Source organism: Rattus rattus, chromosome 3 (assembly GCF_011064425.1).
Source record: "Rattus rattus isolate New Zealand chromosome 3, Rrattus_CSIRO_v1, whole genome shotgun sequence".
Taxonomy (NCBI): Eukaryota; Metazoa; Chordata; class Mammalia; order Rodentia; family Muridae; genus Rattus; species Rattus rattus.
Genome location: NC_046156.1, coordinates 42,757,962 through 42,830,050, shown reverse-complemented (window position 1 = coordinate 42,830,050; position 72,089 = coordinate 42,757,962). Strand labels below are relative to the sequence as shown.

Sequence of the window (72,089 nt, the reverse complement as noted above, 5' to 3'; positions counted from 1 at the left end):
TAACTGATTGTATAACCAAAGAAACCCGGAACCTGTGATCTTCCTGCCTGTGCTTCCTGGGTGGCGGGATTACAGGTGTGCACCACTCTATCTGGTTTTAAGGGAACTGTAATTTTCATGCTGCTGCTGCTGTGGTACTTTAAAGAATACATTTATGTTGACTAGTTTATTTTAGAGATTTTATCTTAGATTTTTTAAAAAAAATTGCTACATTTTGTTTTTACGCATACACACATAGATACACACACAGATACACACACACACACACACACACACACACACACACACACACACACACAAACAAATAAAACCTACAAGAAAAAACATACATGTTTTCTGACCATCGATTGGGACGTTTCTCTCCTGTTTGTGTTCAGTACTTCTGGCTAAAGGTGGCACGGTGGTTGATTTATTCAGTGGGAATTTCACTAACATTTAATTATGTTATGGATATTATATTCTCTCTTTAGCAGTTAAATGCAGGTAGGTATTTCCTGATTAGTGATCTCATTTATTTTTTATCTGTGGAGCTGAACCGACATCTTATGTAAGATCAGTTCTTTTTTTTTTTTTTTTTCACATTGACTCTTTATTCATTATTATTTTTAAGTAAAATAAAATAAATAAAATTTATATACGGTAAAAATATTTGTTAAACAGATATTAAAAGGGAGGTCTATAGAAGATTTTTAAACTAATGCGCACACACACACACACACACACACACACACACACACACACACACACACACACAAATTTCTCCCAGAAGTCCTGAGTTCAATTACCAGCAACCACAAGGTGGCTGACAACCATCTGTAACGGGATCTGATGCTCGTAAGATGAGTTCTTATAGGAGCTAAGAACAAAGTCGTGAATTTCACAGTGGCTAAACCTCGCCCTTGTGAACAGATCTAGCAGGTGTTCTTGTCTCTTGTGAAATTAAACTAACATGGATGGGCTCCTTTGGAAGACAGCCCTGTGCTCTGGTGACTTAGAGGCAATGCGTTTTCCTCTCCTACTAGGTCATTTTCTATCTCAATGTTTGCTATGAGGACCTACAGCCAGTGGGTGGCGCTGTAATACCGGAGGACTCATTTGTTCTGTGCCCATTGTTTTTATCATGGGGCTATTTCCTTACACCCTACAGCTCTGTTTTTTTTTTGTTTTTTGTTTTTTTCCTTTCCTTTTTGGTTTGGAGTAATAGGTGCTAGAAACTTAATGACTGGTATGTTATTACTTTCTGACTTAATTTTTATTTGTTTTCTTTGATTATTTATAATGAGTGTTTGATATTTTCTTTTATAGTCTTCTGACCCTGTAGCAAATGAAGATAATTTTGTTAGGCAAAGGAAACAAGTAAAGTTGAACATTTAAAAAAATAAAATAATTGGGAGGGTATATTTTATGTTTTTAGATACTCTTTCGGATGATTTCGGATTTCTGCTTGGCCCCCAGAACCCTATTTTCATCTCTCAGTAATTACCCCAGTTCATTGTTTTTATTTCTAACCAATAAAGTGAAAACTTTTGGTTTTTCTCCTCATAGATCTTAGTTAAAAATAGCTTAGGCTTCAGGTAGGAATTTCTTGTGCTCATGGTCAATGAATGCCACATTTCGGTTTAAATGTCCCTTGAGAATGTCTTTATTTCAAGAGAAAGGGCTGGAGCTGTAGCTCAGGGCACCGTGCTTGAGTAGTGAGGGTGAAGCCATGCTTCTGTCCTAGCACCGGGGAAATGGCAGAGTAACAATGTGAATCTGTGTGAAAAAATTTTCTTTCAGTTTTACATTATAAGCCACTAAAGGCCAAAACATATGTCTTAATAAGTCTTACTTAGTATCAGACAAGGAAAAATTCTTTCAGGAAAAGGTGGAATTTGCTTAGGTTTGGTTTGCAGATGGATGAACTTCCTGGACTTCTGATGTCAAGGCCAATATTATAATGTATTTTTCAAAAGAAATATTTTTTTATAATTTCTTTAATATGGAGGGGCACCCTCTCAGAGGCGAAAGGGAAGTGGGATGGGAGGAGGAACCCTGTGTGGGAGGCCTGGGGAGGGGAGGGGAGGTAAATATATAAATAAGTTAAAAAACAAAGAACTTTACATAATGACAGGTGGGTGTGGTACCACACGCCTCTAATTCCAGCTCTTGGGAGGCAGAGGCAGGCGGATCTCTGTGAGTTCAAGGCCTGCCTGGTCTATCAGAGAGTTCACCAGGACAGCCAGGGTACACAGAGAAGCCCTGTCTTGGAAAACACACACACACACACACACACACACACACACACACACACACACACACACACACACACCTCATATTTCATATAATGTATTTTGATCATATTCACCTCAGCTCCTCCCACATCTCCACTAACTTCTCTACTCCCAAACTGTATGTCTTATTATTGTTTGTTTGTTTTCAATAATCTGTGCTGTCTATATCCTCCTGGGTTTCAGGCTGCCCGCCAAGGAGCGAGATCAATTTTTCCCAAGCCACACCCCTAAAGAAAACTGACTCGCTCCCATGAGAAGCCATCAACTGTAGGTCCTCAGGTAGGGATGGACTTAGGGACTCCTTCCCACCTCATGTGGACTGGCTTGACCTTGCACAGGAGTTGTGCAGGCAACCACAGTGGCTGTGAGGTCATGAGTGAGGTATCCTGCCAGCTCCCGAAGGCACTGTGCCCACCCTGCACCTTCCTTCCCAGCCCCTGGCACTTGCAGTCTCTGGGACGGCTCTGAAGTGGTACCTGAGCGCTGGGAAAGGGCGTGATATAGATGCTCCACTTGTTACTCGTCGCTCTGCAGATGCTTTGACCAGCTGTGAGTTTCTGCATAGCATATTCTTTTTCACGGAGTGGTGTTTGCTCGGGTTTACTCCTCCATCGAGCTGTGCAAACAAATCTGTGCCACTTAATCTTAGCGCGCCCATTTCCCTTAGGAACGGACGCGTTACAACCCTTCTGCTCCCTGTGCTTGGTCTTAGTTTTGTAATAAACAATCTGGGTAGATTTTTTTTTTTTAAAAAAAAAAGTATACATATTTTTTTTAAAAAAGAAAAACTAAATGATTTTTCTGTGTCTAGGCATATTGTCAAAAACAGCAAAGTCATGTTTTCTTAAAGAAGGGCTATTCTGTAAAATAGAGATCAATGTTTTCCACAAAATAAAAAAGAAATAGTCTAGAAAATCATGGTTAAGTTAGCATAGACTGAGTTTGTGTTTGGCTTTGTCAGCTTCTGGTCTGAGGAGGGAGGTCAAGGCACAGGCGGCCTGTAACTGTAGTGAATATGTGACTCTCGTTCCTGTTAGCGCTTCTCAGCTTGAGGATTCCGAGCTGGAGGTGAGGCGATGCCTCATCCTCCCCACATCCGCCTCCCGCCCAGGAGGCTGTGGGAAGGCAAGCACAGCAGATGCCAACGAGGAAGCCGTGGGGGCCGTGTGGCTCTTGGCTCCAAGTCTGTTTATCTATGTATTCTATTGAAGCAGGGGGGAAACGGGGAACAAAGGCCCTTGTTCAAGATAATCCATTATTAATGGGACTGGGGAAACGATTCTTTCATGTTCATTATGAACTCGATCAGCCTTCTCACAGCTCCCATGTCCGTCCGTCCTTCCCTGTGTAACCCCTGACATACTCATTCGTCGGCCCACAGTGTCGGTGCTCACCCAGCCGCACTGCCTTTCTGTTTCCGTCCTAGCCAGAGCCCGCAGGTTCACGGTTTCCATTCTTTCATCTTCCTGGCACCTCCTTGTCCTGTTCCCGACACTGATCCCTCTTTGTCAGTGGGTGCTGAGACGGGAGGGAGGCCTGAGGAGCCACAGTTACTCCCGAGTTCCACGTTTGTGGCAATGGCGTTTGTCTCCCGGGAGTCGTCTTTGTCGTCTTCAACAACCTATCTCATTAAACTTCTGAGTGCAACGACACCAGCCACAGGTGCTTGCTTTGTACATGTTGCTGGTAAGGCCTTTGCCACCCGATTACAATGTTAAACTTTTAACAGTTTTGCATCTGAAATGTGTTTTTTTTATTATTATAAGAATATATGGGGCTGGGGATTTAGCTCAGCGGTAGAGCGCTTACCTAGGAAGCGCAAGGCCCTGGGTTCGGTCCCCAGCTCCGAAAAAAAGAACCAAAAAAAAAAAAAAATAAATAAATAAATAAAATAAAGAATATATGATGAAATAGCCCAGACAAACCTGACGGTTCTTATCTGAGTCTCCTGTTGTGGGATCCAGCAGGATCAAATGTGTGACGAACTAAGGTAGAATTCTGGGTGGGGGCCGGGTAGCTAGGGGGTGGGAGTTATTACTAAGGAAGGTTAAGTTTGTGTGGGGGAAGTGATGATTGCACACTGTTCTGAATGTGTTCAATGAACTGAATTCTGCACTGAGGGATGATTGACATGGGGATAACCCAATAAAAACTGAGCAAAACGTTCCTGGCAGCACTGTTCCTATCGAGTGGTGGGCGGTACAGGCCACATGTCTGTTGACAGAGGAATGCCGTGTAGAGTGTGTGTACAAGTGATATATTGCTCAGCCAAAGGAGAGTAAGACACTGATACCCGCTGTCATGTGAGTGAATCTCGAAATACTATGCGAAGTCAAAGAAGGCAGAGACGAAGCTTGACTGCTGAATGGCTCCTTGGCTCAATCAGTAGAAACCGAGAGAGCACTGAGGCTTGTTAGGGGCTGGATGGAGGCAGGGAGAGGGGCTGACTTCTTAGCGGGTGTGCACTTTTATTTTGGACCTGACGAAAATGTCTTGGAGCTTGGTCGAGGCACAAGATGAGAGCCGAGGATTGTCCGTCTTAAGATGGTTTTGTCTTTTCAAGCGACGGTGGAGTCACATCAAAAGGCAACCGCACCATGTCCTGCTTCCCTGTGTGGACCTCAATAACCTTTTAGGTTTTCATTCAGGCCCCGGATGACTTACTCTGAATGATCAGAGTAAATTTCCTGAAACCGTGCGTTCTAAGTACACGATGGTCACTGACATTACTTTTCTTTCAACATCAAGTATTTTAATGTTCAAAAAAAAATATGTTTTGAGTAAGTCCCTGCCGAGCCCCACAAACAGACAAGACAAACAACTGGTGTAAACACTGGGACTTTTTATTTCTAGAGCAGTCGGGTGTAAGAAGGTTATGGCAAGGAATATACACTCAGATGGGGTTAAATAAAAATCTGTTTTGGACCCAGGGCCCTGTTTTTGCTTCTGTCCCATCAAGATAGTGGCAACCAGGGTGCTGCCGAGGGTCAGGTCCCAGCCGAGGTTTTCTGGTGTAGAAACCTGGGGCACTCATGGCTTAGAAAGTGGCAACCCCCAAGGATAGGTTGAGAGGATCATTTGGAAAAAAGTCTGAGATGGGGGACCTTACTTCCTGCCTGCTGCTATGTCTGGTTGAGTCCTGATGTGAAAGGAGTTGGTAACTTTATACTCGGTGGTCAATGGCTGAACACGGCTCCCTGGGATGCAGTACAGGAGCAAAGAGCATCTGGTCTCTCCACTTTGTGCTGTGTCGTCAAGGCTGTAGCAAGAGCCCACAGATGCCGTGACCGTCTATGTAGACAGAGGAGTCCCACTGAGGAGAGAAGTAAAGGTCAGCCATTAGCACGTGGAGGGAAAGGGCGGGGGGGATGAAGGGACAGGGACAAAGAGGACATGAGAGCAGAGAAGAGAAGAGCAAGAGTAAGAGAGCAGGAGCCTGACCAACTGTCTTAGTTAGGGTTTTACTTCTGTGAACAGACACCATGACCAAGGCAACTCCTATAAGGACAACATTTAATTGGCGCTGGCTTACAGCTCCAGAGGTTCAGTCCATATCATCAAGATGGGAGCACGGCAGCATCCAGACAGGCCTGGTGCAGGAGGAGCTGAGAGTTCTGCATCTTCATCTGAAGGCTGCTAGCAGAATACTGGCTTCCAGGCAGCTAGGGTGAGGGTCTTAAAGCCTACACCCACAGTGACACATCCACTCCAAGAAGGCCACACCTACTCTACCAGGGCCACACCCTCTATTAGTGCGACTCCCTGGACTGAGCATATACAAACCATCACGCCAACCAACTGGCGGCATCCAGAAGACTGGTAAGGGTACCCGGTGCTGCACAGAAACCAACAGCATCTCCAGATGTTAAGTCACGACCATGAAATCTGAGAAAAACACAGTTCCTTTCATAATAACATCAAAAAAAAAAAAAAAAAAAGAGTACGAATAAGTTTAAAAAAGCCAAGTAAGGCTGCAGGGAAAACTAGAAAGCACTCTGGAAGCAATCAGAGGATCTAAGGGGATGGAGGAAAAAGTGCTGTGCTTTTGAGTCAGAAAACACAGTGATGTAACGTTGTTTCACAAATTGCTCTACAGAGTCAACACAGTCACAGCCAGGCTGTCAGCTGTCTCTTTGTAGAAATTGGTAAAACTGGCCCTAAACTGTCTTTTAAAAATATTTAAACATGCAGGTAAGTTTTGGTAGGTAGGCTGGAGAGAGATGGCTCAGTGGTTAAGAGTTCTAACTGCTCTTCCAGAAGTACTGAGTTCAAATCCCAGCAACCACAGGGTGGCTCACAACCATATGTAATGAGATCTGAAGCCCTCTTCTGGTGTGTCTGAAGACAGCTACAGTGTACTTACAATCAATCAATCATCAATCAGTCATCAATGTGAATGTGCATGTGGATGTCCACCCATTAAACACCCCTGGGAACTGTCTGATGTGGAAACTGGGAATCAAGCTCAGGTCCTCTAGAAGAGCAATGGGTACTCTTAATCACTGAGCCATCTTGCCAGCCCTTACCCTACAATTACTGTGCACATATAAAGGGCCCAGACTAACCAAAATGAAATGAGAAAAGAATGGTGATGGGGAACATGTACTTCTCAGGGTAAAAACTATGCAAACTTAGTAACAGAGGCAGCATGATCTCAGCACAAGGCTGGATATTGGTTAACTGAACACCCTGGCACTTGCGCAGAAGAGGGTACTGGATTCTCTGGAACTGGAGTTACAGACAGTTGTTAGCCTCTATGTGGGTGCTGGGAATTGAGTCCAGGTCTTTTGCAATAGCAGCCAGCATTACTTTACTCATGAACGTTTTCAATAAGGCACCAAGGCGCTCTGAAGGGACATGTGACATTTTCAACAGTGCTTGGAAAGCTGTCCATCTATATGCAGCAGGGTGACTTGAGACCTTGACCTCACACTACAAAGATACATTCAAATTTGATCAGAGACCTTAGATGAAAACATAAAACTAATTTTCCTGGCTTTGGATGAAATATTAATTTCATAGCTGTAACATCAATAGCATGAAAGATGAAAGAAGGGAAAACTGAAATAGAAGACTTTTCTGCTTCTAATGACCGTATCAAGACTTAGAAAGGCCAGGTAGGCATGGTGGCTCAATGCTTGGAGTTCCAGCATTTGGGAGGCTTACGCCAGAGTACTACGTTGAGTTCCAGGCCAGCTTGGTTTCATGATGCTGTCTGTCTTTCTTAGGGTGACTATTGCTGTGATGGAACATGATGACCAAAAGCAAGTTGGGGAGGAAAGGGTTTCTTTGGCTTAAACTTCCACACTGTCCATCACTGAAGGAAATCAGGACAGAATTCTAGCTGGGCCATGGAGGGATACTGCTCACTGGCTTGCTCCTCATGGCTTGTTCTGTTGACTTTCTTATAGAACCCAGGACCACCAGCCCAGGGATAGCGTGACCCACAGTGCGCTGTGTCCTCCCCCACTGAGGAGATGCCTTACAGGCTTGCCTACACCCAGATCGTGTGGAGGCATTTTCTTAGTTGAGTTTCCCTCCTCTCTGACGACTTAAGCATGTGTTAAGTTGACAGAAAACTAGTCAGATCCTGTCTGAAAACAAACTACAAAAAACCCCTCAAATAAACAACAAAAATCCCCAAAGCTAAAATAAACGACTACCAAATAAACAACAGCCAACCATCAAAACAAAATCCCTCAAAGAATGCAAACACAGTGCATGCAGCAGGAGAATATGTGTTTTCACAAGTCCTATTCCACATATTCCTGAGGAACTTATTTAAAAAAAGATTTATTTATTATGTATACATCTACCTGCATATGCTTGTATGCCAGAAGAGGGCACCAAGATCACATCACAGATGGTTGTGAGAGGTGGCTGGGAGTCGAACTCAGGACCTCTGGGAGTCGAACTCAGGACCTCTGGAAGGGCAGTCAGTGCTCTTAACCACTGAGCCACCTCTCCAGCCCATGAGAACAGCTTTAATGGTGACAAGCACTCTTCTGATTATCCCAGTGTATCAAAGTGAACATCAACGATGGCCAGTCATTATGAAAGACTGTGCCCTTGATACATGATGAAAATCTACACACACACACACACACACACACACACACACACACACACACACACACACACACAGAAAATATATAGTAGATGAGTATCCTACAAAATACCTTGCCAGCAATTTCCAGAATTGTCAGCATCATCAAAAACAGATGCAGTCTGATCCGACACGTAGCCAAGGACACATGGTAACTAAAAGTGATGTGGCTTTTTAGATAGGATTCTGAGGTAGAGAAGGATATTATACAAACACTAAGGCTATCTGAAGTAGTGATGGAACCCTAGTAACAGTGTGCTATGCAGCACTCACTGACTGTAGCAAATGTATAATGGTGATATACGAAGTCAATCACAGCCCAGACTAGGTATGTAGAGAGAGACACAGACACAGACACAGACACAGACACAGGCACAGACACAGACACAGACACAGACACAGGCACAGGCACAGACACACAGGCACAGACACAGGCACAGGCACAGGCACAGGCACAGGCACAGGCACAGGCACAGGCACAGGCACAGACACAGGCACAGACACAGACACAGACACAGGCACAGAAACAGACACAGAAACAGACACAGACACAAGAGACAGAGACAGAGACAGAGACACAGACACACACACAGGGGGTTGGTGGGGGGAGAGAGAGAGAGACAGACAGAGAGACAGAGAGACAGAAAGACACATAGAGGCAGAGAGGGGTAAACACACAGAGAGATATATAGATAGGCAGACAGACAGATGTAGAGAGAGATGCAGAGAGATATAGATAGATAGAGCCCAGCAAGTTTTGGTTTTTGGAAGGCCAACCCCTACTTGATCTGTGTTTTTGTTACAAAGGTATAGTATTAGCAACTGGAGGTAAAATGCGATCTTGGCAAGATGGATATAGATGAGTGGAACCAAACAGAGACTACGTGTGTATGTCGGTCAGCACTTAAAAAGCAAATAGAGATTTTAGCAAAAACTGTTAGTGTGGGAAATACATTTTAAAAACAGAACTGCAGCAACTGTGGTGGCTGAAATGGAAACGTCCCCACAGACTCACAGGGAGTGGCCCCTGTAGGAGGTGTGGCTTTGTTAGAGTGGGGGTGGCCTTGTGGACGATGTGCGTCACTGGGGGTAGACTTTTGGGTTCTCAGAAGCTCAGACTGTGCCCAGTGTCCCTCTCTTTGTGCTGCCTGTGGATCGAGATGTAGAGCTGCCACCTCCTCCTTTAGCACCACGTCTGCCTTCATGGCACCACGTTTCCCACCGTGACGATAATGGACTAATCTCTGAACCGTAAGCCAGCCCCAATTACATGGTTACCTTTATAGGAATTGCTGTGGTCACAGTGTCTCTTCACAGCAACAGAAAACCTAATTAAGACAGCAACGAATAACTCTGGAGAAAAATTATCTTTATCTTTCTTATTTTAATTTTTTTAAAAAAGTTACTTGAGACAATTTTACAAGGCAGCCCAGGTTAGCCTTGAACTTGTGATCTTCCTGCGTTGCTAGGACTACAGACTTGTGCCATCACTCCTGGATAAGCTTATCTCTTGTTTTGTTTACCCTTCACTAAACACTTACTTCTCTAACCTAAGTACTGAACCCATGAAAACATCAAGGTGTACAGTGAGAGGGGGTGGTGTGGTGTGAGCTTTAAATACGTGACTTCTCAGCCAAATTTGACCATTGCTGGGACATTTGGTATGGTCCAGTAACTGACCTGCTGAGTCCTCAGACGACCCTGCAGGGCATGTGGCATCTATCCACTGACCTCATTTTACAGATAAGAAACCGCAAAAAAAAAAAAAAAAAAAAAAGTTGTTTGCATGAGAGCTAACAGTGAGGGCGGCAGATGCTGCTGTGGTGTTAGTGCTACAACCACAGTGGGCAGCCCCGAGTAGGCAGAGATAGACACTGCCACTCTCTCTGCTGTGTCTTTTCCTCACTCTGAACCATCTCCAAGGTTACAGGGGCATGTGCGACTTCCTTACAGCGGTGACCTCAGCAAGGGAACAGACTGTGGGTCTGTCTTCCAGCATTCTCCCCTTAAGACAGACGCTTTCAGATGGCGTGCAATGCGGTGCTGAGGGTTCTGTTAGGGTCCGTCTTCCCACATGCAGCACTGTCTTGATTTTACACTCTAGCATGGTCATTCTCGCCGGTGTTTATCTTTCTGCTTTTGGGATCATTCTTCAGAGAAATTACTAGTTCCAGTAGGACGGTCCAGTCACTAGTCAGATGGCAATAAATGTGGTGAGTGAATGGTGACAGCCGTTGGCAGGCTATGCTAGGACGGTCTCCAGGAATCACAGTTGTGTTGAATTGGGATGATGGAGCAGAACCAGAAGAATTAGACTCTCTAGCAGTTTTGAATCGGACTGGCTGAGACGAATGTCTTGCCACGTACTGACCTGTGTTTTGAGGTTGGTTCCTTTTCGATAATTAGCTTGGAAACCTTAAAAGAAAAAAGAATTCGTGCAAGATCAACCAACCACTGGGGCGTGCCAGAAAGCCAGGGAGGTTTCAAGGCATACCCAATGTCATGTGTTGCAGACTGTGTTTAAAATAAAACTCATACTGCAAGCCTGAAGGTGGCAGGGATATAAAAAGATCATTTGTCAGGTAACTCATGCGAAAGCACCTCACACACTGAATAGGGTATTTTCTAAGAATATCTCAACAATGCAAACCTTTAGATTGTCCAGTACCCTCCAGGTTAGCAGAGGAGCCCTGCTTGCCATAGAACAGCTGGCCTCTGAAAACAATTCCTGTGGTACAGACGCTTCATGGGCTAATACTTGTCTCTGTGAGAACCTGCTGTTTTTACCTGGTGTTGCCTCTAATCTAGTAAGCAACAGAAAGCCTCACTATACAGCATCCCAGCAGAGAAAGTCAGTGTCTGCCTTGGGAGGAAACAGGCCAATCATTCAACTTGGAGGACCAGGGTAATGCATACTTGTATGAAGGCCCAGGGGAAGGTATGTGGAAGCGATCTTTTAAAAAATGCATTTATTTTCATGTGTATGAGTGTTTTGCCTGCATTTATATTTATGTCTGTGTATCACACACATTCCTACAGAGGTTGGAAGAGAACTTTCCTCCCCCTGAGAATGGAGTTACAGAGCATTGTTAGCCAAGATGTGGGTTCTGAGAATTGAACCCAGGTCCTTTGGAAGAGGAGGCAGTTCTCTTAACTGTTGAGCAATCTCTCCAGTCCCATGTGGCATCCATCTTGAGGATCTTAGATGAAGGAGAGATAAGATAATCATTGGCACAGAATTATTCTCTTTCAAATCAGGATTGAATGTCTTGGAAGAATGGTTATGAATGGCATGTTATGCATGTCGTGTGTGTGTGTGTGTGTGTGTGTGTGTGTGTGTGTGTGTGTGTGTGCGTGCGCATGCACACTAATATATGTATGTGGTGTCTGGAGAACCATCTAGAGTGTTATCCTCAGGAACACCATTGACCTCCTTTGGAAAGGCCTTTCTAGACTGGAGCTCACCAATTAGGTCATGCTGACAGACCAATGAGCTCCAGGGATCCTCCCATGTCTGTCTGTCTGTCTGTGTCTCTCTTCCCCCCCCCAGCACCACCATGCACAACATTTTTACATGGACTCTGGGGGTTGAGCTCTTGCTTGCAAATCAGTCACTTTTACCAGCTGAAACCCCCACCCCCTCAAATCCTTCTTCCTAGTTTTAATGTGAAGATTCTAACTTATTCACCTGGACCATGACTGTGCTCTTTCAGAATCTGGGCAGCTCTTTCCTAGCGCCCTTAAGCTGTTAGCATTAATCGCACCTCGAACTGAGTTAAAGAGAGGATGAGGCTTGAGGAAGAATGAATAAGCCTGTTGTCCTCTGGAACATCTTGTGCTTTAGCAAGATAACCGACCCGGGCACACGCAGAGCAGAAGCACAGTTGTTCTATGCACCTTGTGGATGTGTGCAAGCTCTCTAGAGTCTCAACTGAGCCAACTGAATCGATCCTTGGCAGGAGCGCGTGCGGTGTGTCAGTGTGACGGTGGATGTCTTGGGATGCACCTCTTATGATTTTGCATCAGCTTACATTACGACATCAGTTAAGACAGTCAAGGTATTTTAAATAACTTTATTCTTAAATTTAACAAGCTCTTATTAGAAATGCTTTGGTATCAACACAATAAAAATATACTGGTTCCCCTGACCCCACTGAGTCATGTCAAGTAACTGGAAAAGTTAGCATTTGTCGTCCCCAGCTTTTTTGGGGTGGGGATTTTCTCCCCACAAATAATGACTACTATTTATTTATGTGGCTTACTACGGGTATAATTATATAGTTTTGGACTTTAAGAACAAGAAATCAAAGTATTCAGAAGAGTCGTTTTCAGGCATTTCTTGGCTTCTTCTTCAGAGGTTACTCTGGTGGGCACAATGGCTCTCAGATCACCTTTTTCCCCAGCTTGGCCATTCTTATCCTTAAAGCTGTAGATTAAAGTAAAAAAAAAAAGTGCAAGTTATAAAAGAATCACAGTTTTTACTCTAAATGACCATTTCATAGAAGGCAGGAAAGTTTAGGACATACCTCAGATGGTTTTATCCAACAGCGTGAGCATTGTTTTAGTAGCGTAAAGAGACAGCAGAGACAATGAACTATGGTTAACTTAGGGCAGGTGTAGGTTCAGAACAGGGAGGAGCCTATGTCTACAAAGGTCAGAGAAATGAGCAGAGCAAACACAGTACAGGCTGATGGTGTGCATGTGCACTATCAGCACACACACACATATATATGTATATGTATGTATATATATATATATATATACACACACACACACATATATGTATTCCTTTACGTCAATGTCTATCTTTTGTCCATATCCTTAGCTTTGTACCACTGAACAAAAAGATACTCATACTTACAATATGATTCGTGATTAAAATTAAAAATGTTATCATTAAGCTTGGGTGTCTAAAGGCTCTCTGATCTTTGGATATGCAACGATGAGGAACAAATCTATAGATTAAATGAGATGAACTAATAATTAAGCGTTAGTGTCTAATTATGCTTTTGAATGGCAGGTGTATCTTTGAGTGGGCTCTACGGATGATGAAGCACTTTCAAGATGTGGTGGAATTGATCGTACTCATTTGGCGTTCTGGTGCTATGACTTTTACTGAGGGTCTTTGAGTATAGCTGCCTTGTCATGTTCTAAACGTTGTAAGATGCTTTCAAGGCATTGAGCAAATGATCATATTAATTATGTAATATTACATTTATGTATAAATTGACCAAAGAAGTGGCCATTTAGCTAATTGTACAATTTTGTCTCAATGAAACAATAAAAGAAGACATGTTTTTTTCCATCTCTGTGCCAAACATTCATTACCCATCAACCAGAGCAATTGTCCTATCTTCAGAAGGCCTTTTACAAAAATATGAGAAGGCATCGGGACTTGCCACTGTCATGAGGTCATTTTCATTGCCATGCTCCCCCTGAGATGAGGTTAAAAGCATCGCTTTCACTAGAAAGTGACAAGGAAAGTCACTTCTAACTGCAAGACCAAGACTAATCCTTTATGTTCAGGCTGTTTTGAGAGAATTTCCTTTGCTCAGTCAGCAGGATGGGTGGGCTCTGTTGCTGGAAGCTTCTGGGCGGTAACCTCTGAGCAGGAACCTGCAGTCCCACAGCAGAACAAGGAGGCAAGGCTTCATGAGGGGCTGCTCTTGGGTTTTGTGGCCCCTTGCATTACCAATGCCGAGAGCAAGCAGGGATAAGGGATTGCTTAAAGGTCTGTCTTAAGGTAGGGATAAAACCCTATTTCCTACAGTTATGCTCCGCCTTGAGAGTCCTTAGAGTCCTCCCCGGGTCCAAGGCCATGCAGTGAAGTCAGTGCTAGGATCCCTTTCTCCAAGCCTTTGGCAGTATTAATTCCAGGTAGAAGTGTGGAGGGAGAGCATGCCCAGTCAGTACAAGAATGCTCCCCCGAATAGTGTGCCCTCAGTTCTCCTCTTGACCCCTCTTTTCTGCTCCTCTCTGATCCCAGTCTTGATTTCCTCCAACTACTCAGACTCAGTTTTAGCTGCTTAAACTTGGTGGGAGAGGGATTTGTGTTTCACGCTCCGTCTCCCTTGATCCCTACTGGCCGTTTCTGAATCAATTGTGTGTGAACGTTCCAGAGCTTAAGCTATTCTGCCTCTTCATCCCAAAGTACCATTGATATCTCCCCGACATCAAGAGCTTAGTATCTGCATCTCACAGAGCTGAGCCGGAACAAGAATGGGTGTGTGAGGTCTGTCAAAGAAAGCAAGCCGTGTAGTCGCTGCTGTTGGGGGTACTGTGATCTCATGGGAAGCTTACTGAAGCCATGTAATAGTGGGTGTGTCCGGGCCATATCATGCTTAGACAAGCAGATAGACATAAGATTACCTAAACATTTCTGTCGTGTTTCACAGTGTTCAAAATTTTACTAAAATATACTGTTGTTAGACTATCCGTGCTGGACTAGTTTCCACTTGCATCCATTTTTTTTTCAAGTGAGAATCTCTCTCTCTCTCTCTCTCTCTCTCTCTCTCTCTCTGTGCGTGTGTGTGTGTGTTTGATGCACGAACTGAATGTATGCTGCACACAGGAGGCCAAAGCAGGACATCAGGTGGCCTTATCTAGTAACCATGCCTTGTTGCCTGGGAACAGAGTCTTTCCTTGAAGCAGAAACTTATCCTTGAGGCTAGACTGGGTGGCCAGTAGACTGCTGGATCTGCCTATGTCTGGTCCTGCAATGGTGGTGTTACAGACATTTTTTATATGGGTGGTTGGAATTCAAACTCATGTCCCTATTTTGTAGAATAAGTGCTCTTACCCATTGGGCTATCTTCCCCATTCCTAAGCATGGCTCTTGAGATAGATTTTGATGAGCATATTTACAACAAATGAAAACAGACAATTCCTAATTGAGGCTACCATAACCATTAGTATTTAATAGGAATTCTGAACTATAATAAAGGATTGACTTAAATTGTGGGTCTTTAAGAATTGTTGCATTTCTCTCTCTCTCTATGTATATGTGTATGTATGTATGTATGCATGCATGTATGTACGTATGTATGCATGTATGTGTGTATTTGAAGTTGAGAATGTACTTATGAAATGGAAGTACATAGGTAGTTATGTTCTCAGTGTACATAGTCGGCCCCTGAAAGCATTGATAAAATCTGATTGTCTTTATTTTTAAAACTCATTCAAACTACGCTGTAATCTCTGTGATGTATTGGAAGGCAGAGATGTATTAGAATATCACAGTGAAGGGTAAGGAATTTGAAGCATTCTCTTCACAAGATACTTAGTTTGATATCACAAGACTTTGTATTGTTACTGTGGAATAGGTTTTCCTGTTTTCACAATTTTATTTCAGTAGCATGATTAGTGTTGTCTGGAAATGTTAGTCACTTCCTGTCATTTTCTTGGGGTAAATGTGTTAATGTGGTTAGGGAAGAAGGGGTAGGGGGTGTTTGAAGGAGCTGGCTAGAATCCAGCATCAAAACAGGGAGTTTTTGTTTTTGTTTTCCTTTACAGTGGGGTTGTGCCAATATTTCAGACCATAAATAGAGCGATCCCTTTCTCTATGTTTACACGCATTGTTTTAAGAACGAACATTTCTTAAAATTCAAAGGAAACGTTTGTCCAGCAAACAAAGCCAATTCTCCAAAAGGAAAGGAACTGAGTATCTGCAGCTCCCCGTTGTGGGGGAACATTACTCCAGATTCTGAGGCAGACACATGAGGGAACATTTCCCAAGAGCATAGAAATTCTTCAGATATCCTGATTAAACTTATGATGGGCTCACCTAACTTAAGGATTTAAAAGAATGGAAGAATATTCTTATCATGGTGTTATTAGCAAAACAAGGTTGGGCTTATGAGGAAGAAGTATCTTGGATTGTACAGGTCCTGACACACTGCTACAAACCTACCAGGCTCTACTTGCTTGGATGACCGGTACTTAATAGCTATTGCTTTTTAATGGTTATTCTTCAATTAGCAACATTTAAAATTACTTTCCATTGCTAACGTTTAGAACCTGTGCATTTGTGTAATTTGACTTAGATTTTAGCTAAGATAAACCCAGATATTTTAATTGTTTTTGTCAGATTCTTATTCATTTTTTCTATAAATGAGAACAGTTCTCTATATCTGAGCGATAAGAAGGAATTTGAAATCGAGGAGCTGTCAGCTTGTAGAAAAAGTGTTACAGTTACTTTTCATTCAATGTTAAAATAGCTCTAGATACAAAGCCATAAAAAGTCACAGAGATTGTGAAATGCAGCTATATAGAAAAGAGAAAAAAAAAACTACACCAAGTTGGAGAAGACCATGAAAAATTGAGTCGTAGATGATGCAAGATAAAATTTTTAAAGTGTAGAAAATTAAAGAACCAAAGTTAATAAACCTATAAAAGTGTAGAGAAAGGATATATAGCAGAGCAATAAAAGGCAAAGAAAATAGCATGTGTCTTCTATTTCCTTGTAAAATTAAGGCTACTTGTTAACTTATGTGTAAAATGTAAGTCACAGAGAGGCACAGGACAGTAGTTGTCATTGGATTCTGCTGCGAAAAGTCTGTTTCTGATGATCAGCACATTCATTAGCGACCCCAATTTTTTCACATATGGTATTGCTCCCTCCCAGAAGACACATTTCCAGTAGCTAAAGGCAGCCAAATGCAATATTAAAACCAAGCAAGACGGAGTTTCCGCTTTTGTTATCGTTTGGTGTGACTTACTTTGCTGGGCTGATAATAATTCGGATCAGCGTTAATAAAAGCTGTCCAGTGCGTATTAGTTTCTGAGGTGGTCACAGGCGCTGCAAGTCAGAGCATTCATTAACAGAGAAGACTGTCACATGAGTAAGCAGCAGTGGCATGCCTTGTCATTTTTATTACCTGTTAAAGAAGGATCCTCAGTCCCATCTCCAGCTCCTGGAACACCCAGGGGAGAGTGCCGGGCAGGGGTGCCTAAGCGCTCTTCTTGCTCTTTCAGAGATATGGAATTTTTGTGGGGAGATTTATGGTTTGTGTTTTCATGAGGGCTAACTTCCGATCTCTTCCTAGGAAGTGGGGTTGGTTTGGCTGGCTGATAAACCTGACTACAGGGAGCTACGGGATGGTAGGATGGATTCTCAGCCTGTCCTTCATCATCCTCCGCCTCGTCATCAATCACGACCAGCTCGGCATGGATGACCCCGTCGTAGCCCGTCAGAAGCTTCTTTTCTTCCTCATTCTCATCTGCCTGCTGGTACCCCATGAAAATCATCGTTACAGGTTCTGTGTCATCCACATCAGGAGGCAGAGAATGAACGATGTTATATCTGACGTCTGCCTCCTCCTGGCAAATGGGTGAAGAACACTGGGGTCCTGATTTCCCAGGGCTCGCTCTGCTGGGGCTCAGTTCCGTCCTCGGAGAAACTTCATATTCGTTCTGCCTGATGCTGGATTCTTCCCAAGGACTTGGCATCCTCTTTTGCTGGGTGTGGACCATCTCTTCCACTTGCTGAACCTTTGATCGGGGCTGAGGTGTTGGCCGAGTGGGGCTGGTATGAGCCAGACCGTTGCTTCTCCTCTCGGAGAGCCCGTCGGTCATACCGTGCACAGATTCGCTCTCATGGTGGCCCAGTCCGTTAGCTTTCATCATTACCATCCTTTCTTGAGAATTTGGTCCAGGGCTTATTACTCTTTCTCTCTGTGGGGTCATAGGCCTGCAAAACGGATTGGCATACACGGGCTCATGGTACTCTGTGGGTGATTTAGAGTTCCTCTCGGAGGCTTGTCTCAGGAGATCTTCCACTTCGACTGGTGCGAGGCCATCAGTGCCATTGTAGGCTGTGTTCTGATTGGAGCTGACTGCGTAGACTGATTTCTGCCGGTCCTCATACACCTTTATTCCGGTGCTTTTAAAGTCATCGGATGGGAGAGGTATTGAAGACAGAACCACGCTCTCTCCAGTCTTCAAATCTTTTTCAACTTTAATTTCCATGGCGTACAAAGCTGTTAAAAGACAAATTTAACACACGGTTTAGCCTCCCCTTTTCTCTTATAAAAGAATTTGTTTACTCTTACACCCTTTGATAGTCTTTTATATGACATTTAAAAACTTCTAACCCAGTGCTGGTGGCGCACACCTTTAATCCCAGCACTCAGGAGGCAGAGGCAGGTGAATCTCTGTGAGTTCAAGGCCAGCCTGATCTACAGAGCAAGTTCTAGGATAGCCAGGGCTACACAGAGAAACCCTGTCTCAAAAAAGAAAAACAAACCCCATATGTAGCAGAGGATGGCCTTGTTGGACATCAGTGGGAGGAGAGGCCCTTGGTCCTGTGAAGGCTGGATGCCCCAGTGTAGGAGAAGGCCAGGGTGGGGAGGTAGGGGTGGGTGGGGGAGCACCCTCAGAGAAGCAGGGGGATGGGGATGGGATAGGGGGGGTTTCAGGAGGGGAGACTGGGAGGGTGATAACATTTGAAAAATATCCAATAAAAAAAAAGAAAAACAAACCAAAGCAACAAAACCTCCAACCATCCCCCAATCCTCCTGATTTGGGTGCTGGAGAGATGACTCTACAGGAAGGCCTGAGCTACATTACCGGCACCCATGTGAGGAGGTCCACAACCTCTATAACTCCACATCCAGGGAATCCTTCTGGCCCTTGGAGGGCACCTGAATGAATGTGGTACACACACCCACACACACACACACACACACACACACACACCCCACACCCGCACACCCACACACACACACACACACACACACACACACACACACACACACACACAGACACAAGACACAGCACACACACACACACACTCCCCTCCACCCACACACACCTCACCACACACAACCACACACACACACACACATCACACACACACACACACACACACATCACACACACACACATCACACACACACATCACACACCACACACACACACACACACACACCACACACGCTCTCTCTCCCACACACACCCTCTCTCTCTCTCTCCCTCTCTCTCCCACACACACACACACACACACCCCCCCCCCACACCACACACACAGACACACACTCCATCCATCTTTAATTTTTTTTCTGGTTTTACCAACTAATTCTGAGACAACCGACTCTGTGTAACATGGTGCCTTAGGAAGTGTAGCATCTTGGAAAAATAGTTTGAAGGAGTCAGTAGGAGAAATGATCCACGGAGTTGGTATTTTCACAGGGAACCAAAAGATACCTCTCTCCATTCAAGAGAAGTGACCAGCCAGACTCACACCCTTTCGTTTACTTATTAAGGAGAACCTCTCCCCTCTTTACTTAGGAAGAACCCCACAGTGTAGGCTGCAACAGGTAACGTGTGTAATTTGTTTAGCTACACGCTGTTGGGAGCTCAGCTGTCCTCTGACGCTGCAAAGTACTCTAAGGTCTTCGCCGTGTGGAGGAAGCTAAGACGTGGCTGGCACTAGTAGTGGAGAATCCCGGTCCTGTCTCTTTTTAAAAATTAAAGAAAAAAACCCCTTTATTTTATGTGTATGGCTATTTTGCCATTATTTATGTATATCTGTGCACCATTTATATGCCAGGTCCCCGAGGAAGCTAGAGAAGGGCTTCCGATCCCCTGGAACTTGGGCCACAGATATTTGTGAGCTGTCACGTGGCTGCTGGGAATTGAACCCGGGTCATCTGCAAGAACAGCCATTGGTCTTAATTGCTGACCCCTCCCTCCAGCCACCTCCTTTTTATCGTCCTAATTTAATACCACTTTTAAGTAGATGGATGGCTTAACATAGAGCAATGTGAACTGTACCGGAGGTGACTGGCGAAGGCGGGGGCAGGGGATGGAGGGGATGGGAGGTGCAGAGGGTTGAAGTCTGTCTCATGGCCCAGGCAGGAGCTCCACGGCTGGAATTTTAACAGGTGAGGGAACAGCATTCTTTGTAGGGCTGGAATGCATCAGAGCTTGCATTTGGTTTATTTTCCTATAGCTCATCTTGCATTTCTTGTCTCCTCCGTTGCCTGATGTCTTGTAGTTTTCCCTGGGTAGCCAATTAAATCTGCAAGATCCCTGCCTCACATCTCTGCCCCAGTTTTCTGCATCATACTCCCTAAATGGTTAATTTGGTGAATACCTACCATGACCTAAGTGAGAGTGGGGTATAGGATTTATTCACTAAATGCCTGTTGAGTGAATACAGGCTGCTCCCTGCAGACAGAATAGCTTCTTCTTCAATTCTAAAATCCAACGTTTCCCTCTGTGGCCAAACCTTCACTTTCCCAGAGGCTTTAAAGCATTTGTTTTATGAAAATCATTATCCCGTGAAGATAAATAATGCCTAACCGTCCCTAGAAGACATTTTTCCACTTAAAAAATATTTTAGTTACTCAATATCTACTGGACGAGATTTTTGAGCAGAGAAGTTTTAAAGCGTTTCTTGCCTGTCTCAGGCCTCATCTTCCTTGTTCCTGGCTATTTCGGTCAGGAGCAAAATGCATGGAATAAATGCTCCCCTTCATTATCCCTAACTGTGAGAGCCCTACAGTCTGTGCCATAGCCCTGGAACTTTGTTCAATGGGCCTTTGCCTAAAGTGGAAGCATAACCAAGTTGTGAGGATTTACTATAATAAAACCTGAAATTGAGGGGGCCAAGGATATGGCTTAGTGGGTAAAAACATTTGCTATCTGAGGACTCGAGTTCAATCTGAGAAGCCAACATTTAAAAAAAAGTAAGCCATATATGATGATATCTACCTGCAGAGATAGGAGAATTGGATTGATAGCAGGAGATAGCCTGCAGTATGCTGTACATGGGCAGACACAAGAGAACCCCTGCCTCAAACAAAGGAGGAAGGGAGAACTGGCCCTTGAAAGTTGTTCTTTGACATCTATATAAATACTGTGGCCCATGTGCATCCACAGTCACACACACCACACACATACACATACACACATATATACATAATGCATACAACACATACACAATAATACAATGCATACATAATGCATTCATAACATACAAAATACATAGAACACATACAATACATACATAACACATACAATACATACATAAGACATACAATAAATAATAAGACATACAGTTTATACATACATAACAGATAAATAAATACAAACATAATCAGACAGTACACACACATACATACATAATACATACGATACATACATAATATATAACATACAACACACAGAGAACATATACAATACATACATACATATATACATACTACAGACACACACACACAGACACACACACACACACACACACACACACACACACACACACACACACACACACACATCTTAAAGGCACCTGAAATGAACATGCTGTTGACCGCAGGTTCTCACATACCTTTTCTGTTTTGTTCATCATCTGACTCTTCATTTCTTTCCTTTCTTAATCGGGAAGGTATGTAGGAACTTGGAAGGTCAGGGATATTAGCATAGATGTCCTTGATTGACTCTGTAAAGTTGGTATGAATTCAAAATACATGTAAGATATTTATAATGGTGAAACAAGGCCAGTGATTTTATGAAAATTACCTCGCTTCGACCTGAAACAGGCTTCTTAAAAACATACCTTCTGGGATTTCTTCCTTTTCCACCTTCACAGACTGAAAGATAAAAGATTTCCACGATGAACTTAGTTTAAATTAAAATAAAAACACACGTATAGAAATACTTTGGAGAATTATGAAGTATAGTGTTTGTGGGTTCTTCTGAGGGAATCGTAGTTTCAAGCTGAGGTACACTCACTCTTATTATGTCTTCTGTGGTCCTCTCAATAGACTTCAGCTTCTTTAGAATTGCCTCTTCATTGGCTGAGATTTGCAGTTCTGCCTTTTCAAGATCTTGGATCTCTTTCTCAAGCCTGACGTGAAAAAAAAGGATAGATTTCTTAATGCTGACTGCGGTACACACAGGGGTCTCAGATGGATCTTTCTCATATGCAGACTTAGGAGTGAGACATCTGCCAAGTATGTGGCATGGCCAAGCCTCCCAGTTTCACATCAGGTACCTAATGCACTGGAGGTTTCCAACACTTGAACAGTTCTTTTTTTCCCCCCATTTTATTAAATTGGGTATTTCTTATTTACATTTCAATTGTTATTCCCTTTTCTGGTTTCCAGGCCAACATCCCCCTAACCCCTGCCCCTCCCCTTCTATATGGGCTTCCCCTCCCCATCCTCCCCCATTATCGCCCTCCCCCCAACAATCACGTTCACTGGGGGTTCAGTCTTGGCAGGACCAAGGGCTTCCCCTTCTACTGGTGCTCTTACTAGGATATTCATTGCTACCTATGAGGTCAGAATCCAGGGTCAGTCCATGTATAGTCTTTGGGTAGTGGCTTAGTCCCTGGAAGCTCTGGTTGGTTGGCATTGTTGTTCATATGGGGTCTCGAGCCCCTTCAGCTCTTTCAGTCCTTTCTCTGATTCCTTCAACGGGGGTCCCGTTCTCAGTTCAGTGGTTTGCTGCTGGCATTCACCTATGTATTTGCCATATTCTGGCTGTGTCTCTCAGGAGAGATCTACATCTGGTTCCTGTCAGCCTGCACTTCTTTGCTTCATCCATCTTATCTAATTGGGTGGGTGTGTATGTATGGGCCACATGTGGGGCAGGCTCTGAATGGGTATTCCTTCTGCCTCTGTTCTAAACTTTGCCTTCCTATCCCCTCCTAAGGGTATTCTTGACTTGAACAGTTCTTAATCCAAGTCTGCTTACTTTTATTTTATTTAGTTTTACACAGGGACTTCTCAGATATCAAGGTTAATTTTGATGACATTGGATTAAATCAGTCTCCAGGACATTAATAGAGCAAACTGTCGGGCTTGTTCGGGAGGGTTATTCTGGGGAGATTTAACTGAGACGAAGAGACCCAGTATAGCAAGGACTGAGGACCCAGACCGAATAGAGACAGAAAAATGAAAGAGCTCACAGGGTACCATCTCTCTCTCTCTCTCTCTCTCTCTCTCTCTCTCTCTCTCTCTCTCTCTCTCTCTCCCCATCCCCCTCTCTCTCTGTCTTCAGTGTTATCAGCTGCTGCACGCTGCTCCTGCTTCTATCCCTCCTTGACGTTACAGACTACATCTCCTCAAGCCGTGAACCCCACACATCCTTTGCTCACTTGTCACAGGGATGAGAAGGCTAAGTAGCAACGTTTGTGAAGCATTTGCTCTTGGCCTCCTTTTCTTTGCTGCAATGGCTAAGGTTGCTTCCACACAAACTGGACTAATTTATTTCATAAAGAGCCTCTCTAGGCTGAGGGTGGCTGCACAGGCTTGATTGCAGAGCTCTGGAGGCTGAGGCAGGAAGACCGAAGCTTTGAGGCTAGCCTGAGGTACAAACAATGTGGTTTCAAAATCAGGGAGGGAGGGATGTGAGTTTGAGGCCAGTCTGGTCTACAGAGTGAATTCCAGGACAGCCAGGGCCACGCACAGAGAAACCCTGTCTCAAACAACCTCCATCCCTAAAAAAAGCCCAGACATAGTCTCACTGTGTAGCAGTTGACTGTCCTGCTGTATGAGACTCCCTGTGAAGACCATGCTGGTCTAGGACTCGCGGATATCTGCTGGCCTCAGCCTCCTGAGTGCTGAGATTAAAGGCGTGTGGCACCGCATCTGACCCTTGTACGTTCTAACATCAGAAACGACACCGTTTTAAGCTCCTTGAGCACCATGTCCTTTTCTGAGTAGGGCAAAGAGATGGACAAGTGGACAAAATCCTAGTCTAACAGTCTCATTTTCTGTGGTGTGATAGTAGGTGCGTATAGCCTGATGAGGCACAAAGGAACTGGCAGAGAGAGACACTTGTGGACTGTTACACATTCTCTGAACTCATATCAGCATTTGGATGAACTCCAGGAGCCTCTGCTCTGCATGATTCCACAGACCCTGACAGCTGCAGTCAGCAAGGCTGGCTCTTCCAGTCGTGAAACACGTGTAGTCTTTGCCAGCCACACTGAACTCGAAAGTCAGCGGCCTCGGAGGACTCCTGATCTGACATAACAGCTGGTCCAAGAGATACCAGCTGTGGATATTCATGTCGGCTGACATAATTGTCAGTTCGCTTGGCCTCCTTCTTGAAGATGGCCATGGGCCTGGCTGCTCCAGACTCTTAGGCCACCGTCTCACCTTTAAAAATCCAAGGGTGTGATTGCCTTGGCCATTCTGTTCATTGCTTTAACTCCGGGTCTGATGTTGATGCCGTCTCTGGGCATTTGTAGGTCATTTGTAGCTGAGGGAGTTTTCTTGAACATCATACAACTTCAAGTGAATTATAGTACCCCTGGTTTCTTAGACGATGGCTGCCATTAAAAACATTTCCTCCAGGTCCCATCTTCTCCTCAGCCGAATTGTAAAATGTGTGCTGGATTATGAAGTTGTGCCGCTCTACTCTGGTAGGGTGGGAAATGACTAAGAGCAGTAGATCTGGACGCTGTAGTCTTTGCTACACATTATAGTCAAATTCTTTAACCTCCACAAACCTCAGTTTCGAAATGAGCACAGCGAGAATAACAACACCTGTCTTGTTTCATTTGACGTTAGGTGAAGCTAGAAAAGACAGTGGTTTTGAAAGCCAGTTGAATGTGGCAGGTAGCAGGCCTAGGCCCATTCTTGAGAGGAAAAGCCCACTCACGGCTTTCCATAACACATCCTATCTTTGTCTCCTTTCACTACCCACTTAAGGATTTTCCTCCCAATGTGTGTGTTAGACACAGGGTGTAAAGGGGAACCTGGGTAGAAATGAAGGAGATTCAAAGGCTACGGAGCCTCTCGGGACCCCACTGTGGAATGAAAAGAAATGTAGGCTTGAATTCTGCTTCATCTGCCAACTTCCTGTGTGACCCTAGACTAATCACTGAGACTCATCTTTGTCTTCATTCATTCATGCGTGCACATTAAACTGTTCATTTAGCATACTCACTGTACCAGGAACTATTCTACATGGTATGGATATGATAGTAAAATTGGAGAGGTTGACATTCTAGCAGGAAACAGTGCTCGATACACAGGGCAGGGCGGTTGTTTTGTGAAAGGTCTGATATAAAATGTTACAGGTTTATAGTCTACATATGCTCTATGTTATTCATTCACTTATTTCCCCCTTATTTATGCTGCATAACACTTCTGTTCTGTGTGTGTGTGTGTGTGTGTGTGTGTGTGTGTGTGTGTGTAAAACATTCTTATTTTGCATTCATAAAAATACAGGTCAGGCTAGATGGACTTTAGACCATACTTTGCCAGCTCCTGCATTAGTAAATATACATATATGTCCATGTGTGTATGTTTGTATATGCACACACACCTAGTTACATGTATATTATACATTTAACAAGCATATGTGTATAAGCACATATCTATTTCTATATGAAAAATATTTCATAAAAAGCATAATAGATTACCAGGATTGAGGGCCCACAACATTGTCCTGGAGATGATGTCTTTTAAACAAATGTTGTTTGTGACAATGGATGAGTACAGAGAATAAAAATATGCTCCCTAGGGAACAGGGTACTTAAAAATCTTGAGGTAAAAGAAGAAAGAGTAAGGAGGAAAGAGGCAATAAATATGGGAAACATAGGTAGCAGGACTGTATAGGACCTTGGACATGGGAAGGTTTATGGATGGGGGTGGGGTGGGGACTATTGCTATATCACTTTCAGGAGCTAAGCAGGGTCAGGACTGTTTACTACTTGGATGGGAGACTGCACTGGAGAGAGAAGCATGGAGGTTAGTTGTCAGTAGTATGGATGAGGAGGTGGTTGTTGCTGAGAAAGTGAGAGACGATGAGGTCCTGAAAATATTTAAAAGGGAGAACTTCCAGAATTGAGAGTGAGAGAGAGAGAGAGAGAGAGATAGAGACACAGAGAGACAGAGACAGAGAGAGAGAGAAGAGAGAAACAGAGAGAGAGAGAGAGAGCCCAGAAAAAAACACACACACACAAACACACACACACGCACACACACACACACACACAGAGAGAGAGAGAGGGAGAGAGAGAGAGAGAGAGAGAGAGAGAGAGAGAGAGAGAGAGAGAGAGAGAGAGAGAGAGAGAGAGAGAGAGAGAGAGAGAGAGAGAGAGAGAGAGAGAGAGAGAGAGAGAGAGAGAGAGAGAGAGAGAGAGAGAGAGAGAGAGAGAGAGAGAGAGAGAGAGAGAGAGAGAGAGAGAGAGAGACAGAGAGAGAGACAGAGAGAGAGACAGAGAGAGAGACAGAGAGAGACAGAGAGAGAGAGAGAGAGACAGAGAGAGACAGAGAGAGACAGAGAGAGAGAGAGAGAGAGAGAGAGAGAGAGAGAGAGAGACAGAGAGAGAGAGAGAGAGAGAGAGACAGAGAGAGAGACAGAGAGAGAGACAGAGAGAGAGACAGAGAGAGAGGTGTCACCATTGTTAGGACCCAGGTAACTGGAAACCCACCAATGTAAGGGGTTGAACTGAGTTGGGAGGTGAAGGCAGGATACTGGTGATCTTGGTTAGATCTCAGTCAAGTGTGATACAAAGGTTCCTGACATGAGAGCCAGAGGAAGTCTGGCTTTGAAGACACCAATTTGGGAGTATGTATAGCTATGTGCATGGGTTTCAATTTCCTAGAAAGTGAACGGGATAGATAAAAATTCCAAGCTTGAGAGTGGCGCGCAGAGAGTGAAGGTGCTTCCTGCCAAGTCCTGATGACGGACTTCAATCTTTATGGTCCTAGGGAGGAAGGAAGAACTGACTCCTGAAGGCTGTCCTCTGACCTCACAGGGGCACCGCGGTACACGCAGACCCTACCACTCTCTAACAAGAAAATAAACATGTATTTTTTTTTTAAAATGCAAAGGCCTGGGCATTAACTAAGAAACAAAAGTAGCATACTCAGCAAACACTCATTCCTTCCTGTCTGCCTCTTTTTGATTCAGTTCTTAGTCTACCTGGCCAGTGTCATCCTGGCGAATCAGGACATGTGTTGGGTATTGTTTCCCTCTGAAGAAAGGGAAGAAGATAAGGCAATTCTATATGAGTCACATGAATTTTTTTAGACTAATATGAGGCTGGAGGCTTGCTGACCATCACAGTATTTTCTAATGAATGTTTATGAAATCTCTCCAGGCTTAGGGTAGAAGTCACATTACCAGGAGTCTTCAGTCTAATGATACACCAGGATGTTTGTGAGAACGAAACAAAAAACAATGCTTCCCACTCAGTTCTCATCTCCTTGTTTTCAACCAGGACAGTGAGGAAACACCTTGGTGATAATTACTTAGAAGCCTCTCCAAGGAAGAGCATGCCGATAGGGACCTTCTCCTGTAGTTTCCTCTGAACGCAAAACTCAGATTTTCTTACTGCATCTTGATTTCTCCCTTATATCTGTTGTTTATGGATACCGTGGAGAGATAAATGTTAGAGGCTCCTTTTTTTTTCCCCTTTGAAAGCTTCCTGAAAGATTGGATGTCTGCTTAGTGGTGGGAATCTAAAGGAGAATGACCAAGAATAAAGAACTAGAGATTCTCATAGTTGTTTTGCTTGCCTAGAATTCATCAGCTCCCGAGCGCTCAGAATCAACATGTCGCAGGGATGGCTACAAGCAGTGTGGGAACACAGTCAGTTCCTGCTCCATCCCTCGACACCCAAAGACGTCAAAGACGGCTTGATCAATGTCACATCCCATGTGCCACACGTTAACACAAGCTCTACTCTCACACAGAGAAGTGTGTCCCTTTTCATTTTGCTTACGTCTTGTATGACCAGCTTTTCTACCTTATTCATGGTTGCATAGATTATGTGTTAACTAAGCCTGCTTCCTCTTGGTGAAAGATCTCCTCCCTTGAAGACCTTTAAGAGTAGAGACCTTGCTCTTTCTGCTGGGTCTGAGAGCCCTTACTTTAGACGTTTGTCGTCAATCACTCACCTGACTCTGCAGCTCCTTCTCTTGAAGCCCTCCTCTCTCCCTAAAAGCCTAACAAGAGAAGGCCAACAATAGAAAGGGAGGCAGTCTGCTAATTGCTATTTTCAACACATCAGGTGTTTGGGAACCATTAAGGTATATGATAGAGTTACAACCCAAGGCAGGCACCTTGAACAGGCCTGGTAGAGTGGTTCTCAATGCTCCCTGGGACGTTTGTGAGGTCTGGAGATGCTTTTGGTTGTCACGTCTTGGGTACTGGAGTGCAATTGGAGCCTACTAAGCAGAAGTTTGGGATGCTGCTAAATATCCCACAATGCACAGAAACACTTATCGCATAAGACGATGCCTGATCGAGTGTGATCTTCCTGTTACGTGTCTTACGAAAGATGTGCTTATCACCCTGACTGGTGCTTTAAAATTTCCATCATTGCCTCTTCTCTTTTTGCTCCTTTCCAATATATATTCACGTGCATCTGTCTGCCCACCCCTCCCCATTCAATGGCTATGTAAGAACATATTTATTTCTGTTTTAAAGGTTAATTAATGTAGTGTTTACCTTAGGGCCTCAGGCCAAACCTCTTTCAAACAAATATTTAGCTAAGAGGAAGAAATCAGCTATTATAAATGAGGAATTGAGGGACTAGGGAGACGGCTCAATGGTTCAGAGCCCATGTTGCTCTCGCAGAGGAGTTTAGCTCCCCTCACCCTCACAGTGGTTCACAACCATCTGTAACTCCGCTTCCAGGGAATCCAATGATCTTATTTGACCTCTTTGAGTACAAGGCATGTACATGGCACATATCTATACATGCAAACTAACACACACACACACACACACACACACACACATAAAATAATGAAAGCAAATCTAAAAAACACTGAGATATCGAGAAGCTATATACGTGTGCATATGTACACATTTATATGAACATACATGTATCTATAGCTGTTTATTCCTATATCTGTATATATGTGCATATACATATTGCTGTATATGCATAATACACATAAGAGTTCATTTTCTTTTAAAGAAGAAAATCATACAGGAATGCTGACGGGGCAAACTGCAACCTTCACCTGGCTGCATTTCAGTGGATGGCTTAGAATTTCCTTAAGTGCTGCTCTCTGGTCTTTAGAAAGTATAACCTTTCAGAATGGGAACCGAGCTCCTTGAATTGCTGATTCAGTTTGGTGAGAGGGAGGCAACAGAGGGGAAAAAGTCTGCTTTCTGGTACCTTTGGGCTGTGAGGTGGGGCCTAATGGATGAGTCAGTATCTCTCTTAACTCCTGATGGTGGTCAGTCATCATGTGCCAATTTAGATAAGTAGAGTACTCGAGAAAGCATTCTCAGTGCTGTCCGTTACTGGAATCTTTCTTCTCCTCGTCTATTTGCTCATGGGGACAAGAGGGCCATTTCTAAGAGGTCCCAGGTGGCTTTCATTTCCTGCTCTGTGGTAAGAACCTCCCCTGATGATTGTGAGATAATAACCTCAATCCAATTCCAAGAAGAAAACTTAATTTTTTTTTTTGTCTTAGAGAAAAAGACTGCACTTACATCCTGGATATGTCAAGAAGAGGTTAATTCAGAAGGCAATTTTTCACAGCTAAGGGTCCATTTATCTCTTTCAGGCTTTTTTTTTTGGCACTAACAAGAACTAACAATTTGATGGAGTTCACCATTAGGAGCCAAACAGACTGGAACTCATGAGGCAAAAATAACCACCAGTTCACTTCAAAAGTTTATGGCCAAAACTTTTCAGTACTGGACATTTTAGTGATTAGAAAATGTTCAACAAGTGTTCTATATTGACAGTATAAACTATGGCCTAATTAATTCTTAATTCATAAGCCACCTATGAGTAGCTTTTTAGTTCCACTGAATATATGAGCAAGCAGGGCACCGGAATAGGCAAATGGTCCTGAGGTTCATAGGCGATATGAGGCCGGACAGAATTTGAAAGCGAATCTCTGCCTTCTCTTACTCTGTTAGCCACTGTGGAAATAAGTCTTAAAATTGAAAATTGATTTCTGTGAACGTTGATGTAACATTCATTTTGATAGGCAGTAAGAAAGGGATGTGTTATTGTTCATGGTAAGATAGTGAAGAGTGATATAGCCTCAGCTATCGGCACTATCTCATTCGATGGGATTTCACGGATGGCCCACTCATCAGACTGAGGAAGAGAAAAGTCCTTATTAAGGAGTTTCTCCTTCTGAAAACTTGTCCTTAAAAAATACTGTTCTAGATAGAAAAATTTAACAGTTCCCCAGTATCGTCGGCTTCACCAGAGTATTTTTTATAGTCTTTTAGTAAAATTTGGCAGAAAGAATATCCTAATCAAAGTTTTCCTTTCCCTTTTCCTTTTTTAAGTCAGGGTCTTGCTGTGTAGCAACTGCCTGGTCTGAACTTGCACATAGACCAAGATGGCCTTGAACTTTCAATAATCCTCTTGCTTTTTAATTTTCTAGTAGTAGGATTATAGATATGCACCACCATGCCTGGTTTGAATTATGATAACCTTATTACCCCTGCTGTCAAATCCATCTCTCAATTCTTTTTAGTAATACATTTCCATGAGTTTTATATGCCCCAGTGGATATCTGAAGGTAGACTAGATGTCCATTCTTTTGTGTATTTTGATGGCACACATGACTAATTCTTTCGCCCAGTAGGACATTAACAAGTATCCACAGCTTTCAGACCATTTTCTTAAAATAGGGCTGCTTGCCTTCTATTTACCTCTCCCACCTAATCTGGAATGCCATGGTGAATTGAGTGGTTTTGAGTATACTGTCAAGCATATACAAAGGGTCAAATGGGAAGGAGCAGACCGCTGTCCTTTCATTTTTAATGCTTAACAGTTAAGATTTTTCTGTGTGAGACTTTTAAATGTCACACCAAGCAACATTTAGGTTGACTCCTTTAAATCAAGGAAACCATTGTACTAACCATTGCACAGTTTCATGGGTGAGAAATCAAGATTTGACCCAATTTTGAGTTTCTGTCAATGAGCTGAAGAATTCTCCAGTAGTATTTTGCATTTTGGGTAATAAACTAGCAGAAAAAAGAAAAATAAGACTTTTCTACTAGTGATGGTTTATATGGACAGCTCATACAGTTTTGCTTAGTTACTTTTTAATTAGAAAAAATTAACAACATGGCTAAAATTTCTGATAAAGAACATTTTAAAATTTATTATTATAACTTTTATTATTAATTTTGTTTTTTTGAGATAAGTTTTTTTTTTCTGTGTAGCTCTGACTATCCTGGAGTTTGCTCTGTAGGACAGTCTGGCTTTGAATTCATAGAGATCCTCCTGTCTCTGCCTCCTGAGTGCTGGAATTAAAGCTATGCTCCACTACCAGATAATTTATTTATTTTTTAAATCAAAACTTATGAGTGAATCCCTCTGGAGGTTCAGTGGATGTTATTGTTTATACACAACTGATTACCTTGGTCAGATGATCTCTACTGGGGACATTGGTTACTAGTAAAGGGTCAAAGGTTAAAGATATGTTGTTCCAAACTAGATTTTCCCAATAAAATTGAGGCTATGGTCAAGGTACACTGGCTGTTGCTTTGCTGGTAATCTTAACATCCTGGATGAAAAGCAGAAATATTATTATGAATTTAAGGCTAGCCTGGGCTGTAATGTTAGACTTCCCATCTCAAAAAGGATGGGACAAACAAAAATATAATTGAGGGTATTTAAGCAAATCAAATAGGAGATTTAAAAATTATTTTATTTTTAACATTTGAGCACTGATAATTTTCACCAGATATTTAGCACCTTTACTAAGGATGTATTTATTTGTCAAAAAGACGATGCACATTGCACAGACATGTAAGTAAAGCCATGCATTGCTGAAGACCTACCTACCAGTGTAACAGTCACACGCTATGGGTCAAAGAATGAAAGGGCACTCATAATAGTGAGCATGCATTTTGCCTGGAGCTAGATCTGTTGTCTCTAATCCTGAGCGTTTAAGAACAGGGCAAGGAGCACGGCAAGGAACACAATGCGGCTTTCATATGTGTAGAACTTGAAAGGTAGCACAATGGTACGGAAGCAAATGTCAGTCTGAGGACTGGAAACAACAGATGCTTAAGAGAGCTAAATAATTTATCATCATAGGCAGACAGTTTGTGCAATGGTAAGCCCGGTCTTCTAATAAAACCCTGTAAATAGTCACAACTGTTGGATGGGCTGATGAGACTACCATGGTTTGCCACTGCCATTCAGACAGATGACATTAGGATACACTGAGTTCATAGAGAAGTCTACCAACCAGAGTAAGGTTTTGTTTTTTAAGAGTATTGCTCATTAGAGAATATACGAAACAAAACTGGTTTTTAAAGAGTCATTCATACCATGTGTAAGTTATTAAAGAAGTCATTTTCAAGTTAATGCCAATAAACACACACTGCAGGCTGGTGTGGCAAAAGGGACTTGGTTAGGTTTCTCAAATGATCTGGCAGGATAGAAGTGGACTGTGTAGATTTTAATTGGGGCATGTGGATAATCCAGTAGCACTTGCCAATCACTTAACGAGAGCAAAATAATTGCAACGATAATTCGATTTGATCTCTGCTTAGGTGTCCTGAGTTTCCCAAACGACTTTCAAGTACTGTTGAAGCTAGCATACTGTAAATTAACTCAAGATCACCCAGCCGTGATTTTGTTACCCCTCTCCACCACCTCCCACGGTTGTTAAAATTTAGGGGAGGGTCAGGTGTGATGGCTTTTGATTTCAGCACTAGGGAAAGAGAGGTGGGTGGGTCTCTGAGATTTCAAAATCAGCATGGTTTACATAGTAACTACCAGCAACAGCTACATATCTAAGGAGTAAGAGGAGGAAGAGGAGGAGGGAGAGGAGGAGGAGGAGGAAGAAGAGGAAGAGGAAGAGGAGGAAGAGAAGGGTTAGGGTAAGGTGAAGGAGAAAAGTGTTTATAGCAAACAAGCCATTTGAAACTATTCAATGATGTGGGAAAGGGTATTCAGGGATCTACATAGCTGTTAGCTTTTTCATTCAGAAATGACCACTGGCTTTGGGCCTTGTAGCCTTTAACATTTGTCCCTAATGGTGTCACAGAGTAGCTTCTATATTTTCTAAGTACTTCCATTTTACTTTGTTTCTTAGTTTTAATTGTTACTATTTGATTTCATGTAGATGATTTCTAACCACACCATGGCTGCTCTCTCAATGGATCACATCCAGAGACCTTCTAGGTCTGAGTGATCTAGTTGGCGTAACATACCTTTAATCTCACTGACTGGAACACAGACATGCCTTTAATAAACATGTTTAATCCCAAACAACGAAGGTAAAATTAGTTTGTAGAAGGAAGCAGCCATGTTTGAAAGTGATGTCTAATTGAGGGGCAGACATAATAACGAATCAGAGAAAGAGTTGACAGAATGAGTCAGAGATAGGATACACACAACTCTCATGAGAACAGACAGAAAGAGAGGCTATTTAAGAGCAGTGTAGGGAGAGCCACTTGGGAATTGGTTCAGTCAGCACAGTTTGTGCAATAAAGTTGGGTTCAGTTGTGTTTGTTCACAAGTTCCATTCAGTTTGTACAATTCATGTAGTGCAGGCCAGAAGAGGCAGTTGAAGCCAGAGAATAAGAAGGATTCAGAAGATTAGAACAAATTACCAGAGTTAGTGTGAGGCCAAGCAGAGCAATTCAGTGAGAAGCAGAGAAGAGCTAGTTTGCATCAGTCAGCTTGGAGAGGAGTTTGAGCCAGAACAGCTGAGTTGAACCAGCCAGCCAGAGTTCAGAAAGAACTGGTAAGGGTGAGTTTATTCAGCAGTAAGCTCCAAGATGACAATTACTTCTACAATTTCAAGAAGAGGGTTTATTATTTGAAGACCAACAATTATAAGTTTCTATCCGAACATAACATCTGATAACCAACTAGGGGCCAGTTCACTGTGAGTGGTCCAAATGAACTCAGCAATACTTGTCTGATGGCAGACAAAGGATTTGTTAAAAGGAGTACATGTGGTTCATGCAAGAGGTGGGTGTGGTTTGTCTTCGAGTTGCTAAATATTCCTTAAAAATAGAAAAGCCGGGTCCCCATGGCAGCACAGATCCTTCCTCTAATGCAATGTCTCTGCTTTTGAAGATTTTATTTTCTTATATTTTTGGTTGTGAGCCTAGCCTTTAACGGCTGAGCCATCTCTCCAGCCCGAAGATTTTATTTTCTATCACCAAGGTGTAGAGAAAAGATCCTTGAAGACAATCCACCTCCTGATCTTTTCTGTATGTGTTATTTTTAACCTCATCCAAGACAAAGAGATACACATACGTGCAAAGGCTCTGAAATTTGTGTTTTAAGGCATGGAATGCCATTTGATATGAGAAAATAAATGTAAAAATACTTTGAAAAGTTAAAGGATCTAAAGAGAGGCAAATACAGAAGCATGCATTTTCTGGGGGTTTTATGGCTCTGGAGTCACCTTCAGACGAGTGGAAGGCAAGTTCAGTGAGATGACTAAGGAACATGTGGTTCTATAGCCAGCCTTCTCAAAGCCTGGGTGTTACCACATTTATAATATTCTGTTCTTTCCTGCCTTAAGTGTAAAACTAGGTTGGGACTACCTTTGGAGGGCTCAGAACAATACTTGGGATACTGGCATCATTGGGCTGAAATGGTATCATGGGGCAACCCTTAGAAGTTGTTCTAATCTTCTTGTCAACATACCCAGTGGTAGGTTTATATTCTGGGTCAGTTATCATTCAGTATCTGTTTCTGATGACATGAGATGAAATTGCTAGGTTTGGGCAAGAAAGAAGGCATGGGGATGGGTTGAGAAAATAAAGGGGCATGAACAGAGGGAAAGAAAGTGAAACTATGGCAACATGGAAAAACATACCATTGACAACTCAGAACTCCGGACACTGCTCCTATATGACTTTCCCTCAACCCAAAGATAATTGTGTGCTTATGATTTTTGAATTGAAAAAATAACGAAGTTTGTTTTTTCTGTTCATTACTATTTGTCATTCACTATTCTATTTTTAAGTCTGTCCATTTACCTATCAACCCATCTACCAGCTACCACTCTTATTAGACTAATAACCTATGTATTGAGAGCCATTCTTAGTACACAGGGGGGGGAGAGAGAGAGAGAGAGAGAGAGAGAGAGAGAGAGAGAGAGAGAGAGAGAGAAAGAGAGAGAGAGATGGGAGTGTGATGTGCAGCCTTTCTCTCTCTCTCTCTCTCTCTCTCTTTTCTTTCTTTCTTTCTTTCTTTCTTTCTTTCTTTCTTTCTTTCTTTCTTTCTTTCTTTCTGAGGTTTGGGTTTTACTGAGCTTATTTGGTTAAGACCAAGGACCCTGAATTAAAATTAATCAGTCTATCTGGGGAATTAAAAACAACAGCAGATGAGCTATTACAAATCTGGTAAAGCAATTAGTCAAATGGGGAGAAAAACATGTTTGCAATGATCTTGACTCATGTAACTGCCTCAGAATAACTTCTTGAGTGTTCCTAGGCAACAGGACTTTAATTAAAGAGACAAGTGGTGGGTTTCTCCCCCTCTTTTTCTTTCTCTTCTCTCTTAGGTTGTCACAGAGAACAGCTTGACTATGTCCCTGCTATATGGTATTAGATATACTTATTTTGAGTCAAAATAGGAAGGCAGAAACATTCAGAGTGGGCTATTTACACCCAAAATCTCTTGCTTATTCAATGAGGCACTAGTTCCATGAAGTTGCACATACCCTGTGTTAGGTAAATAAAATTATTCAGCATTCAAGAAGGACTGAACTTTATATTTTGACATCAATCGTTTGGGTTTTCTTTTGTCGTTGAATCTTGCCTCAGGTCTTCTGAGCTAACCAAGTGATATCCTGTTATACGATACTGAGCAGACTGCATTTGTCACATACTCTGTCTCCCTTTGTGAAGGGCTTTTTTTGAGTTCTGTGGGACGTGGCTTCAGCTGTTGTCACAGCCCACTTCTTGGCTTTTCTTATGATGTAGAGTCACACAGAAATACAAGACTTCACATGTACCTTTGCCCAAACTCCAGTCTACGCAGAGAGCAGCTTCTAACTATCTGGGCACCAACGAAAGCTTATTAACAGAAGGCAAAAGGTCAGAAGAGTCCTTGGGAATGTGAGAAAAAAAAAGCTTAGAGAACGTTTAATCATAAGTAGCTTAGCTTATCCTTCTCGAAGGGAATGTGGTGTGTTTGCCTCATTCTCCTTGGCAGTTAACCTTTTACATTTTATGCTTATGACATTTCTGTCAGGCACTCTGCATGTGCCAATTAAAGTCAGAGGTCTTTGGACATGATTCCAGAAGTAAAGAGTGCTTGAGAGGAGCTTGATTGAAGGCAATTTCTGTTATGAAGAGCTATAGGGCAGGTGCGGGAAAGGACCCAGGAAAGTAATGAAAATTTGCTGGGAACACAGTTCCTCTGTAGACTTGAGAGAGAGAGAGAGAGAGAGAGAGAGAGAGAGAGAGAGAGAGAGAGAGAGAGAGAGAGAGAGAGAGAGGTGTCCTGGATTTCCTGTTAAGTGTAGGGTGCAGGACAGCAGTAAAGTGTCAGGGTCGGGTGTCATGCCAGCCCATATATCTGTGCTCATGGCTGTTTGAACCAAGAGGTCAGACCATCCATGTCAACAATCACGAAGTAAATCATTCAGAGATCACACGATGAACAGTTTGCCTCTTTAAGAGGCAAACTGAAACTCGGAGCAAAGTAGGTTAGAGGACATGGTAAGTAGCGTTCTCCTGGGAGCAGTGCCTTCTCAGGTATGAATCAGGGAACCAGGCAAATTATTTTCTCAGTAATATGTTCCTGTTCTAGGATTGTGATTCAAGGACAGAAACCATGGAAACCCACTTAGTTTGTGCAATGTTTCCCCCGCCTCCCCTTTGGAAGAAAGAACACAAGGATGAGTAAAAGGCATGGCTCCACTTCAAGGTTGTGTGTGAGTTAGGGAACCCTCGAGCCCTCTCAGATATGTCAATGCTCAGGTGAGTGTCTACATAATGGGATGCCTTCAAAGGTGAAACCATGGCTTGAAATGGAAATAAAAAATGCTAAGTCTGAGTTTTTAGAACTTAACTTTTGCTAAATATTTCTGCAGGCACAGTTCTGGTTTATGATTAGAAATTTGACTCAGATCAAAACCTAAGCTGTTAATGTTTTAGGCATGCAGTGGTCATGAGTTGGCCCTTATTGATGTTAATTTTTCTGCTTGTTAATTACCACACAGGTGGTTGTGAGATTTTCATGACATATATACAAAGTGTTTAGTATCGTGCTTGGTGTGTTGTAAGTGTACTAGAGAAACTAAGTTCTATTAGTAAGTTATAGGGAATATTAATCAGTTACTTCAAGTGGAAAGAATCCTAGCTTGGTGGTACTCCCATACATAAAGAAAAAGATGTTTTTGTACTCAAAGAAGTGAGAGAGCGTGGGCAAATAATAAGCCTACTTGGATAAAGTGCTAGGAAATATCCTGACTTTCCTGAATTTTTCTTAATTAAAAAACACATTTTTTTAAAAAAGATAGGATCTTATGTTGCCTACACTGGTCTCCCAAACTAGACTGGCTTTAAACTGTACGCCTTTGCCAAGTGCTGGGGTTATAGGTGAGCAACACTGTGCTTAGCTTTATGTAGACCTCTTTTTTTTTTAAATTAAGATTTATTTATTTTATATGAGTACTCTGTAGCTGTCTTCAGACACACCAGTAGAGGGTATCAGATCCCATTACAAATGGTTGTGAGCCACCATGTGGTTGCTGGGAATTGAACTCAGGACCTCTGGAAGAGCAGCCATTGCTCTTAACCACTGAGCCATCTCTCCAGACACACCCCTTTACAAAATTGATATATATTATCTCTCTGTCTCTCTATCTGTTTGTCTGTCTCTCTCTTTCTCTCTGTCTCTCTGTCTCTGTATGTGTTTTCATGCACACTTGGGTGAGCATGTGTGTTTATGAATGCCAGAGGTTGATGTTAGGATGCCTTACCTAGATACTTCTCTGCTTTTTGAAACATGGTCTCTGAAACTGGAGATGCTGATTTGCTAGACTCGATAGCCAGCAAGGACCCCCTCCCCACCCATTAGTGTCAGCCCCTGTTGTTAGGGTTACAGGTAGCCATGCCTGGCTTATTATATGGATGCTGGGAATCTTGACTCAGCTTATTGTATTGCTGTCATGGATGGCTAATATCGGTTGTCAGCTTGACATGCTTGGGAAGGGGAACCCTTTCCTTTCTCAGACTGATTTGTGGGGAGTTTTATTTACTAGTAATGGATGGAAAGTGTACTTGGGCTGTGTGAGAAAGGTTGCTCAGCAAGCTAGGGCTATCAGGCTAGTAAGCCACATTCCCCATAGACTCAGTGTCAGTTCCTGCCTCTAGTTGTCTGCCCTGGTTTCCCCAGTGAGAGACTGCAACCTCTAAGCCAAATAAATCCTTTTCTACCTCAAGCTGCTTTTGGTCATGGAATTAAACTAGAACATCACACACAAACAGCATTAGCCAGCTCCCTAGCCCTTCGATCTATACTTTCAATGAAGAGTAATATTATATATGTGTATCAGTATTTATATTGATCACCTACTATATGTAAGGGAAATCACTGTTTTCCCAAGAGTCCCGTGGTGGCTCCAATTGCCCCAACTTACACGGAAGGAAACTGAGGCTGAGAGAGGTAGAAGGAGACGAGCTGGGCTCACATTCCGTGGGTGGTAGAGGAGATTTAGAAGCCCAAGTCAAGCTGTCACCAAAACCATGAACATAGAAGGAATGAACACTCCACAGGCAGGGTCTGGCCCTGTTGTGAACTCTGAGGCAATGGCGTCATTTCTATTTTGATGTCCCCATTTAACTCTTATCCTTTTGCTGAGGGGCCTGGCAGAGCAGCAAATGTCAGTCCCAAGCAGGCACCTAAGTGAGAAATCACAGGCATTCACTTGGATTCTTTCTCTGCTCAGGGAAGGAGGCATGGCTGCTTACTTTGATTGCTTCAGTTGGTTGTGGAGGCAACAGTAGGAGCCTCCTGATTTTATTGGTCAAAAGGGCTTCTTAAGCCCCATGGTAGTTACTTGGGTGGAAGATTGAATTGAAAAACATGAACCCGAGTATTTAGCAGCTTTAGAAAGACCCGAGGAAAAAACTCTTCAGTGGCCAGGTAAAGTTGCTTGGCAACAGGATTTTATTATAGGGGGCATCTGTGGGGCTGCTGCAACACAGACAAGGCACAGATATCATGCACACTCATATTTTATTTCAGAACAGTCTGTTCTTGCACATTAAAAAAAAAAAACAGACAAACACGCCTCTAGAGGTCAATGAAGATGTGGACTCTACTAATTCCTTCCTAATGCATCTCTTTAGGATAGGTCCTTTGAAAAGCTCTTGGTTGATTATTTTTGATACTAGCCCGTATCATCTGCGTCATTGCTTCCAAACTCTTGTACTGAGAACTCTCTTTTCTAGCTGCAGAACTCTGGCGTTAGAGCTGTCTGTTCTTCATGCACCCTGTGGCTGGGCATAAAGTCCCCTACTTTCTTTGAGCCCATTTCCTTGTCTGACATGGAATTGTTTTTAGGATTGCTGCGACTGTCAAAATATGTTTAGTCAAATACTTCATAAACTGTATACAGCCCCTTTCAAACACCATTAACTATTTTTATTATTATCATCATTATTATTAATATCTGTGGACTAAATAAATCTGGGGCTCATTAAGGAGTCCTGATGACTTAACAGCATCGTGAAAGTTCAAAATTAAGTTATAGCAAAATGCTAGGAGTGGCAACTTGGTAAAGAGAGTAGAAGAGAGTTGGGCAGGTTCGGGAGAAAGAACAAAGGGACAGAATATGTCTAAAGACTTCCTAGGAGAGATAATACCTTTCTGTGAGAGCTGAGTCTCCAAAGGTCGATGTGTGACATTTTGAAGGCACTGAGAGAACTAGACGAGGGAATACAGGCCCGTCTGCTTTTTCTCAGATCTCGGCAAAAAGTGATGGATGTCTTTCTCTAAAGGTTATTAAGACCAAATGGGGACAGTATATCCTCTATACCTCATTAAACATCTCCTCCCTCTTTAAAATTCTTGATCAGACAGGAGCTTTGTCTAGACAGCCATTATCAGTCCAGCTAGAAGCTATGTGCTTCTTGGAGCATTCAGGCGAGGCTAAAAGGCAATCAGAGAATCCTAGTAAACTCTCTGGGATTACGCAGAATTGCTGCCTTGACCTGTCCCCGGAGGCTGACTGTGTACAGCCACTTTGCCTATCATCAGGGACAAGGGGAGTTGTAGGTGTTTGATATATTGGAAAGGCTGGAAAAGGAGATTCTGAAGTGAAGCAAGGAGGTGTCAGCATGGCGGGAAGGCTTATAGGGATTAGCCTGGGAGTCGTTAGAGATAAGGGTTCTTTCTGTGTTGGGAAATGGAGAACAAAATCACAAGCTTAAACTGGATGGACTCTGGGTATGAAGTTTGTGCGGGAGGGCTCAACTGTGGAGGAAGTCGGTCCTTGCCATTTCTTGGTTTTTAAGAAAATATTTTTAATCTACTGTTTAGAAGCACTCTGAGCAAACAGCTAGTGCTGGGGGTAATGAAGCTAAAATTCTCAATTACATTATCTTTTAGTAGTTGTTCATTTAAAACCATCTAAGTGAGGTAGCACAGCCAACAGTCTAACCTTTGAAATAAAGATGCACGTAAATGAGCTAGTGCAGTGAAAGTCGTCAGACATAAACAGGCTTTCCTCCCGAATAGTTCATTTTAGGACTAGAAGGATCTGGTGAGCATGGAGAGAGTGTGGCCTGCTGAAGACTCAGACTCCGCACTCCCTGCCCAGGCCTGTCCCACAGGTTTCTCCTTAGTGAGGTCCTGGAAGAGGTGTGGACTTTAAATTACTGGCATGACTAAGTCACAAGAAATTCCATCTTTTTGGGATCAGGGAGAGAGCTTAGTGATTAAAATGCTTGTTGTACAAGCGTGAAGACCCAAGTTCGGGTCCCCAGCGTCTATTTAAAAGCTGAGCATGATGGTCCACACTGTGATTCAGGAAGCTTGCTGGGCAGCAGTCTGGCTCATCCTGTGAGATCCAAGTTCTGTGAGGCATCCTATCTAGAAAAAAATAGGGATGGACAAACTATCTTCTGATTGGATTTATGGCCTGTTCCATAGGGGGAACCTTATGCCTGGTACTGAAAATCTGGCCAAAAACTCATGTTTGGGGAGTTCTCAGGCCTCAGGGTCAAATCAACTACTATTTTTTTTTTAAAAATAGATTTATTTATTCATTATATATAAGTGCACCGTAGCTGTCTTCAGACACACCAGAAGAGGGCATCAGATCTCATTACAGATGGCTGTGAGCCATCATGTGGTTGCTGGGATTTGAACTCAGGACCTCTGGAAGAGCAGTCAGTGGTCTTAACCACTGAGCCATCTCTCCAGTCCTGAATCAACTACTATTATTCTCCTAAAATTGACACAGTATCAAGTTTCCTTCAAAATGTGTCTCTCTCTTTCCTTATAGACCAGTGCAGACCTCAGACTATATCAGAAAAAAAATTCCCCTGTAGAACAGATAATGATTAATGCAGACACCCAGAACTGGTCTAAGTGCAGACAAGTGTTCACGGAATACCGAGCTGCAAACAGCACATCGATGCCACATCCCCTTCGTAAGGCCCAGGGACCATCAAGGAAGAGGGTGTGCTGGATAGTCCTACGTGAATTTGACGCAAGCTAAAGTCCTCTGAGAGAAGGGAACCTCAAATAAGAAAATCTCCATAAGAGCAAGCTGCAGGTAAGCCTATAGTTCATTTTCTTAATTAATGATTGATAGGGGAGGGCTCATCCCATTGCGGGTGCTGCCATCTAAGGCTGGTGGTCCTAGGTTGTATAAGAAATCAGGCCAAGCAAGCCATGGGGAGCAAGCTAGTGAGCAGCACCCTTTCATGGCCTCTTCACCAGCTCCTGCCTCCAGGTTTCTGCTCTGTTTGAGTTCCTGTCCTGACTTCCTATGTTGACGAGTAATGTTTTGGCGGTATATGACTTTCCTCCCCCAGTTAAACCCTTTCCTCCCCAAGTTGCTTTGGTTGTGGGGTTCCATCACAGCGATGGAAACACTGACCAAGACAGAAGGGATGGAAGGATTTTCAGAGAAAGACGTGTGGGAGGGTTAGCGTTAAACAGTGTCTTCTGGACCTGACAGGATCATGAGCACACAGCAGCTGTGATTGCCTGTGGGGAGCTGAGAAAACTCTAAGAGAATATATGAAGGGAAGATGGAGACCTGAGTGCATGGGTACTATTGACAGAGCCAGGGCAAGGACTGGTGCCTCAGACCTGTGGAAAACTGGTAAAGCCTTGATCAAACAGGTCAGACTTGGAATGGAAGAGCCTTCCTCCATGTTGGAGTTCACAAATGACGAATCAGTGTGTGCAGAAACCAGCACTTGCAGCTTCCTCTTCCGGAGACTCCTTGCCTACAGACGCCTCCTACCCTGACTAGCTGACTCCTCCCTCTCTGCATCCATAGCAACGGGCTGAGGTTCCAGGCTATTGCACAGCCGGTGCGGCTCCTTCAGAACACGCACTACCCGCCTGACACCAGCCATTCTGTATGTGTGTCTGTCCTTTCTTCATTCCCTCACCACCCCTAGTCCTGTTCCAAGGACCAAGACATGTTGGACACAGCAATTGATTCTCATGACCTACAGTCAACATTCTAGCACGGAATGGGAAGGGTCCGTGAGTCCACATTTTTTTTTTTTTTTTTTTTTTTGGAGCTGGGAGTGAGTCCACACTCTTAACTGGGAGCTGTGGGTGACTGATGGTTTCTGTGAGAGGGAGAACCAGGTTTTTATAAAGGTGCAGCTTCTGGTAGGCTGACCATGCTTCAATGGAGGCCTATGGTTTAAACGACAACAACAACAACAACAACAACAACAACAACAACAACAACAAGAAATGAAGTTCTAGGGGTAAAGAGGAAAAGGGTTTATCTGGAAGGACTTAGGGGTGATTATAAAAAGAATTTGTATGAAATTCTCAAATTCTCAATATTCACGTCTGGCGTCTACATGTGTGAGCATACCTGAGCACGCGCATACACTCATGCACACACATCCCCCCCTTATATCTTTCTCCCCTGACACCCGTTTTTGTGGCGTTACTAACAGCCCCATCTTATATGTGAACCTCCCCGTTCTTTCGACGACCACCAGCTCTCTTTCGAGAAGAGCTCCAGTCGGGCCATACCTGAGGATGCTTTGCTCTAGAACCTGGGTCTGGTGCTGGTCTTGCTGATTCTGCTTCTTCATCTCGTCGTGTTCTTTTCCACTGCCGATTCCGTCCAGGAGCCATTTCTCCCTCAAGGCCTTTTTCTGACGTCAGGGGATATAAACATATGTTCTTATAGTTGCCAATAATTCCCCATATTTCTCACTGCTTGCAAGTCTTATGCACGGCAACAGTGGGCATATGAGCAGAGATTAGCTTTCCCCACTGACTTGGCTCAATAAATCTGGTATTTCCCCTTCTTTGTAACCTTCCTGGCCCTTCTCTTCTTTAAAAAGGAAACAAATAAATATTGCAATAATTACAAATAACTATTGCAATCATGTAAAAACCTGTCACAACAAAGTGGTCTGAAGATTATAGATAAATGCACATACCATGGGTTAGAGACCACTGGGTGAAGCAAGAGCCCACATCGTTGTGTTTTATTGACCCTTTCAGACTCTTTCAGTCATCTAAGTAACACAGGCCACAAAGGGTCTTTTCCCAGGTAATCTAGGCCTTTCTAACAGCGTTGAGCTTTTTACAAAACTGTTCCTCTCCAGAGGATAATAGTGGATAATAGTAACACAGGCTTGTATTAGTGTGGGGTTTAAGACACCAAGATAAGAATATTACCTGGATTTTAATTTATATTTATTGATGGGATTTGAGGATAGCTAATGTGTAAGATAGAAGATATTCACTTTCTTATATCTGTCAACATGTTAGGAAAAAAAATCTCTTGTCACCTTCAAATTTTGTGACTTGTAATAGTGGGCAAAGTAAAGAGGACTCATTTTGTCCCCGTTATCCTGCCTTCATAATTTGCTGTTTTCTTTTTATGAAACCTTTACATTCTTTTCTGAAGCTAGTTTCTAGACATCTAAGTCTCATGTGTGTGCATGTGTGTGTGTGTGTGTGTGTGTGTGTGTGTGTGCTCTATAGTGTGTACAAATTTCCGTGTATATACCTGTGTATGAGACTCTACACATGCACACATGGGCTGGTAGATGTGGAGGTCAGAGGTCACCGCTGGTGTCTTCCTCTCCAGCTCTCCACCTTGGTATCTTAAATTACATTTTACTTATTTATTTTGTGTACAGGGGCGGTGCATATGCCCCGAGTTCCGATGTGGAGGTCAGAAGACATCTCGGATTTTCTCCCTCAACTCTGTGGGTCCGGGATGGAATGTAGGTCACCAGGCTTGGCAGTAAACAGCTTTACCCAGTCAGTCATCTTGCTGGCTCTCTACCTTATTTTTGAGACAGGATTTGGCTCACCGATTTGGCCGGACTGGTTGACAGCAAGCCCCTGTCTTCACTTTCTCAGAGCTAGGATTACAGGTGCCCGCTGGTATTCTTGGATTTTTATAGGTGTGCTGGAGATCTCGACTTAGGTCCCTGAGCTTCTATGGCAAGCACTTAACCAAGTGAGTCATATCTTTCCTGCCCTTTAAACCTCATTTACGAGCAAATCCATCCTGATGCACGAGTGAGTTCTAGTCTTTATGGATCGTCCATAAGACCTTACCGCTCGCTTGCCTGTTGATCTGAGAAACACTCCGATGGTGCAGTCTGATGATACCAAGCTGGGAGAGCCACACGGTAATCTCGTGACACCACTAGGTTAACTACTTCATGACAATGAGGTTCACAGTCAAGAGCTATATTACGGGCTGCTACTGCTGCTCCCTGGTAGCCTGTTTCCCTAGTGTCTATGAGGGCCTGGGTCTACTCACCATCACCACTAAGGCAGATAACGGAGCCCAAATCCCTAGTAACTAAATGAAACCACAAGAGATACGGTGACACGCAAGCCGCACTTGTCAGGTTTTACAGAACGGTCTCCTGAAGTGTTGCTGCATTTGCACTCATCAATTACAGCAGACTTGGGATGAATTGGTTTTCTTTTTTACTGTGAGTTGAATGGACTTATAGAAAAGAAAAAAGTCTATAATGGCTGTAGTTTACTGATGGATGCTATCACAGACAACGGGGTTTGCAGCACACTTATCTCAGAGTTACTAGATTGGGATGTTAATAAATGGAAATTTGCATGTGCAAAATGATCCAGGCGCTCTTCTCTCTCTGTCTGTCTCTCTGTGTCTGTCTCTGTGTGTGTGTGTGTGTGTGTGTGTGTGTGTGTGTGTGTGTGCATGCTGTACAGGAGGAGATGCTTGCACATGCCTGTGCCTATGCTGTTTAACGTGTGCCACTGTGGTGTAAGGACCTAGCATGCACTCAGGGGAGCAGTGAAGAGTCCTAGGAGGCGGGACAACTGGATGGAAAAGAAAGTCGAGAAGCTGGTAACTATGACACCGATAGAACTTTCATAACTTGGTGAAATAGCGTAAAGTTGATTTTTAACATACTTTTGCACATTCTTCAGTCTGGTTTTGGAATTGGGCCCGGTTTCTGTTGGACTAGGAACGGTTTCTGCAAACCTGGAAGAATGTTGAAATAGCCACTCTTTGCCCTTATTCCCTCTGCAGTCAATGCCCCTTGTATAATGTTGACCACAGGACAAATGTCATTATGAGTCATATGTCAGTTATTTTAAAGGCACAGAGCGAGCTTTGTTATATTTTTATGGTCTCGTGTAGTACCTTGAAAGGAATAGGTGCTTTATCAATGTCTGCTCACCAAAAGGCCCTATAAACATGGTACCTCTGTAAATTCTGCTTATCATGAGGCTCTACTTAAACCTTACCTCTTTATGAAAACCTGATTTGACGACCTCAAGTTTACACAATTAATGTTTATAGTCTAAATAAAAACAGAACTGTTTAACTTGTCTTCTTAAATTTAATCTTAATTTCTTGAATTAGGACATGGTATTTCCTTTTCCACCTCATCTCTTCCCTTTTGGGTCCTTGAAGGAAAGTGGAGAACATCTTGGGTCAGAAAAAAATGAAAGCCTCTTGCTTCAGGTACAGGCAGGCCCTGGGGCAGAGTGTATGGCGGTCGAGGCCTGGTGTTTAGCAGATCATTTGTATGACGCAGTGTATAATCTGCACCACAGTGAACAGCAGTCCCAAGCTTGGTAAAAGTGTTGATTAGATTAGAAGATGCTTCTTGATTCCAGAAAGCACATTAATAGGAAAAATTACATGTTCTTGTTGGGACTGTTTTTGACATGTACTGTTATAAAGGCCACCTCAGAAATGGATCTTTGAGTGAACGAGTCAGCCTTTTCCTGTGTGAAACCTACTTCCTCAAACAAGCTGAGGGAATATTTACATTCTTCTTGTTACTGTGAGCTTGGCAGTTAACATGGTCTTCTATACTACAAGGATAGTAGTCCTTGAGTTCCAGATATGCATTGGCTTACTCTGAAGTAGGAAACTCTTTAATGCAAGATCCAAATTGTGTATGTGTGTCCTTGGAATGGGGAGGGGGAGGGGGAAGGGGAGGGAGAGAGGGAGAGAAAGAAATAATTTTGGATCAGTCTCAAACATTGAGAATTGACTGACTTCATTCGAATTGCTACGTTTTGTTTTTCATTGATTTTTCTAGGTGTGCATGTATTTCTTGAGTGTGTCTACTACGCAACATAAATTCAGTGTGACACTTTGTAAGGCTATCAGGTGAATTGTGACTTTCAGCCATCTATCAAACAGTGGAAATGTCACCTTCGACAGGAACACAGGAGTCAACAGAATCCAGAGGACCAAGGCTAACCAGAATCCTGAATGATATGCCTTTTCAGAGGCCCATACTTTTCTCATTAGGAAAATGGATTTAGCTGAATCTGGCAAGTTTAAGTTTGTGGATCTTATGACTGTGTGGCATTGTTCATTGAGGGAATTTGTTCGATCTATTGATAGCAGCTCTGCCAGATAAGAACAGTTTCCTGCTTGGGCCTATTCACAAGGAGCTCCTGTTTTCCTTTACTTGGATCCTGTGGCTAAAACTACGTAATAAAATGTTGAAACCCAATGTGCTTTAATTACAAAATGACCACACCCTGTGGAAGATGTAAAGTCTGAGTTTTCAAATGGGGATTTATTTATGGTGATGATCTCATGTTCTGTCAAAACAAAATAAAATAGAAACCCAACCATATGCAAACAACATTGGTCTCATTGCACGGAGCTTTGGAAGACAAGCACCCTTGACCGGCAGGCGAGACACTGTCTGCTCTGCAGCCCCTGGGGAAGGGTTGGCCTTTCATTCATTTCAAAAGGAACTTCCTAGCTGGCTCCAGGCCCCAGGGATGCTAAACAAGGCTGCAACAGGGCCAAATTCTCAAGGTTACTGAGGAAGGTTTGGAAACTCTTCCCTTACAGAAGCAATAAGACCACGTTCCCAACCTTCTCCAGGTTTGCTAAAAGGTATTGCTCGAATTTGCAAATATCAGAGGCCTCCTGGCCTCTTCCCTGCTGATTAGAAAGGTGATTGAGCTGGCCTGGGAAATCTTCCTCTGCTAGAGCAACTTTCCTGTGGGGTGGGTTTATGAGTGGTGCCAGGCTATTTGAACACAAAACCATTGAAAGAAAATGGAAGTTGGATGTTGGTTACCTTTAGATGTTGGTGTTTCAATTTTTCTTCCTCTATTTTCAGACGCTTCTGTGAGATTTCTTCCTGTATCTTTCTTTTATCCTGAAACAAAGAAAAGGTCAAGAGTAATTAATTTTAAAAGTTTCGTCAGGTATGTGAGGTCATCACTGTCTGAAGGTCAAGGCAGCTTTACATTTTGGCTTTGGTAAGAAGCCGCCCTGAAAACGTTTTTTTTTGAAAAGGGAGAGAGAAGTTGGGGGCGATGGTGGTGGGGGAAGTGACGTAAGAGATTTATCTTAAGGAACGTAACACAAAAATGTGTTTTAATGGGAGTTTTGCCATCTTTCTTTCTCTTTGCCCTGTTTCTCCCCTCCTCATTAGGCTGGTGAAACAGACTGAGGAGAGAAGGTACAGAAGAAGGTGTGTTTAAGGAGGGAGTTTTGAAACAGGGCCTGAGGAGACTTCTCCTGGCATGGGTTGAGGACATTGCTGGGTGAAACGCATACACATGTAGAAAACAGGATAGCAAAAGAGTGAGGAAGCCAGAGTGTGGAGCGGCTTCCTCCTTGTAGAAGAGAAAGACAATGAAGAAAGAGAGCTTAGATCATGCTCTTCTCCATTAACTGAGGTGACGAAGAGTAATTCATGGCAAGATATATTTTCCGTCAAATCTGAACACAGTACCTCAGTGAATGAACCACGGAGCCAATCAATTGAACAACAGCCTCACAACCTTTTCCACACAAATGAGCAGAATGGTAGCGCTCGCAAGTTCTATTCTCTAGGAAACAGCACCCACACTAAGCAGGCAGATTGGGTTTGGTTTCTGACACTTCTGTTTAGCTGCTTCATGTCATTAGACAAAATCCCATGGTGCCTCAATGACCTTGTCTGTGAAATGGGGAAATTGAAGGTACCGACCTTATAAGATGTGAACGCTGGACAAACGAGGAGCCGTGAAAATTCTCTGTCTGCCTAGGAATATTAAATAAATAACTCCATAACTTAGCATTCATACAGAAAGCAACTGACTCATGCTTGACTTCCATGGGTCCCAAATACCTTAGAGATACACTGGCTACAATCGATACATTTGATTAGCCAAGTTAAAAGGAAAAAAAAATCCTTATTGTCTCATTACAAAAAGAAAAAAAAACCTGAGGTGATATCATTCTCCATCTTATTTATAAGGGTTTGTCTTAAATCTGCTCTCAAAACTCAAAATTCTCAGTGCATAAAATTTTGTGGCCAACAGAGGCGTCTGAAAAAAAAATATTCTGAGGCCCAGCCGGGAGCTAATGCTGATGGAAGAGCATGAGACTCTTTGGCAGCGTTATTGAGACAAGTACACAGCTTCCTGACGTGAGCCCTTTGAAGATCAAAAAACTCTTCATTTTTGATGTGGAGGTTCAGGTACATTTGTTGAAAAACAACACGTTAGTCCTCAGATGCTCACTGGGTTTCCCTTTGTGTGCAGGAAGAATATGAGACTTCATCAACATTGTTCTTTTAAAATTTTTGTAAACAGTAGCCTTTGGAGGGAAAAATAACTTGGCAACAAAGAAGCTTGGGCCTTTAGAACCACTTTTTTAAATTTTAGGTTTTTTTTTTTCTAGTGTGTGGGTGTGGTGGGGGTGGGGGTGGGGAATGGGGTGCATGTAGTCCAGTCATTGGTCACAACATTCTGTAAAAACTCCGTGAGCCAATTCTCCATTGTCATTGAGCAAGTATTCATAGCAATTTGTTTGTGCCAGACATTTTAGTTCCCCATAGGCACTATATAACTTAATAAGTCATAATGACAAAGTTATAATATCAAAAGAAAATAAGAATTTTCTTTTGAACAAAGGAGAAATGGATGTTTGGGGGAGATTAACTATTCAAATTCTCATAACTACCAAGTGATGGAGTCAGGATTTGAACCTGGACAACTTGCGATCAGCCTCGGCACTCTTAACTGGGCCACTGTAGCATTTCTTAAGTTAAGAAACTCCTTGAGCAAGCCCCATTGCCTCTGTTCTCCGTATTCTGAAGCCCTAAGGTTGGGAGGTAGCCTCAGGACAGGGCCTCAGGAGGAGGACCTATTGTTATTAGTTTAGTTCCTTGGGAGTGACACTCCTCACTCTTCTCCAGGGGTAGCTCACAGAGAGGTGCACAGGACATGTGGTTCAGTGATCGCAGAAGCCAGAAGCCAGGGATACCTCCCTGCTCTCTGTGGCTGCCAGGTTCTGCTGATTTTCTCTTGGGGTTAGTAATCAAGGGGTGGAAACTGTGGGTAGAGGCGGAACTTCCAAATGTTTTGGCAACGTGGGGGATTATGCAAGTGTTGCTTGGGAATCGGTTTTGTCCCAGGAAGGTAACGTGATACCTCCCTCCCATCAGTCAAGCAGGTGGGAAGGTTACAGCATGATCCTATTTTAAGGTAGGAGTGGCTTTCTTTTTCTTATAAGGTATTAATGAGCAGTAGGTTATTATTCCTTTGCTAAGTTTGATAGTAATATAGAAGCATTACTGAAAATACTCTGGGAACAATTTAGTTTTAGAGTCAACCTTAAGTTTTATACAGAGCTCTACAGCTACTGTGCCGGAAGTTACCAGCCAGCTAGACCCTCTCCAAATAAGCGTGGAGGAAAATCTAACTGTGCAGTGTGCTACTGCTTCCCCAGACTTTCCTAGCATAAGACTCAGCGGGCTGGGCATTTATTACTGGGACTATTCCTGTGACTTTCATTATTGATTACGTCATCGGTGTACAATTAGACGTTTTTGACCAACTAGAGTTTTGTTCCATGAGCAACTGCCTGGGTTTTTGGTTGCTTTACTTAGCTCATTTCAGCAGTTGAGAGCCAGAAATGTCAATTCTGTTACAGACTACCTCTTACTTTGCTTTCGAGCCTAGCCTTTAATGGCTGAACTGTCTCTTCAGCCCATACCTCTTACTCTGAAAATTAATCTATTCACTTTGTGCAACGGAAAGTCGTGATGTCCATGTTGTACACAATGATATTAACCCAATCTTGAATTTCATAAAAGTGAGCATAATACTTGGGAATATATTGCAGAGATGTTGCTGATTAATTATTGATCCGTAATATTCACATACGATTGATTCTTCCAGGCAGGATTTATATTAAGTTATTTTATTATTAATTTATCCAATACTTAGGTACAAATGTAATATTCACATCAGTAGGCGTTTTGCAGTGTTTCAAAACTACTGAGGAGCTGGCAAGATGGTTCAGTGCACAAAAGTGTTTGGTATGCAAGCCTGACGAGCTAACTTTGAGCTCCAGAGATCACATTTAAAGAAAAGAATAGGCTGGCTGCATACAGTGGTGCCCTCCTTTAATCCCAGCACTCAGGATGCTGAGGTAGGCAGATCTCTGTGGGTTTGAGATTAGTCGGGTCTACGTAGTGAGTTCCAGGACAGTCAAGGTTTCACAGACAAAAACCTCCCTGCCCCACTCCTACAAAACCTACCAGGCCAAGCCAGGTATAATGTCACCCATCTCATTAATTCCAGCACTCAGGATACAGAGGCACGCAGATCAATGTGAGTTTAAGCACAGCTTGGTCAGCATGAATCTGGGCTATGGAGAGAGACCCTGTCTTAAAAATAAAAGCCAGAGGTGACTGCACTCATCTGTAATTCCAGGTCTCCTATGGTGAGAAGGGAGACAGACAGGAGAGACCCTTACTTTAACAAGGTGGAAGGATGCAGCGGAATTCCTCCCTAATTAATTGAATAATAAAGAAGACGAGAAGCTAATCACTGGGTGAGGAGGAGGTGGGCCTTCTGGTCGAGAGAGGAAGAGGGAATACAGGAGGAGGACACTTCCTTTTAGACTGCGAGGGGAGTGAAAGAGGATAAAATGTCGGTCGAGGACTGTTAGATCTGGTGGCAGAATCTACCAGAATCTGCCACCAGAAGATTTCTAACGTAGAATAGTTGATGAGCTTAGGACAATAGATTCCATGCCCAGTGGTTGTGTTATCTGTTGATTCTAAACTAAGATTGTCTGGTGTTTTCCATTTTGAAGAGGCGACTCAGCTGAGCTCCAGAAGAAAGCTAACCGCAGTGAAGCATGGGTTGGTGAGAGTGCGCTCCCAGCTAGCCGTGGAAATTTTGGAGTGCTGGGCAGTTTGGTGGCAGCTAGCTGCAGGGGTCTGATGGTTGGGAAGATATAGTGGTTCAGTGGCAAGCAAATTACAGGAAGATTGGTGGACCAGCACTTGGGAATAGCCATGAGGGCGGGGAGACTACCTCAGCTGGAGAATAGCCAGCAATAGTGAAGACTGATTTTTAATAATTGCATGCTACAGACAGAGAGGACTGACTCCTGAAAACTGTCTTGTGACCTCCACATGTGCATGGCGCATGCATGTGGCTGCATTCACACAAGCAATACACACACACACACACACACACACACACACACACACACACACACACACTATACTTACTAACTAATTCAGAAGTGGAGACTTTTTCTAACATTCTCATGAAGAAGAAAGATAATTTCTGTAAGAAACTGCTGTCTGAAAATCATAGTGACAGTCATAACTTAGGCAAAAGGTTGGCCCTATGAAGTTGAAAGGAGACTGGGAGAGCTTCTAGCCGATGTGGTCAGGAGAGGCTGTGGGACAGCCTGGGGTGGTGGCTGGGGACTAGAGAATGGGGAGACAGGGCACTCACGTCAAAAGTTCAGTGTGAGTCAGAGTCTGAAATGGGAACACAGGACATTATTTGGAACAGCAAATATGACAGCTACATTTCTACATCGGAGTAGCATGTAATAAACTAAGAATAAATAACAAGAAAAGAGCAGATTGCTGATGGACATTCTTGAGTTGCCATGACAAGGGTCCTGGTACTTATTTAGGTTTGAGATGGCAAGCAGTGAAGAGTTTTCAGGGAGAAAGGGAGAGCAGTTACACTCCTAGTTATGGAAGTTGAACATTGTGTCGTAGGGGAGTTGAAGGAGACCTGGTCACATTGCCACAAGGCCGTGAACACTTGGACTGAGGAAGCAGAATGAGTGGATTCTGAGACATAGGGAGGAGGGGGAGGCAAAGCTCACGTGGGACACAGTTTCAGAGAAGAGTGGATTCGGTCCCAGAAACGGGATATTCAGGGAAGGATAGAAGACTTTGGGATTCCTACCAAGTTGGAGGTGCCCCTGGGATTCTTGGTGTTAGATGCTTTGAATAAAGAGGAGGGAGAGGAAAAGACGGCTCTGAGTGGAGATGGAGGGGAAGCTTTGGGAGACGGATGACAGCATGCCGGGGATACTGTCTTACGAGAGGACTGAAGGGCTCTAGCAGGCCAGAGCACAACAAACATGATGCCAACGGTTTTGATCTTTCCCCCTTTTCCCCAATTCCCTCTCCCTAAACCAAGCCACCAAGGTCTACTCCCCCCCCCTTATTTTTAGCTATTTCCTCTTTCGGAGGTGGACCATTAAGGCCTAGCTATCGAAGTACTGAAGTCGAGCAATCAGCAATCAAAAGCACCCTGTTAGCTACCCTAATTTACACACCCAACTAAAATTAAATCTCATCCTAACATGGGTTTCCCCTTTTTCTTTATAAACTACCATTTGCCTATAGGCCATATCTGTCTTCTCTCTCTCCAGAGCTAGTCCTTTGTCCTTCCGGGTGCATGACTCTCCCTTGTCCCGTTTCTTTCCTCCCCCTTGTCTCATATTCCTTGACTTTTGTCCCTCTGGGGCAAATAAATCTTTGTGCTGGGAACTTGGTGTGTCCTGTGCTGACGCCTATGCTTTCAAGAAGGAAGGCCGAGGAAGATCCTCTACGAAGCTCTAAGGCCTCAGGAAATTTTAGATTCAGTCAGGTATTATTTGTAATGAAACTTGATGAATTGGACCACATGACTAAAAGAAGCACTTGGAAGGTAAACAGATTACAAGGAGCGAGAAGTCGTAACAATAACTTTGCTGTGGCAATGCAAGCTGTATGAGATCTATTGCTCACACGGTCCAAATACTTCATTTGACAAGTAAGAGTTTATCTTGGGTAGTATAATAAAGCAACTTGCTTAATAAGCTTTTTCTTAATAAGTAAGAAGATCTCATGAATTTACAATCCTGGATTCCATTCACTTCTTAGTACTCTCTCCATAAAGGAAGGGATAGGCCTGGGAGAGAACACCAGGTAAATATAGGTGAAAGTAAAGAAAGAGGCGTCCGGTTGATTTTACAGATCCTACTTGGACAGGAAGAACACATTAATGGTGTCTTCCTGAAGAAACCGGAAGGGGCAGGTTGGAGCGATGGGAGCATTTGATTAGTCAAATGTTTTCAGATTCAACCTCTTAGAAGCAGAGTAGCCTGTGACGTCATGACCCATTTGTTGTTATTTTCACCCCCAGGATCAGAAGAAGAACACTAGAAGTTGCTTATTTGAATCTACAATCCACCAATGAGCTGAGCTGGTGGAGGATGTGTTAAGTAACCATAGCCTTGAGAGTACTAGGCAGGCACATGATTCTTAGAGACAAATTCTGACTCCATGAAGAAGTTTATGGAATTTTAGTGAAAGTAGTCTTAAAGATCTTGGAAAAACTTATTTAAAAAATCCTTCAGGTGGGTGGAGGATGGTATAGTGGCAGAGCCCTTGCCCAGCCTGCAGGATCCTAATTCCAGCATTGGAAAAGAGTTCTTGAAAAAGGAACGTCAATAGGGTAGGCAGCAATGAAGAGAAGAAAGCTATGGATCAGGCAAAACCAAACCCGGTTAAGTAGTTTACCATCTAACTGAGACTCTACCTAATTATCTCACAGAATGGAAAACAAAGATAAAATGGTAGCAACCATATTTAATAGTAGAAATACTGCAAAAATTCAGATCCATGCAGACGAGAACCACAGAACAATTGGTGTGTGTGTGTGTGTGTGTGTGTGTGTGTGTGTGTGTGTGTGTGTGTGTGTGTGTGGTGTGTTGCATTATGCTGATGACAATAATAGAGGTAGTAATGATATATAGTGATGATATATACTTTATAACATGTATTAAGATGACAGATGAAATGAGACTGCTCCACTCATATTTTGTTTTCATGTCTTTAAGGGCGAGATTTTTGATCCTAGAAAGACCAGAACATGAGTGCCTAAGGAGAAAATGATGCTTGAGAGGAAATGGGACCTCTGACTGTGACCCTGGTTTCAGTCTCTGGTGGGCTTCAATTCTGAGGGAAGAAAAACTAATAAACATGACTATAAAAAATGATGCAACCTTGGGTAAAGTGAAAGATGTCAAAAGACACAATATGGGAAATGTCCCAATTTTTGGAAGGGGTATAAAAGTGAATTAACAGTATTGGAGGACTGATAAAACGTATTGACTATCCCCTGGCAACACTGCAGAATGAGTTTTATTTAAACATGGGATGTGGTGTTTAGATAGGAATATCCAGGAAGCGGGATTTGATCCTGTAAAGACATGGGGTGAGGATGTAGCTTACTTAATGTTACTGTTTACCTAGTAAGTAAAAGATCTTGCTTCATCCTTAGCACTCAAAACCAAAACCAAAACCAAACCAAATATTTGAAACTCACTTTTTCTCCCCTGTGTGGTTTAATTATTTCAAGATCCTGAGATAATGAGGATTGTGGCAGTCCAATAAATAAATAAATAAACCAACCAACCAACCCACCAACCAACCAACCAACCAACAAACAAATGAATAAATAAAATGGCTAACACTAAGTGTTTGTGTCTGGAACCACCTAATGCCATAAACACATAAACACATTAATTTATTTAGTCTTCTTCAGATCTCTGTAAGGTTGGGACCATGTTTATTTCTATAATGTATATGGAAAAACCCAGGAGCCAAAGCACTTAGATCACAGGAATGCAGTATTTTTTGACTTCCCCATGGCCTCAAACAAAGTCTGGTTGTTATGGTGTGACTATGAAATGTTTCCCATGGGGTCCTGGGGTGATTGCTCAGTAACCTCAGCTAGTGGCACTGATGTGGGTGGTGGTTGGAGCTTCCGGAGACCGGACTAGCTAGCACAATGGTCTCAACCCTCCTTCTACTCTGATCCGTAAGCCCAGTTCCTCATGTTGTGTTGACCTCGCCCAGCCATAAAATTATTTTCATTACTACATCACGACTGTAATTTTCTATTGTTATGCATCATAATGTAAATCTCTGTGTTTTCCAGCAGTCTGTGGTGTCCCCTGTGAGAAGGTCATTTGACCTTCAAGGGGGTTGCAACCCACAGGTCAGCCTCTTGGTAGAGGAAGCAGGCCCCTGGAGGCGAAGACTCTAAAGGCTCTGCTTGGGTTCACAGTCCTTTCCTCTCAGTTCTTCTGCCATCAGGATTCTCTGTCCAAGCGCGTGGAGTCAAACACCAGAGGACTACACTCCTGAACCTCTGAGCTGTAATAAACCTTTCTTTCCTTGGTTGGCCTCTCAGGTAGCTTATCACAGCAATGAAAAAAATTCAAGCACACTGTTTGAAAGTTTGTGTGGAAATATTAACAGAAAGGAATATTAATTTGAAACTGATGTGTGTGTGTGTGTGTGTGTGTGTGTGTGTGTGCACTGCACATATGTGTGCATGTGCATATGAAGACCAGAGGTCCTTGAGAATCATTTTTCAGATTCCACCCACCTTGGTTTTTAAGACAAGATGTCTCATTGGCTTAGAGCTGGCTTGTCAGTGAGCCCCCAGCATCTGACTGTTTCTACTTTCCCAGGATTAAGAGTATACCCTACCACACCAGGGCTTTTGTAATGTGGGTTCTGGGGGTTAAAATGAACGGGTCACACTTGATCAGCAAGCATCTACCAACTGAACTACCTTCTTGAAATCAACTTTCTTAGTATTTTTTTTTTTTTTGTAAAAGCAGTGCTCTGAAAGAAGACAGATGGAAAACTGAAACTAAATTCAACAAATATATAAAGGAAACTACCCAGATATCTTTCTGTAGCAAGTTTTCAAGGATGAACTAAGAGTGGACTGGCATTTTATTGTTAAAAAATGTTTTTAGGAAACTCGGGAGATTGTAGAGTAAACCTGTGTGGCCTTCGTGTCTGGAGCCAACGTGGATGGACAGAAGGAATAAACCTAGTGAGATGTTCCCATAGGAAGAGCATCCAGAGCCGCCATACCGGAAGTGCTGGGCATGCAGCAACTGCGCATGATAAAGAGGAGGAGACTGTGCAGAAGGAAACCACTGATTCCTGGGTCCTTTCATGATCCCTGTATGTAGTTAAGGCTCACCTAATTCCCTACTGTAAAAATAATATAAGTTGATTTTTATTGTTATTTATGTTTTTTTTCTTGTATCTTTAAAAAATGCCTGTGGGTGTTTTTCTTGTGTGATTGTCTATGTATCGTGTGTTTAGTGCTTGCAGGGGCTAGAAGAGAGCATTAGGTCCCTGGGAAGGGAGTTAAAGAGAGTTGGGCCACCGTATGGGTTCTGGGAATCCAACCCAAGTTCTCTAGAAGACCAGGTTCTCTGCCAAGCCGTCTTTCCAGCCCCCGAACCTTCGTCCTTAAGTCGGCATGGCAGTAAGGCTTTGGGTTACTGCTACTACTTTCAGGATGAATTAAAATGTTCCAGTTTCCAACCTCATTGTAGTCTGCAAATTTAAATCTCCTTTCCTAACCTAGCAGCACATTTTAACACTTTAGCACTATGATGGTTTACCCCTGTATCTAACCTTTCTTGCTTATTCTAATGAATAGTGACATCACAAATGGTAACAGTTAACAAACGCAAGTCCCCGAGTTATTAAAAGGCTCTGGTAAAATTGGCTGGGTCTTCAGTAAAAACCAAAATCTATTTAGTAGGCCACATGATTAGCTTGCCCCTCCACTTCGCAGCTCGATGGTATTTGATATTGTTATTATTATTATTATTATTATTATTATTAATTATTGTATATCAGCTACTGTTGAGTTAATTGTTAGAGTACTGAAAGACGCAAAGATGTCCTGGATTTAATCCATTCTGGGAAGAGGGAAATGACTAACGGGTATGAGGTGGTGGTGGTGGTGGGGTTGTTAACTTTTGAGAACTGACTTTGAATTCCTTCAGACCTTTGTAAAACCATCCCAAGTCCTTCTGAGATGGCACGAGATGCCCCTGCCCACTTCTACTCATGGCAGACAGAGGGATGTGGGAGGAGACTTACAGGAAGTAAGGAAACTGGTTTGTGTTAGAAGACGTTGCTCAGTGACGAATCTACCAGGGATTTTTCTTGCCCCACTCAAAACGCTCATCGTGAGTGTGGTTTGAGACTTGGAGATGGGAAAGTGGAAATCTGTTTCACTATTAGCAGTGGAATATGCGACATTTCTTTAGGTTGTATTTAAACACTCAGTCATAGTTTTCTAAAGAACCATATCTGTCTTTAGACCATCCAGTGAGGTCCAAGAACTTCTGTCAGTAGATGATCTAACAGAGTAGCTTTATCATTTAGTAGCACATTGGAAAAACCTTCTAAAAAAAACCCAGCTTCCTTAATGGGCTATCAAAATTATTGTACCTCAACCCATGACCTCCTGTGTTGGTGGGTGTTATGCTTGGCAAAGAAAGATGGCCTGGCACATTGTTTGAAGAAACCTCTCCTTCTCTGGAAGGAGCATGTAATCTTGGTACAGCACTGTGGAAAACTGCAGAGCTTCATTGTTTGAACAGTCTGGCATAGGGTCTCTTTAGGAGAGGGCTGTGTGTTCACGCTCATGACAAATTGGAACTGTCTTTGTAGCTATGTTTTAACTCAGAGGTATGCTTAACAATGGTGCATTACACACCCCTGTAAACACCAAGTCTTCAAACATCTACACAAGACTACACAGGTAGCCCACGCACTATTAAGAGGTATACAGTTAGTCAGTAACCAGGTTGGCTTGCCCTGTGATTCACTGTTTCATTTGCATAGGTAAAATGAACAGGGTGGATATGCTGGGCCTGGAATACACAAACAGGAGTGGTGTCTTGGACATGGGCTCTGTGAAGTCACAAGAGACAGTGTGCTCAGAAGTCAGCTCTCAATATTTATGGTGTCACTGCCTTGAAATCTCAAAATATTGGGTTCTTGCATTTTGGTTCTGTGTTGGAGCCTGCACATTTCAACAGGAAGTTCTGCTTCTGGGTGATTAATTACTTTGCTGACACTTAGACAATTCCCAAATATTGACAGAAACATAAGGTGAGTAGAAGTGGCCAGGGACTATGAGCTGAAGCAGTATCGAGAGTTAGTATTATGTTATGATTTTAACATGCTTTATTTTTAAACTGGGAGATTTCTTCTGGTTTATGCAAGAACTTCTTGCCTCCTAAATTCCTATATTTACAAGTCAAGAAAATATTCACTGGGAGTGGAAAGAAATAGGGAGTGGATCCAGGGAAATGTGAGAGAGCCTTATTGTTTTGCGTCATGGGCAGCTTTGGCCCACAGATCTGGCTCAGATCGCTGTGTCAGGACTTTCTGTGGCCCCTTGCCAAAGGGGGGGAGGCCTCAGCAGGTGCTCGGGCTTCAGATTCCTACTGGGGTCTAACTTTTGACAGAGCCCACCTCCTTCATGCCTGCGCCCAGGTGCTACCCTCTTTGGAAGTTCCACACCCCGTCCACTCCAGCGCACCACTCCACTCACAACGGCTGCCCACCCCCATCCTCACTCCTGATGTCCCAGAGTTTCTTTATAAAACTTTCAGTTTAAATGCATAAGACTCGGTGCACAGTCACAAACTGAATTAAAGAGTGAGCAAACGAGTTGATAGGCACATCCTTCACCATCAAAGCTAAACCTTTAAGTAAGAAGCAACATACCAGCCAACCCATTGCCCCTCTTCTAATCGGGTCCGTTCTCTGCAATTTGACAGTAGTTCTCAGAATTCATCACATTTCCCAGAAATGCCTTGCATTTATAGGTCTATAATCTCCAGAGAGTTAAGATGTAGGGGCAGTTCCATTTGAGTCCTTCCATATTAAGTACTGCATTTTCCAACACTCCCAGAGTTATGAAGAGACAGGAATGTGGAAGGGGAGGTGGGCTGACTGGTGCTACTCAGCTAAAAAGGGATCTTTCTGTTCTCTAGGAACCCACTCAGGATTCAGTTTTTATTCTTCACCTTGGACCGCGCTTACTACCAGAGAGTAGCTCTGTAGTGAACCGTGTCAGTGTGACCTGCCTTCTTCCACATCCCTCAAAATAATTGAGAGTTTGGTATCACCGTTTCCAGTAACACTAAATATCGATTCCATGTTGGGTATGTTGACGCCTTTAATCACAGCACTTTGGAGGCAGATGCAGGCAGATCTCTGTGAATTCAAGGTCAGGTTAGTCTAAATGGTGCCAAGGCATCCATGGCTACATAGTGGGTAAAAGTCTATTAAAAGTCTATTTCAACAGCCCTTTGTCCATATAAAACTCAGTTATTTGTCAAATGTATACTAACTTGAAATAGCCTCAAGTGTCTTTTGAGGTTCTAAGTATACTATTTAATTGGTGTAAAGTTGTCCTGTTTTCAAATTTTAGCTGGGAACGGAACTCATTGACTAACGAGCGTTTTGATCATCAGTTTAGCTAACGAGGAGCTGCTCTAGGGTTGGAACGATGAAGGCAGAATGTGAAGGCGATTGAATCAAAGTCAGTTCAGAGCATCCAGACCATAGTGCCCTCCTTCAGATAATCCTTTCTGAGTCCTTTCATAACTGTCCGTCGTGGTCTCTAAATCGTTGAGAAAATTTATGAATAATCTTAAAATTAAATCTACTGGTGTAGGAAGCAAGTGGCATCACCACAGGGTTACAATATTTTAAGAGAAATGTCGCTTGGCTCAGCCAAATTATATGCAGATGAAAATTTTCAATTATCTGTAGTAACAAGAATATCTTTTTAGTCATTTGAAACCTCTGTGGGATAAGCACAATATTTATAGCTTATTTCATTTTTATTGCTGGGAGTTAAAGGATCATAATTTAATAATAACACACACACACAAAAAAAATCAAACGGCTGTTGCAGTGTCCACGTTTGTTGTTTTTGTCCTACAGGGAAGTCTCTGTGTTGTTGAGTCTTGGTGTCTTAGGGAATTAACGTCTATCACTGTCATCGGCATATATAAAAATCACTTCAGTATAGGAGAGCAGTTCAATGATTATCTTTGAGTTTTTGTGATTTTAATGCCTTTCAAAAGTGAGATAACTCTTGAAAGTTCTCAGGGTATGACGTGTTTTCTTTTCCTAGGAAGAACGAATAGCGGGGGTGGCTTCCTGGGCCAGGCCAGGGTGGAGAAAGCTGGCATTCCCAGGGTGCCCAGGAGGAGAGTGGCTGTATTGTTTCCATGGATACGGAGGAACTACTCTATTTCCCCTCTAGGTGGTGACAAATGTGACCGGGCCCTTTGAGGCGGAGGCTAATGGAAATTCGTTCCTATAAACTTTTGCCAGTTTTTACCCTACAGGCTTTAAGCAAGAATTTTACATTCAAGTTAAATTTCATGACTATACTTCAAAGACTTAATTAACTCTAACAGGATATGTTTGGGCTTGTGGGATAATTATAAAAAGTTTATTAATTTTAATAGTGAAAATATCTCTATATTTAGGAGCCTGCCTATCTACTCAATTCCTTTTAAGGCATTTCGACCTACCTTCTATCTCTAACTGCATCTGAACCCTCAATGAAAATTCCTTGACTTTCTGAATAACTCCATGCCGCCATCTACTTGGACCATGTGCTACTTCACTAAACGGTGTAAGCTACAAACCATACATAAGAAGACCTAAAGTAAGATGTTCCCCAGTTCAATAGCGGAGGGGCAGAAGAAGGTGCATGTGTGTGCGTCACTGAGTCCCCTGCTTCGTTTGGTTATTCAGGACATACGAGCTATGGGGAAAGAAGGAAGGTAGTTCTGAGCAGCTCACAGGGCCCAGTGAGGTAACCTTTAGCCAACAGCTGTAATGTGAAAGGGCCTTGCCAAGTACAACAGAGCACAGTGGAGTTCCTGTCCCTTCTCGGACAACAGCTGAAGCTGCGGCTGGATTTAACAACAAGCAAAACAAACAGAAATCCAGGCCAAGGTTTTTTGATGAAAGGAAAAAAAATACAATAATTAGAATTCAGAAGCTAGAAAGTACTCTCTATAGAAAGGTGCCCAGTCTTAGCCATGGACTCTTGGCCCCTGGTTTTGAAAGTATTTTTTTTTTTTTTTTATCTTTTCTGGGTAGGGAAAAAACCCTGATATATTCCATGTGTGTGTGTGTGTGTGTGTGTGTGTGTGTGTGTGTGTGTGTGTGTGTGTGTGTGTGTGTGTGTGTGTGTGTGTGTGTGTGTGTGTGTGTGTGTGTGTGTGTGTGTGTGTGTGTGTGTGTGTGTGTGTGTGTGTGTGTGTGTGTGTGTGTGTGTGTGTGTGTGTGTGTGTGTGTGTGTGTGTATGTGTGTGTGTGTGTGTGTGTGTGTGTGTGTGTATGTGTGTGTGTGTGTGTGTGTGTGTGTGTGTGTGTGTGTGTGTGTGTGTGTGTGTGTGTGTGTGTGTGTGTGTGTGTGTGTGTGTGTGTGTGTGTGTGTGTGTTGTGGGGAGCAACAAAACCTAAATTAGGATTTCCTTAATTAATTATGAGAATTTGAAGAGCAAAGAGTTGGATAACCTTCTATCTACCTTGATTTAGTATCGGTTTTTTAATAAGCACTTACACCTCTTTTTGGACAGTTAATTTCAGTATCAGAAAATGTGACGCACAGGGAGGGGTGTGGATTTGCCAAGTTGCTTTTCCTCAAAAAACGCTATCAAAAGTTACGCTAACGATGATACTTGAACGGGTCAGGGACTTCCAGGTTATTGTCACATACAGCAGTTTGGAAGTCAACGAGAAAGAGTGGCACCACTTAAGAGAAGCAATTAATTTCTTGCTGTGATTCTTTCCCAGAACAAACATCAAATGTACTACTTTTCTTCCTGGAATTAGGGAAATATTTTCCAAGTCCATCTCATGCATGGCATTCCTGTATTGAGATCTTATTCGAGCTATGTCTGCACTTCTGTACTGGAAAACCGATCTCTGAGAATTACTCTGATGCGTGCCTTTGATACTTTTCTCCTGGTTAACACTTCACTTGAAAACACACACACACACACACACACCAAGCTGTGCTCTTTAATTCAGTTAGGTTTTTCTGGAATATACTTTGATACAATGAATAAAAAAAAAAACTTTCAGATTTTCTTCCTTTTGGTCTACCCCTTTTTTAAAAGAAAAGAACTTTTTTGGTGGTTACATTCATTGCTTTGAATTCCATTTGGGTATCTATAAAAACATTTGTCAGAAGGAATCTGAAATAAAAAACTAAACTTTAAATAGCCATAGGAGAGGAGAGTTTACAAACTACTTAAAAACAAACAAACAAACAAACAAAACCCAAACAACTCTTGATTGTCGTTTAAAATGCAAACATCGTCTGTAAAGTCCAGAAACATTTCCCTTGATCTCAGGTTCTGAAGCCCCAGTGTCATGGAGGGGTCACAAGGGTTAAGAGAAACAGACCAGAGTCCACAGAAGGCTCAGTTCTGTTTCTGCAGTTGTGAGGACTGGGAGACAAGGACAGTTAGCAACGGTGTGGTTCATCTAAGCAACCACCTCAATGACTTAAAACTCTACGCAGACTTACTGTGATGGCCTGGAGTCTTCCCTTTACCAGCTCGGCTTCTTCCATTCTAGAAGTCAAGGACAGGCAGACGCTGAAGGAAGTCCCAAGCTACCATAAATCAAGGTGCGTCCTTGAGGAGAGGAGCTGGAGATGACAGAAGCGACACGGAGAGAAATTCGCTCTTTGCACCAGGGAGAAAGGAAGAGAATTCCGAATTGTCAGGAGCGGCTCTGAGCCGATGCACCGATGAGGCCAGACAGACACATGTAATGAGGGTGTGCTGGGGAGGCAGACGCTGAGGCTGCTGGCACGAGTTGACTGACAAGTTTGAACGGCAGCCGCACAAGCCCTTTTCCTTCAGGGGCTGCCAGCTCTTTGTTGTACTGTGCACGGTTAGCGAGACACATTTTCTTATTAACTGTTCCTTACCCAAGTCATTATTTTCCAGGAGTGGCACAGGGAGCTGCCGTGTGCTGACTGTCAGAGCAGCCCGGGTTTTCCTGTGAGCCTGTGTGTTTAAAGTTACCTCGCTTAGTTTACCTCACTCTAGCACCGGAGATGAGAGAAGATGAGACACATACACACACACACACACACACACACACACACACACACACACACACACACACACACACACACAGAGAGAGAGAGAGAGAGAGAGAGAGAGAGAGAGAGAGAGAGAGAGAGAGAGAGACTGGGGCAGAAATGCTAAGTCACTTGTTTGTCACTCTCCCTCTGCTTGGTGATGGCTCTTTTAGTTACCTAAGAACTCTTAGAGTAGAATATTTGCATGAGCTCAGCTCCCCTCACAAAGACACACCACAGACCTTTGTCACAGACCTTGGAATCTTAGGTGTTGAAAAAAAAAATTCAAGGTGTTAAGGTGCTAATGTTCAAAAGCTGGCTCCCCGGAAGTGCTTGGTGCCATCCTTGGATGTCTGGGGACTGCAGCACCTTTTTTGGACCCCATTCAAAAAACGACAGTCTCCAGTTCGGGAAGGTGCCCATTTTGACCTCAGCAGTTACGCAAGAGCAATGAGCGAGCCTGTTAAACGGTGCCGTGCTTAGATTCTGTAACCGTGGGTGGACAGCCCCTACCCGTTGGAGGAGGCAGTGAAGCCTGGTGGAACTCAGGTCAAAGCAGAGCCAGGAGCTTTGCAGCTGACTTTGTTTTCTTTTTCCTACCTGTTCTTTAAGTGCATTTTGATGTGGTGAATCCCAATTATCATCCACCACATTATTATGTGTTTGGATGCGATCAGCCCTTTAATATCACCATTCAGGCAGGGAGGTTAAATAGACAGGCCCGGCACTGACTACACGGCATACATTTCTTTGTGCTTTTGATATTTGTAATAGTAGTAGCTAATATTTGTCCATAGACAAATGCACCTCATCTTATTTATCTTAGAGGTGTTGAGTGATAGGTGCTATTATTCCTATTTTAAAATGAGGCAACAGGCTCAGGGAGGTCATTTGTCTGCATGGCTAATAAGTAGCAAAGCCAGGATGGGAATGTCAGCTGTCTGACTTCGTAACAGTCATTCATCAAGCAATGCCCAAGGGCACAGGGCAAAGAGAGACACAGGCTGAAGGTTAAATCAATCTTCATGAGGGAGTTGAACCCCAGCAACTTCCTCTATCAAGCTCCTGGGATGCTTACAGATGGACGGGAATACTTTAGGCAGAACCCTGTGTTATTCTATTCTGCAGAAACGTATAGACCTTAGATGGCTTCATACTTTTATTCGGCTCTCCCCAACCACAGAGGCCACACCCCGAGCCAGTCACCCGAAGACCAAGCTTATCACTTTCAAGGATCTGAAGTCACAAAGGGTTAGTATCTAGAATATATAAAGGACAGCAGAAATTAGGCAGCAAAGAAGTAAGGTTGTCAATTGATAGATAAACCAATGATCTAAACAAAAGAAAAGCAAATCAAAACGAAAAAAGCCATAAATGGCCAACAGATATTTGAAAAGGTGTTCAGTATCTCTTGCCATCAGATCGCAGCGTGAGCTGGTGGCTATCAAGAAAAGAAACGGTGACAAGTCTGGGTGACAGATGTGGGGAAGAGGAAACGCATCACACTAGTGGTGGGACTGCAAACTAGTGTGGTCACAGCATAAGTCAGTGGGGAGGTTTGTTAAAAACAAAACAGAATTACCACATGACCCAGCCGTTCCGCTCCTGGGGTTATACCTGAAGAATGCCAGATCCCACTGCCAAGACACTGGTCCATCCGTGCTCAGTGCAGTTCTTCTCATAGTAGCAAGGACATGGAATCAGTTTCCATGTCTGTCAACAGACGAATGGATAAACAAAATGGGGCATTTTACTCAGTTATGGATAACTGAATAACAAAGTTATGAAATTTGCAGGGGAAAATAGATGGAACGAGAAAACACGATTTTGTGCAAAGTAACCCAGGCTCAGAAAGACAAATACTGTATGTTCTTTCTCTCATATGGCCTCTAACCGTTAAATATGCGCAATACAGATGGGAGTCAACATGGATAAGTGAGGGGAAAATAGGAAGGGCTCTCTGTCTTGCTTCCTGCTCTGTTGCTGTGAAGAGACACCAAGGCCAAAGCAATTTATTAAAGATTTACTGGGGGCTTCCTCATTGTTTCAGAGGGTGAATTCGTGACTGTTATGGTGGGGAGCATGGCCGTGGGCAGGCATGGTGCTAGAGGAGTAGCTGAGAGTTCACATGCTATTCCCAGGCTGTAGGAAATTAGAGTAAGGCCCAGACTGGTGTGGGCTTTTGAAACCACAATGCCCTCCCCTGGTGACACACCTCTTTCAACAAGGCCACACCTCCTGATCCTTCCTGAAGCAGTTCCACCAACTTCAGACCAAGCATTCAAATACATGAGCCTATTGAGGCCATTCTTACTCAAACCACAGGTCCCATATGACTATATGGCCTGAGGAAGAAACTAAAGCTAAGTGAAATGGGAGGTTACTGGGGAAAAAGGGTTCTGCAAAGAAGGGGGTGTCAGAGAGATGGGGACAAGCAATGCAGAGGTGGGGAACAAATCCAAAGGAATTGTGTTTGAAGACCTTGTATGGAAATACATTACTTGGCAAGCTAGTTTAAAAATTAAAATAATAATAAAAAAAGAGTCTAGGAGCTAGAAAGATGGCTCAATGGTTAAGAACAAGTACTGCTTTTCCAGAAGACCTGAGTTTGATTCCTGGCACCCATGTCAGGGGCACACATCACCTGTCAGAAAATCCAGGAAATCTGACACCATGGGGCTCTGTAGGTATCCGCACTCATGTGCACACTCACATACCCCACCATACATGTGATTAAAAATATATTTGAAAGAGTCTGAAATCATACTTGAGAAAAGTTGTTTTTTGTTTTTTTATTCTCAAGAGACATTTAGGAGTAGATAATAAGAGACTGAATTAACTAACAAGGGATCAAATTTGGTTATTATTGGATGTATGCTTAAACTAACAAACAAAGCAACAACAATAACAACAACAAACCATAAAATCTTCAAAGCTTTTGATTTTGTTTATCTGCAGACCCTGTCTGATGTTAAGGACAAGAAAGCAGATGAGTATCTCAGTCAGAATTTGGCATTTGCTTGCCAAAACTAATGGGCAGTCATCCAATTAATAATCTGGATCTTTTCCTACAATCAGTTTATCACCCAAAATCTCATTCCTGCTGTAGGAGACTGCAAAGGTGGGGGCTGGGGGTTGGAGGGAGGGAGACGAGGAATTTAGGGGGAAGGAGATTTATGAGAGCTGATAGATGTTGTGTTTGCTCATTCACATAATTGATATTGTTAAAACTGATAATATTTTTAAAGTTCACCCAGTCATTCATTCTGAATTTATTTATTAAGAGCTCATCATGTTCTACTGTGCTAGCTAGGTGTTTGGGATTCTTAAGCAAACCAAATTCTTGTTCTCTAGAAATTTATATTCTAGTAAGCAATAAAAAACAAATATGTAATATATAAGGGGATGTATTATTCTGGGTTCTCTGAGAAACAAGTGCCAAGAAAGTCTGCATGGACTAAACTTTATTATGAAAAATGAATATATGAGAGAAAATTGGGAGGTAAGCAGAAAAGGCCGCAGCTGGAACAGTTTGGAAGGGAAAGGGAAAGTTGCATGGGAGCAGCGGATTCTGCAGGGCTGTCTAAGGAATACTGACCATGGCACTTGAGAGTGTTGAAGCCAAAGTCAACCATGAGAGTGGCCCCTGAGAAACATGGCTTAGATGCAAACACCGAGATGGAGTTCAGAGAGCAGCAAAGAAGTCTCTTCTCAGTCATGTTTCTGTACTCCATATTCATGGTATTGCTGTAGAGAAAAGAACATGGAGGAGAATGGAGATTTCAGTTTAGAACTGGGTAGTTATGATAGCTTAGACAAGAGGGGAGCATTTGAATAAGACCTTAAAGGGAAGTGGGAGTTAGTCACGAAGACATCAAGTACAAGAACATATCAGGTAAAGTTCATGTAAAGGCCGTATAGCTAGCATGAAGTAGCCATCAGTCTGATGTCATTAGGGGTGGGCACTGAGGGAAGGGTAATGACAGGCGATGTAGTTGGGAACATGGTATTTCCAGATCCACATAGTACCCTGTAAGCTGTGGTGAAGACTACAGCTTTCAGTCTGTAAAGAAGGGGGTGTCAGAGAGATGGGGGCAAGGAATGGGGAGGCAGGGAACAAATCCAAAGGAATCGTGAGCATCTCTCTGTACCCCATATCTCTGACACCCTCTTCTTTTCAGTCACCAATAAATTTCAGTATAGGAGTTGTTAAAAGATGGAGGATAATAGGTAGGATGCAATTGTGTGAGAGATGATGGTGGATTGGTCTAAGGTGACAACGTAAGTGTGCTTGGAATTGTTAGAATCATGTGTATGTTTTCATAATTTTGATAGAATAATGAAAAATCTAAGGAAAGAGAAGGTTCTAAATTACTTTGGGTTTCTTGATCTGAGGAAATATAATATCAGTCATCGATTGAGGAAAAAATTTTGGGAGTAGAAGATGGGGGTGTGAGGAGGGTGAATATGGATAACAAGAGCTTATGTTCTCACCAAATCAATTAGTTATCCATAATTGAATAAGCAGTTGGCTACAAACTTTGGGATTAAGGAAGGCCGTCTCAGATGGATTTATAAAATATATAGTACCTCTAAAGTGCAAGTTGGATCACAAGGTATCTAGTTATATTTCATAAAGCAGCATAGCTTACTGAGCTAGCATCCACTAAATGCTAAGTATGTAGTTATGATCAGAGCCCTTTGCAGAATAGCAGGAGGGCTCTATCCGCTCTCAATAATTTTATTAAGATAGTTTAACCAGATCTTCTGTTGTTTGTTAATCAATATCAATGAAGATGATGAGTTAAAAGTTGTATTTTATTAGCAATTTTACCTACCTTCCTTATTACCACCGGAAGTACACTCCTGGGGCATCATAAAGAAAGGGGTTTATTTTGACTCACAGTTGTAAGGATCATCATGGTAGGGAAGGGATGGAGGGCGAGATGTCTTGATATGGGGTGGCAGTAACTTGTCATCAGGCTTGTTGCATTTTGAAGGATCAGGAAAGAGTCTGAGCCAGAGGCAGGAATAAGGTGTAAGCCAGTCCCACAGGACCCACCTCTGGTAGCCCTATCACTTATTTAAAGGGGTCTACAACCTACCCCAAGCAACACAATCCACCAGGGATCAAGTGCTCAAACACAAGAGTCCACAGGGAACATTGCACATTGAAGAATTTGATTAGGAGTTAGAGGGGTTTAAGAGATGTAAAACAGTTCCTCTGCTTGCAAAGGATTTTACTGTCTGGCCGGACAGTTAAGATATATGCTTGAAGAAGTTAGTGAACAAACAAAACAAAACAAAACACACCAGTAAGCCAGCCATCATGCATCTTACTGTGATGAAGTACTAACTATAACACTGTTTGAGACTTTATTACCTTGCCTTGGCACTAGCAAGGTAAGTATCTCTATTGGGAATCTCTACTGGGTCCCTTCACAAAGCACATGAGTACTGCCACATAAATGCGAAGTGAACGGAAGGAGGCAGAGATTAAATGAGGTGCAAGGACGTTACCTCAAGCTAGACTTAAAAGCGGAAAAGACATTTCTATGGTTAGAGAACCAAAAAGGGATGATTTTTCTTTGAGCAGAAAGAAGTATTAGACAGATTGACAGAAATAGGTATCTATACAGAGAGCTCAATGTTCACAGAACATGAATGAAGGAAGTAGGAGAGGAAAGATCAGATTCATATTTCAGAAGAATAAAGTTGTCAGCTTTTCTAAGGACACATAGGAAGAAGGAAAAATGAAACACTAAGAGTTATTGGAAGGTAGGAAAACATATTTCCTGAAGACCCCAGTGTCTTTAGCTCTTTTCCTCTGTCTCTCGCAGCTTTTCCTTCTAGCCCATGTACATTCCTTTGTGCTACTTCTAAACACTCTCTACCAGGGCCACCACAATCATCACACTTGTCTAGGATACAGAATGGGCAACTACAACCAAAGAATGGAACACCTCCCAACAAAGATACCAAAACAAATACCAAATAGACAAACTGCCTCAAATGTCATAACTCCAGATGTGTAGGTCCTATCTCAAAATCAAACGGGCATAGTTAACACCATATGCTTGCCCCGGAGTCCAGTAACCCTATTGCAATAGTCCCCAGAAAAGCAACTTGGATGAAATATTAGACAAAGCTTTCAAAATAGCAACCATGAATGTGTTCATGGACCTTAAAAAGAAGACTAATAAATGCCTCAATGAAGATCATGAAAACACAAATAGTTAAATGAAATAATGAAAACATTTTAAGTGATCAAAGCAGAATTTAACAAAGAAACAGAAACATGAAAGAGAAGTGAAAATGAAATAAAGCTAGAAATGAAAAATTTAGGGTGTCCAACAAAAACTTCAGATGAACCTCAACAACAAACTACAAGAAGGGAAGAGAGAATTTCAGAACCTGAAAACAAGTTGGAAGAAATGGACAGCTCAGTCAAAGTGTACATCTACAGAACATTCCAACCAACACTAAAGAATATATACTTTCTTCTGGGTAGCTCATGGGAATTTATTAAAAATTGGCTTCATACTTGAAAATACAGCAAATCTCAATAAATACAAGAAAATTGAAATAACACTCTGCACCCTGTCTGAAAACCATGAATAAAAGCTAGATATCAACAACAATAGAAACAACAAACGATAAAGCTAGATATCAACAACAAAAGAAACAAAATAGAAACAACCAATCAACCAAACAAGAAAATTCTTCTAACTCATGGCAACTGAACAATTTAGAATTGAACTGAACTTTTTAGAATTGAAGAAAAATAAAATATTATTTATCTGTAAAGAAAAATATGAAATTATGAAATTTGAAGGTAAATGGATAAAGTTAGAAAAAAAATCCTGAGTGAGATAACCTAGACCACCGAAGACTAAGATTGTATATTTTTTCTTCTATGTGGATATTAGCTTTTAAGCTTTCAATATGTGTGCTATAATCTGAACAATCCCAGAGGTTAGGTGCCTAGCAAGGGACTAGAGAGGATCTCCAAGGAAGATGAAATAGAATATAGTGTTATGGAGGGATAAATGTGAAACTAGGAGGCTTAAATAGGGAAAGGGATGGAAGAGAAGAGCAAGGAAGGGAATGTGGGGAGAGACACCTAACACTAAAAGCCATTTGAAAAGGCATATGGAAACCTACTGTATAAGCTTCCTAAAATATATACGTATTTGAAAATAATAGAAATGGAGTTACTTAGTAGTAGGAGAGATAATGGCCTGACTGGACATTTTATATCATCAAGTAAAACCACAATGTATGGTTGAGCCTAATTGCTGAAGAGAACACTTACATATGTCATAGAACACAGAGTCATTGAGGTGCTGACTAGAAACTTCATACCTACTAACTAACGTTCATGGTACTGGAAGGTACTCCACATGCTGCCAGATGAGAACGGTAATCATCCTGTTACTTACAACAGTGATCTATCTGCAAGATATACTGAAGCAATAGAGGCACAAGTATAACGGGAGTGTCACCAATCAGTTTATGATTTGATTTAAGATCTACTCTGCAGTGAGCCGTATTGGATTTGGGCCTAGCCGCTTTGTGAATGCATAGCTCAAGGTGGCTACTTGACTCTGGGCTGCATGGCCACAGAGGTTTAACCTTGAATTGACTGCCATACAGACTTGAGATTGTTGAACTAAGAGCCTCTCCCAGGAAGACCCTGGGAGCAATGACAGGATGTTTCAGCCTGAGCAAAACACCGGATGTCCCTGAGCAGATTCCTGAGAAGGGTTCACCTAAAGAACATGTCCCCGAAGACTGTTGCCTCTTTGTTATAGGAGGATATCTTGCAGTGTAGTGATTCACCTTC

General features: G+C 42.7%; 2 protein-coding genes across 2 annotated transcripts in view; one reads left to right on the top strand and one right to left on the bottom strand.

Annotated features, from left to right (window-relative positions):
- Positions 1 to 324, top strand: part of Frrs1 (ferric chelate reductase 1) — a 29,854-nt gene extending 29,530 nt beyond the window's left edge. Inside the window, exon 15 of the mRNA XM_032897418.1 lies at positions 1 to 324. This exon is cut by the window's left edge and continues 480 nt beyond it. The gene's annotated coding sequence lies outside the window, so the exon portion shown is untranslated.
- A 12,108-nt stretch (positions 325 to 12,432) lies between these two features.
- Palmd (palmdelphin) lies at positions 12,433 to 64,074 on the bottom strand. The gene is made up of 8 exons (XM_032897417.1): positions 63,680 to 64,074; positions 48,046 to 48,126; positions 43,505 to 43,629; positions 22,114 to 22,228; positions 21,938 to 21,971; positions 21,710 to 21,820; positions 17,256 to 18,356; positions 12,433 to 12,805 (listed from the first exon to the last, which is right to left on the bottom strand). The coding sequence occupies exons 1-8, from the start codon at positions 63,722 to 63,724 to the stop codon at positions 12,762 to 12,764; spliced, it is 1,656 nt and encodes a 551-aa protein (XP_032753308.1). The 5' UTR covers positions 63,725 to 64,074; the 3' UTR covers positions 12,433 to 12,761.
- Positions 64,075 to 72,089: the final 8,015 nt, after the last annotated feature.

What these genes read in the sequence shown, in the direction of transcription:
- Palmd (XM_032897417.1), bottom strand. Translation starts at nt 63,724, where the DNA reads ATGGAAGAAGCCGAGCTGGTAAAGGGAAGACTCCAGGCCATCACA. An exon ending in TGAAACACCAACATCTAAAG is followed by an intron (nt 43,630 to 48,045) that starts GTAACCAACATC and finishes CCCTGACGTCAG; the next exon opens with AAAAAGGCCTTGAGGGAGAA. An exon ending in CCACAGAAGACATAATAAGA is followed by an intron (nt 21,972 to 22,113) that starts GTGAGTGTACCT and finishes TTTATCTTTCAG; the next exon opens with TCTGTGAAGGTGGAAAAGGA.